Below are 72,089 nucleotides of genomic sequence, written 5' to 3'. Positions count from 1 at the left end.
GTGCATTCTAAATCAAATGGGCTGAACCGTTCAATCTTTTTTAAGAATGTCAAATGAAAAATATTTTTTGACTTATTGAGGATTGCAATTCAGTAAACCTATCATAAAGGTAGTTCCAAGAATGTTTAAACGGGCAACTCGTATCCGAATAAATCACTCTATGGTCTACTGAACCAAAAAACAACAGCTTATTTATTAATGACTTTCGTGATCATGAATTTCAATTCTAACATCTTTTATCAATATGATACCTTTTCCAAAATATGTTATCATTACACAGCCATAACACCTTGTAAATTTAATATAAGTCCACACCATTTTTTTTGTATTACAAATGTTTCACAACTAAAACTACAATTTTTCACCTGTCACCGTTATTTTTTTATTATAAATATAAAGAAGAAAAAATGTTCAACATGCTTTCCCTTATTCCCATTTGAACTAAAAAAAAAATAGGATAATGGAAAAATGTTCTAATACGTATTATTCACTCAATTTTGTGTAAGCACACACATGTATAAACAAACTTCTATAATATTTATAACATATATTTATTGCGATGATCAATTTTATTCATCATTTATATTAATAAAAAAAGGTTTGAAACAGATGTTCTACCGAATCTTTTTCACATCATTTGCAACTTTATTTAGAAATTTGATGATTGATTTATTCTAGAAATATTAAAAATGGCAAGTACGCATATTTTCAATATTTGCGCAAATGATGGTCACTACATGTATTCCATGAAAATTATAACAACAAAACGTGATATTATCCTCTTTATTTTATGAAAATAACATTCTTAAAACGTTCGTCGATTTCGGTATTCAAACTGGACAATGTCATTAACATAATACAAATTATAACGGCCTTTTATCGGTTGTGACGTCAAAATGAAAACACTCATTTAGTTAAAGCCTCGCTTACTTACGCATTTCCTGACTCATTGAATAAATGGATATTACGACAGATATTTTATAAACCATACGTTTTCATCATAATTTCAGTATAGACTGCCATACTGACGAATCTTCCTGGACACACCTCTATTCTATCCCAGTCATGTCAAACAGAATTGCTAATGACATCCGTAGAGATGACCCATTTGTTGCCAATCCGAATTTAAGAGGATTCGAATACACCATGATAGTCCTACGAATAGTTCTATGTATCACTTCTTTCTTTGGAAATGTGATGATCGTCGCCATGATGTCCAGAAAGAAGAATCGAGGACAACAATCATCAATAATGTTCTCTGCGCTGGCAATTTCAGACACGTTGGTGACAGTCTTCGGACCGCTGCGAAATTTGCTGTCCGTCGGTTTGGGTGTCAACTACTTCTCCTGGACAATGGCTGACCAAAAGCTAATCACTTTAGCGACTTCATCTGTCATTCAAATTTCTTCTTCGTTATTGGTTCTTATAACGATTGAAAGAGTAGTATGCGTTGCTATTCCACATAAAGTCTCTACAATTCTAACTGTTCGTGTTGTAACTGCTTTCGTTGTGGTGATCTACTTGTTCTTTCCTCTGTTTAACAGCTTTTTCATTTTCTCTCAAACTGTCGAGAAAAGTGTAGAGGAACGTGGATTGAAGGTTACTAGTCATACGGATGAACTGTATTCTGCCGCATATAGATGGTCGGAGTTTCTTTTCAAATTTTGTATTCCGATCGCTATTATATTACCTTCGAATGTATTCATTATATACAAAGTTATTCTCAGTGAAGCTGTCTCAACCAATGGAATAAACCGAAGAACGCGGACCGTAACTAAAAACGTCGTAATTGTTTGTGTCGTTTTTATCGTAGCTCTATCCCCCCGCCAGGTATACAATTCCATTCGTCTACTCAAAATCTCAGAAAGGACAGAAAACATGATTACTTATTTCATGTTATCCACGATATTTGAATATTTAGAGAACTGCAACGCGTCTATTAACTTCTACGTTTACATCCTTTCAGGAACGAAATTTAGACAGGAACTTTTGGAACTCATTTCTTGTCTTTTGCCACTTTGTTTACGAAGAATTATAATTGGTAATGGCTCTTGAATTAAAAATTAAATCTGAAATTGTGACCATTCTGACATACATTAAAAATGCCACAATGATGTTATGATCCGTTAAAGGCTTTGGATGTATCATATGCTTAGCATTAAAGATCATTTTGATAAAATAAATGAACTTTGGTATAAACAATATTTCTTAATGTTAACAAGGTATTCCGGTAGCAATTTTGTGCAAACATACGAAGAAAATGAACTTTATAAAACTTGTTTTGACTTGTTTTTGTCCGTCTGGTGCAGGCAGGAATTACGACTCACAACCCTTCAAATGATTTTGAGTTTCGAATACGACTACATCTTTTTTTTTGTCCATCCCTGAATGTTTTACTTAAAGATATACTCTTATTCCCAAATCAGATTACCTAAACTAATGAAATTGTTTTAATATATCAAACAGGATGAATAAAAGTAGAAAACAATGGTTCTTATGAAGGATAGCGAGTTTAATTTGAAAGAAAGGTGCATAGAACACGGTCTTCCTACCTTATGAAACGATGGTAGATCACTGTAAATCTTTTAGCACTCACCGATTATTTAATATGTTTGCGTTTTTAGCTATTGATAACACGGTCACAATCTTTTCCACATATGCATTATTTAGTTATTAGTTTATTACTCAAAATATATGTTAGTTATACATGTGTAAGAATTGATTTTGAATAAGAGTGTCACTTAAATTTAAGCTGCATTAATTCGGAAATAAAATAAGTTTAATCAGTGTTCAAATAAATTGCATCTTGTACGGAAAAAAAAAGAGTTAAAAATACACGTTTTTTTTCAATATTTGGCATCATCTGTTGTTTAATTGAAAACTTATATTTCAACGAAATGGCGTTCTTATCGAATTTTTTCCATCCGTATGATCTCGCTGTACCTACCTTAACAGCAACATTAACATTTCTTAAAACCAGACCACAGCATAAGTACCATATATTTGAAGATACAATCAAGCAAGGCTTTAAAGACAATTCATTACAACGTTTGTAATATGTTGCAAGTGGGGTTTTCTTTGGCTTCGCATATTCCTTTTCCGAGTGCATATAAGCCTTCAAAATGATTAAATATTAATGAATACAGCAAATATTTGAATGGTAAAAAACACCAAAGTACAAGGGACACTACCAATTTATTGAAACAAAAAGAAGCGGGTTTTAATTATCATCTTTAGTTTAATTCTTTCACATCAGTGACTATAACGTATGATAAAACAACTCACCAGACTGCGTCACAGTAAAATATAACATTAAGAAAAGTTCCTTGAAAAACTAAGTAACGACAGTTTGGTTGAATCTTGGTAAATAAGTCATAGAAACTTGAACCTCGCAGTTCGATTTGCTTGTAACACAGTGTGTGTATACCACGTGGTAAATTACGTCATATATACTACGTCGGAAGGCATTAGTTTGCTTTTTAATGAAGCCTTAAAACAAAGATTAACTTTTGTTTTACTACACCATTTGAAATGAAACAAAGGGCAGTATATGCCGCTTGGAGAGTACCACGTTCGGTTTTTTTTACCGGAGTTTGTTTCATAAACCACTTCGGCAACACCTGTTTCTAAAATAATGTTTAGACAGTGCTTCGTCAGACGAGTGTTTTGTGAAAAGGTTTGTCGAAGTGTTTTAAGAAAAATAAACTCCCAATCAATTTCTGCTTAAAGACCAAAGGGGGAATCCGTAAGCGGCGTAGACTGTGCTATGTTTCATTTAAAATGGTGAAGAAATAGTGAAGTTTTTTTGTTTAAAGTCATCATTCGAAGCAAAACGTTGTATTCCGACGTAGCATTTACGACGTAAATTATCACGTGGAATACATAAACTGTAGCATAATGCCCATTAGCCGTCAGAAATAAGTGAAGGGCGATGAAGTCATTATAAGAACCAATGAGAATGTAAGATAAAATATAAAACCTGTTTTACTCAGAACATGACATTTACATGGACAAACATCTGATTATACAAAACAGGACAGTTGGGATGGAGTTACACTTGTCTACCTGTAGTAAAATGGGCATTTTTACAAATGAACTAACAAGTGTGAATGTGAATGTTTTATAGTGTGTTTAATGTGTTGTTTTAATAGTATAAGGTGTCAATGTATTACATTGTTGTTATCTGTTTATTTTATATTTTTCATTATTAATCAACAATTATATTTTAAACATGGTTGTCGTGAAATATAGTTATACGTATAATGTGGAGTGAATTTAAAAAGTCTTAATGTCAGTAATGTAGGACCCTGAAATGTTCGTGAGACCGTATATATATATATATATAAGACTTTATGAAGATGTTTTTCTTCAAATAAATTCTTGTTGTGTTTGGCCATATTGCCAGTTTGAATTTTTTGTTATTGTATTGAATCACATTGCACCTCAATATTTGGAAAAACATTTTTTTAGATTTATTATTGTAATGTTGACATGTGTGAATAAGAGTTTGGAATGTGTTTCACTTGATAATGTGTTGTTAACCTTAAAAAAAAAACTTAATATAAGAAATATCGTTCTGTTAGAAAAACAATTTGTTTGTTCTCCCTAGCTTGATTTGTATTGTTAGAAATATATTATACGCCATGAGTTCGGGAAACGAATTCCATTGTATTAAGTGTTCCGAACTAATATATTTTATTGATTCTCTTGGAAATTGTTTAAGGTAATCCATCAATCGTTTATGAAAAAAATGCTACAAAGAAAGATTTCTTATATTTATATCATTTTATTTCAGAAAGAACGTTATACAATTGCTCTTAAGTCATTGTTTTAATACTTGATATCGTCATAATTATGTTATTCAAAAATGGTATCCATACAGAAATTATATAATGGTAAATCAATATAAATTGAACATAGGAATAATATCGATGTTCATATTTAAATGTATCACTAACAAATCTTTGCATCACAAAGCTTACCTTTCTACTTGGTGCGGTAATTTTATTTTTATCTTAACATATATAGAATATGTGTCAATTATAATATAGTATTGTTATACATTGCATTGCATTTCACAAACATTCATAGATGAACCAGTAGTTTGCTTATCAGAAGATCGTCTCGTTACGTACATGTATGTTTGAGCATTATGTAATAAATAAAAGTTGAAGTGCTGCATCTATCAGATTTATTTCTTTACATGTAAAACTGAAAGCTCAATAAGATGAAAATAGATAAAGAAAAAAAGAAAAAAAATAAGAACACGACGGATTGAGTGAATGATTGAAGGAAATTAGCAAATGCTCGCGTAAAATAGTAAATGCTCAAGTGAGATTGTGAGTTCTTGCAACTATACAATTCCTCTTTACATTATAATATGTACTTCAAAGGAGCTTCAATGGTAGTTCCGGTATATCAAGCCAAATTCAATTAAAATGCAAAACCGCTTGTATCTGAATTTGAAGTTTACCGTGAACAAAATTTGAGTTTCTGATACAATGTTGTTCATTAGCAGTATTGAAAGCATATTCATCAAAACGAAGCAGTTTATAGTATACTGCTGCTGCTAGGGCTGATACTTATAACATCGAAAAGGATCCCGCATGAACGTCACTATTGGCCTCCCGCATCGATGTCAACATGGGTCTCCCGCATGAACTTCACCATGGGCCTCCGGCATGGACGTCACCATGGACCTATCGTAGTTTCGTCACAATGGGCCTCCCGCATGGACGTCAACATGGGTCTCCCGCATGAACGTCATCATGGGCCTCCCGCATGAACGTCACCACTGACCGCCTTCATGTGTCTCCATGAGCTTCCCGCATGAACGTCATAATGGGCCTCAGCATTGACATCTCAATGGGCCATCAGCATGGACGTCACTATGGGCCTCTCGTATGGACGTCACCATGGGCCTCCTTCAAGGACGTCACAATGTGCCACAAAATGAAGACGGGGGGTGCGTCTCGGGTAGGCGAAAATTAAAGCATGTGCCCCACTCCGCAAAAGGCTTTTATGATAACGAGGTGGGCAGAATTAATCTGCCCACCTATTTGAGTTTTCTGACACACTTGTCTTCTGCTCTTTTACTATCTTATTTCGTCATAATTCTTGGTTCTGTGGTCTCGTTGTCTTTAACTGTGGTTCACCGGGAAATTATCAACCAATCGGAGGAATTATACAGATTCTTTATCTTTTCCAGAGCATCGTTTGTTTGGACCATGGCAATGCCGTCAAGAAACAACGATATCATGAAACTATTTTGCAATTTCAGTATTGAGTTGAAACTGGATTTTGCAGGCGGATTTCTTGAAATAAGGAAAATATTCCTTCTTCTACTCTTTGGAAGTACTGCTCGTAATCTCTTGTTTAAAAGTTGATCATTTCCGGTCACAAACTTTTCTAACCAAGCCAAACGCTTTGAACGAATTCCCCTTCTTTATCCCCCGATGAAACAGTTCTACCTTTATCGACACTGTAGATAATTTCAGGCTCTCTACAACGAGATGCCCCAGTGTCCCTGACACTTGGTTCTTTCGGCTTCCTGTAACGCAAATCTTCTGACTGTAAAAACTGGCCCTATGAACTTGCTGAGGCTTACGATGGCTGAATTGAATTCCAGCTGCTCGTGACCATTATTTGCCACAGCGTCAGGATACATATGCACATGAATAAATAAACAATCGAACTGTTGTGAATTTCGGAAATGCAGAGCTGAAGTTTTAAAAGTTCTTTTTAATAGATGTTTTTTTTTATTCCGACTGACCGATTCATTGATAATAATCCATGGGAAACCTCCTAATTTTCGCGTGAACACCAAGCCTATTCCAAGCAATACCCTTTAAGGCGGCAGAAATAGAAGCTACATTTGTTTGCGTTGAAAAGAATATTTGTAGCTAAAAGGCATATTGGAAAATACCGCGTTATCAGTATGTTTGTTTCATATTCCAAAGCGTATTGTTATTATAAAGGCAAACAGCACATATAATAACGATTGCAAAATAGTGTACTTAAAAAACTATATATTTAACAAAATAATTCTTTTTTAAATGTCATGGTCTTCCTCACCCATTTTGTATTTAAGAATGGCGTTATTTTGATAATTTTTCTTGAACGTTGTTTAAAGTAATCAACCAATCATTTATAAAGAAACGCCACTGATGATACCTTTGTTAAGTAACCAAATGTTTAGTTTATTAAGAATATTATTTAGTTTACACCGAGATAAAAGAAATATGATCAGGTTGGAAATAAGAATTGAAAAAATAGGTGTGAAACACCAAATCGGGACCGTAAGTTTTACTTGGGAATAGCGATTATTTCGGAATAGCGAATTCGGATTAAAGACAAAAATCTTAAACAAAGAAGGAATAAAATCGGGACCGAAAAATAAGTTCCTAATTGCGATAATTTCGCATTTAAATCATATCATAAAAATAGCGTCATTAGTTGATATAAACTGTACTATTGATTATAGTGTTATTTATAAAAATGTTATCCATGAAAAAACATAATGGTTAATAAATATAAATTGACCATAGAAATAATATCAATGTTGACTAACAAATCTTTGCATCATAAAGATGGATGGCTCGCCTTGCTACATCGTACTTAAGAATGATTTTGTTTGATTTTTAACTTAATATTGGAAATATTATGTGTATATTCTAATTGTGTATTGTAATGGCATACATATATTGTTATATTTTGTATTCAATCCCTTGTACACACATTCATATATCAAAAAGTGTTTTTATCTTATTCGAGGATGATCTTGTTACGTGCGTGTATTTTTGAAAATTATGAATTACATATGATTTAAAGTCATGATTCTATTAGCTCTTTTAAATAACGTGCATTACAACTGAATAAGATAAAAACCGATTCGAAAAAATAACGAATGAAGACAAGACCGAATGATTGAAGGAGTAAACAAACAGTCCATTTAACCCCAAGACATATTATAAAAAATCTTAATGTTCCCGATTAAGTTATCAAACAGTATATATATTACTTGAGGAAAGGCAAACAACTATTGAGGTAAATGTATTTTACAAAAAATAAATATACACTAAAACGTGTGTTATTTAGCTTACAATTAATATATAACGGTAGACAGTAACAGTAGATCTAGATACTATACAAATTAATTAGGTTATTCGGATTTATTCAACATTGTTATTAATTAATCAACTAAGGGTAAACAATGTTTTATTACTTGATTAAGTTATAATTTACTTTATATTCTCTTTATTTCCACCCGATGGTGATTTTTAACATAATTTTATACAATATTTAAAACAGTCACAATTATACACTATATACATTAATACAAACATGTCATGAGAAGCTATATGTACAGAACTAAATCAATCACTTGTATATACATTCATAGATCAAATAGTTTTTTTCTTATTAGAGATGATCTTGTGACGTACGTGTATTTTTGAAGATTATAAAATAAATAAAATTTAAAGTCATGATTCTATTAGCTCTTTTAAATAACGTGTAATTCATCTGAAAGCTAAATAAGATAGAAACCGATTCGAAAAAATAACGAATGAAGACACGACCGAATGATTGAAGGAGTGTACAAATAGTCCATTTAACTCCGAGACATATCATAAACAATCTTCATGTTCCTAATTACATTATCGAACATATATAAATATTAAAGAGGAAAGGCAAAAAGCTATTGAGGTAAATGAATTTTACCAGAAAATATATATACTTAAAACGCGTAATGTTTAGCTTACAGTTACCATATAACAGAAAATCTAGATTAAATACAAATGAATTAGGTTATTGGGATTTATCAACATTGTTATTTATTAATGAAGGGGAAACAATGTTTTATTACTTTATTAAGTTATTATTCCCTTTGTATAATGATATAATATCTAAGCAAAGTTTGGCGTCCCAAATAAATATTTGTGCGATACACTGGTACAAAGGACATTAAATAAAGAGTTATGGAAATATGTTGCACCCTGTCCATTTTAGGTAACACCCTCCGTTCTGCCCTTATGGAAACCAGCATGGGCACACTTCTGACTTTTAAGAATTAAATTCTTATGACTGTGAAATAATTATTGTCAAATAATTCATTGATAAAGGCTGATAAACTTATATCATACATACATACATACAAACTACGTATTTGGAAAGTTTCGGAAAATGTAGATACAAGATACAAGAATCATTAATTAAAGTCGAGTATGTGTTAACAAGAAACATTAGCTCAAAGAGCTAATGAATAGCATACATACATAACATATCAAAACAAAAAAACAATGAGCTTGTGACCTTGAAAAAAAACATATATGTTAAAATGAACACATATTAGAGCAAGTATTTACAAAAGCCGATCGTTATCATAATCATGCATACAAAATTCAAATAGTGAAATTGGATAAGAGCATCGAACACAGTGATAACATCAACAACTTTTCCCGGCTGTACGGCCAGTCTACATGCGCACGATTCCACTAGTTGATATACCACTGTAAAATGGTTAGTTCTCTCAGAAGTATAACTTAAAGGGTAATCATATTCATTGAAATAGCAAAATTGTAAGTAGCAAAATATACAAGGGAATAACACTTTTGTACATCGATGTGTGGTTGGTAAAAAAACTTAATTAATCCAACTTGAAAACCTTTGGATAGTATTACTGAGAGGAGGTATTATATTTATCATGTTATTTTGATATTACACCTATCATTGTAAAAGAATGTTAATTGAAAAAGTAAAGTCGTTACACCTAAACAAAATACTTGCCGAAAGAAAAGCACAAGTAGTTGTATGTGTTCGACAGATGTTATATAAATTTGAAATAATCATTAATAGATATTAGCCCATGTTATTTTATTAAGAAAGTCCGCTTAAATCTGTTCAGGTATTTTAATGCCATATCTTGTCCATCATAAAGACCAAGACATATAGACAAAGACATTCTATCGACAATTATAATGACAAACCTTGGTAAAAAATATTTAACGACCATACATATGACATACCTTGGTATAGGACCATTAACGGGAATGAATATAACAACCCTTGGAACCTTAAAATCAATTTCTACTACATTCGCAATTTTGCATCGTTGCTTACGACGTCATGTTTACCGGTAAAAGTGCGTGGTTTACCGTATGTTGCCTCATTTATTTTTGGCTCACCAGTCGGTATGCCGATAATGAATAGCTTTCACAATCGTTGGTACTACATAATAATCAAGTCCGTTTTTCTGGACTTTTTACCATAAAATGTTGCTATTTAACGAAGATTGTGTATCCTGTTGAGATGTTTAAAAAAAACAATTCAGATTTGAATGCAATTGAGTGCAAAAACGATTTACATTCGAACACAATGTTTCACCAGGAGGTGAAATTAAGTAACTGTTTTCAGTATTTTGTTCTTATTCCAAAGAAAAAGGCAGATATAATTACAATTGCAAAAAAATTGTACTTAAATACAAGCCATGCTGCGACCGTCCATGACAGAAGTGTCGAGGCCGTCGATAATATTCACACCTCTGGCCATATTAAACACGCCGGTGACAATATTTTGATCATTACGGTATTTGCTGTACCTAGGTTGTGAATTGCGTATTGTTAAGGAACCTTGTAAGATAAAGCCTTAACAAATGTAACAACTTCGTCTGTCGTTCAAATTTGTTTTTGGTTAACGGTTCGTATACCAATTTAAATAGTTGTATGCGTTGCTTTTTTGTGTTGTTACAGTTTTTGTTGTGGTGGTTTACTAGTTCTTACCGCTGGTTTACGGCGTTGTAATTTTCTCCACGATGTGCTGGAATAATTTATTCATTATGTATAATAAACAGGTTTGAAACAATTGATCTACCGAATCACTAACTTTAACATCATTTGCATTTGTTTTCAGATATTTGATGATTGGTTAATTCTAGATATATAAAACATGAAACGTAAGCATATTTTCCACATTTTCACAAAAAATGGACACTATTCATTCCATGAATATCATAATAACAAATCGTGATATTATCCTCTTTATTTTATGAAAATAACATTCTTAAAACGTTCGTCGATTTCGGTATTTAAATTGGACATAACGTCATTAACATAATATAAATTATAACGTCCTTAAATCCGTTGTGACGTTACCATTAAAACACATTAAGTTAAACACTCGCTTACACGTTTCCTGAGCTCGTTGAATAAATGTTATAAAATATTACTGCAGATATTTTATAACCAATATGTTTTTATCGTCATTTCAGTTTAGACTGCCATACTGAAGAAACTTCCTGGACACACTTCTGTTCCATTCCACTCATGTCACACAGAATGGCTAATGTCAGCGGTAGAGGTGACCCATTTGTTGCAAACCCGAATATGATAGGATTCGATTACACTATGATAGTCCTACGAATAGTTCTATGTATAACTTCTTTCCTGGGAAATGCGATGATAGTCTTAATAATGTCCAGAAAGAAGAATCGAGGACAACAATCATCGATAATGTTCTCTGCGCTGGCTATTTCAGATACGTTGGTGACAGTCTTTGGACCGTTTCGGAATTTGCTGTACGTCGGCTTTGGCGTCGACTTCTTCTCCTGGACCATGGTTGATCAAAAGCTAATCAGTTTAGCGACTACATCCGTCATTCAAATTTCTTCTTCGTTATTGGTTCTTATAACGATAGAGAGAGTGGTATGCGTTGCTATTCCACACAAAGTTTCTAGGTTACTAACTGTTCGTGTTGTGACTGCTTCAGTTGTGGTAATCTACTTGTTCTTTCCTCTGTATAACGGCTTTTTCATTTTCTCTCAAACTGTAAAGAAAGGTCTTAAGGAGCGTGGAGTGAAAAATGTTAATCAACCCGATGAACTTTATTCTGCTTCATTCAGATGGTCTGAGTTTCTTTTCAAATTTTGTATTCCGATCGCTATTATTTTGCCTTCGAATGTATACATTATATACAAAGTTATTCTCAGTGAAGCTGTCTCAACAAATGGATTAAGCCGAAGAACGCGGACCGTAACTAAAAACGTCGTAATTGTTTGTGTCGTTTTTATCGTAGCTCTATCCCCCCGCCAGGTATACAATTGTCTTCGTCTCCTCAAAATCTCAGAAAAGACAGACGACACGCTTACTTATTTCATGTTATCCACGATAATTCAATATTTAGAGAACTGCAACGCGGCTATTAACTTCTACATATACATTCTTTCCGGAATGAAATTTAGAAAGGACTTCTTGGAACTCATGTCATGTCTTTTGCCACATTGTTTTCGAAGAAACATAATTGGGAATGGCTCTTGAACACAATCAAAAAGTTTTAATCTGACATTGAGATCATATTGACAAGCTTTAAGAATGCCACAATAGTATAATATCCTACAATTGTATGTTAATACAGCATATGCGAGGCATTAAACTTATTTTGATAAAAAAAATAAAAAAATGTGCAATGCGGGTTTCACATATCAAAAATGTTCAAAAATAATGTTGATTTTTTAACTTCTTTAATCATTTATTGAAGAGGTTGTTAACTTTGGGATAAACAATTGTTTTTGTCCGTCTGGTGCATGTAGGAATTTTGATTGACAACCCGCCAAATGATTTTGAACTTAGAAAACGATTACATTTGCGTAAATAAATCACTAATGATTTTGATTAAGTAAAGAAACAACAGCTACATTATCCATTACATTTTCACGAAACGTTAAAAATGTGTTACTACCTATAAGTTAGAAGTTGTTCATACACAGGAAATAATGCAAGTCTAATTAATGTTTAAATAAAACGTATCTTCTATCGTTAAAATGAAAGTTATAAATACATATGTTTTTCAATCTTTGACATCATCTGTTGTTTAATTGATAACTTACATTTTGACAAAATGGCGTTCTTATCAGATTGTCCGAAACATAGTTTCATTGAACAAGCCTAATCAGCAACAATAACATTTTTTTTAAATCAGACAATAGCATAGGTACCATATATTTGAAGATACAATCAAACAACATTTCAAAGACAATCCATTACAATGGTGGTACTATTCAGTAAAATTGTTAATTGTACGAATGAAGTGACAGGTGTTAAAGTGAATGTGTTCGTCTATGAATAGTATACGGTGTACATGTATTACATTGCTGTTATATTTTTATGTTGTCATGTTGATTATTAACCATTACGTATATTTTGATATTAAGTAGTTTTAATATGTGAAGTTAATTTGATTTTTTATCAGTTGTAATATATATATATGACATTAAAATGTTCGTGAGACCGTATTCAGTCATCCCAACTTTGTTAACGGATTTGAGTGTTCATATGTTTCAGACTATATGAAGATAAAGGCTATTCTTCTATGAAATTGTTTTGATTGTTTGGCCAAATGTAAATCTTCAGTTTGAAGATTTTGTTTGCATTGCAGAGCATTGTTCATTGATATTTTGAATAGTTGTTATATATATGATTATATTTTATAAAGAAGACATGTGTGAGCAAGAGTTTGAAAATGTGTTCCACTTGATAATTTATTGTAAATCTTTAAAAAATTGTCAACAATAATGTGAAAAATATCGTAATGTTATAAAGTAAATTTGTTTGGTCTTTCGAGTATAAGCTGTATTGATTGTGAAAAATAGTCTGTACGCCATGAGTTTGGGGAACGAATATCAGTGTATAAACAGTTCCAAAATGGATATGTCATTATTTCTCTTTAAAATTGTTTAAGGTAATCCAACCATCATTTATAAACATCTGCTACTCGCACAGTCCAATGATATCACAAAATGATAAGTCTGGATATCTGTACAGTTTTCATCGAGAGCTTTCTTATACTGAAATCATTTTTTCTTAGAAACAATTATTACAATTGGTTCATAATCATAGTAAAAATTGTTTTAAAATATCATAATTATCATGATAATATCGTCATAATGGTGTTATTCAAAGATGTTAGCCATGCAGAAATGACATAATGGTAAATCAATTTAAATTGAACAAAGAAATAATATCGGACTCCACACACTTTGACCAGCCCAATAGCGTTCATACCCCGATAATGACATTCATTCATTCAATCATTCGCCCGTTCGTTCGTTCGTTCGGTCGGTCGGTCGTTCGTTCGTTCGTTCGTTCGTTCGTTCGTTCGTTCGTTCGTTCGTTCGTTCGTTCGTTCGTTCGTTCGTTCGTTCGTTCGTTCGTTCATTCATTCATTCATTCACATTTATTCATTCAATCATTCATTCATTCATTCAATCATTCATTCATTCATTCGCATTCATTCATTCATTCGCATTCATTCATTCATTCGCATTCATCCATTCATTCATTCATTCGTTCGTTCGTTCGTTCGTTCGTTCGTTCGTTCGTTCGTTCGTTCGTTCGTTCGTTCGTTCGTTCGTTCGTTCGTTCGTTCATTCATTCATTCATTCTTCTATTCATTAATTTAATCATTCCTTCATTCATTCATTCGAATAGTTGTTATATATATGATTATATTTTATAAAGAAGACATGTGTGAGCAAGAGTTTGAAAATGTGTTCCACTTGATAATTTATTGTAAATCTTTAAAAAATTGTCAACAATAATGTGAAAAATATCGTAATGTTATAAAGTAAATTTGTTTGGTCTTTCGAGTATAAGCTGTATTGATTGTGAAAAATAGTCTGTACGCCATGAGTTTGGGGAACGAATATCAGTGTATAAACAGTTCCAAAATGGATATGTCATTATTTCTCTTTAAAATTGTTTAAGGTAATCCAACCATCATTTATAAACATCTGCTACTCGCACAGTCCAATGATATCACAAAATGATAAGTCTGGATATCTGTACAGTTTTCATCGAGAGCTTTCTTATACTGAAATCATTTTTTCTTAGAAACAATTATTACAATTGGTTCATAATCATAGTAAAAATTGTTTTAAAATATCATAATTATCATGATAATATCGTCATAATGGTGTTATTCAAAGATGTTAGCCATGCAGAAATGACATAATGGTAAATCAATTTAAATTGAACAAAGAAATAATATCGGACTCCACACACTTTGACCAGCCCAATAGCGTTCATACCCCGATAATGACATTCATTCATTCAATCATTCGCCCGTTCGTTCGTTCGTTCGGTCGGTCGTTCGTTCGTTCGTTCGTTCGTTCGTTCGTTCGTTCGTTCGTTCGTTCGTTCGTTCGTTCGTTCATTCATTCATTCATTCACATTTATTCATTCAATCATTCATTCATTCATTCAATCATTCATTCATTCATTCGCATTCATTCATTCATTCGCATTCATTCATTCATTCGCATTCATCCATTCATTCATTCATTCGTTCGTTCGTTCGTTCGTTCGTTCGTTCGTTCGTTCGTTCGTTCGTTCGTTCGTTCGTTCGTTCGTTCGTTCATTCATTCATTCATTCTTCTATTCATTAATTTAATCATTCCTTCATTCATTCATTCGTTCGTTCGTTCGTTCGTTCGTTCGTTCGTTCGTTCGTCCGTCCGTCCGTCCGTCCGTTCGTTCGTTCGTTCGTTCGTTCGTTCGTTCGTTCGGTCGGTCGGTCGGTCGTTCGTTCGTTCATTCATTCATTCATTCATTCACATTCATTCATTCAATCATTCATTCACATTCATTCATTCATTCATTCATTCATTCATTCATTCATTCATTCATTCATTCATTCATTCATTCATTCATTCATTCATTCATTCATTCATTCATTCATTCATTCATTCATTCATTCATTCATTCATTCATGCATGCATGCATGCATTAATTCATTCATTCATTCATTCATTCATTCATTCATTCATTCATTCATTCATTCATTCATTCATTCATTCATTCATTCATTCATTCATTCATTCATTCATTCATTCATTCATTCATTCATTCATTCATTCATTTATTCATTCATTCATTCATTCATTCATTCATTCATTCATTCATTCACCCTTTTATTCATTCATTTAATTATCCATTTGTTTTGTCAAATCTGTTTTTAAGGCTTACTTACTTCGAACGATATTCAACTACACATATATTTAGAGAAAATAAGAAGCTATTATTTAAAGTATTCAATTAAAAACAAACGCAAAATAAATGGGTATAATAGTAACAAGACTTTTTAATATATTTATTACACAATGTTCACAAATACATGTACGTAACAACACGATCATCTCTCAAAATACGATTTGATATTATTGTGCAATACAATGCAATGTTTACCTCAAAAGTTTATGAATACAAACAAATAATAATATATGACATTACAATACCAAATTATATTTGACACATAATCTTGAACTGTTAAAATATAAAGCGAACAATATCATTTTCCTCAATACCATGTAAGCCATCCGTCTTGATGATGCAGTCATCTTATAAACAAAACCTCTTTGCTCAATGAATGTTTGAATACAAAATAAATCAAATGATGACATCAAAATACCAAATTAGAATTTATACATAAAATATTTTCGTTTAAATGTATTTTTTCCGTACCACGATTTAAACTTTTTTCAAGAGAAACAGTCAAAATTATTCATTTCGGAACATCCTATACAACATAATTAAATATGTTCTCATATATAGCGTACAAAGCATTATTACATTCACTTCAAGTTGAACTAAAAAGCACCAACCAAATTGACTATCTATTAGTACTACGTATAAAATACTATTGTTGACGCTTAATTTCCCAAATAGAGTGTCTTTACAAATAGTTTTGGGTACGTAAATAAAAGATTCACAACACATTATCAACACATTTTTAAACTCCTGCTTACACATATCTTCATTACAACAACTAATATTGAATAAAAACTGCTATTCCAAATATCAATGTACAATTACGTGGATAACAAGAGAACATTTTCAAATAATTAAACTGACGATATCCTTATGGCCAAAAGAGCAACAATTTCATAGTATAAAGTCAAGTGTGTTCATTAACAGAACCGAACAGAAAATAAATATTAACAATTTGGACTTAAACAAACCTGTCTCAGCCATATAAATAATTTCAACGCAGAGTATAGGTAGAATACATATAATACAAATAAAATCAAAGAAATATCAAAACATGCAAATAAAATCAACAAGTAGCATATTCGATCGAATTTCGAATTTCAGTAGCTAAATAGTAAATGTATTTTTTTTAACACCGATATATTCTTCGAGGATAACAGCTTATACTTATAATATAACATAACGACTAATGCAAAGTGTTCATATACCTGCATGGATTTATAGAATACGGACTCACGAACGTTTGAGGCCAAAATATATTATTTACAATTGACAAAAAGGTCCATGAAATTTACTTCACATATTACATACGAATATACTGGTAATGATATATCACGACAAACAAGTTTACAATATACATAATGAACAATAAACAGAAAGAAAAAAACAACATATAAGATCAAAATACAGCTGAACCTCGTTGGCTCGAACTCCCAGGGACCGGCGAAAAAACGTCGAGCCTCGAAAATTTCGAGCCAATCGTGAATGCTTACCATCAGTATATAGAAATCGGTCCTTTACATCCACTTCGAGCCAAAACGAAATTCGAGCCAAGCGAGTTCGAGACAACGGGGTTCCACTGTAAAACATATTTACATTAAATCTATTAATTCATTCGTATTAATTCTCATTGTACTGAATATGGTTTTGTTAAAAAATATTTTGATTGTACCTTCAAACAGATTACACTGACAGTACGTTAATTTTATTCTCATTGTCAATACGTGTGCAATAGTGAATCATATTCTGGTTAATATTATAAAAACCTTCATTGTTTTCTTTTCATTCGTTCAAGACACGATTTATTTGAAAACTGATAAGACATAAATTAATTATCTTGCAACACAGCTTTTAACCTATAGGTAGATACATAATTGCAGCGTGTTATAGCATGTAATGGACTATGTAGATTATGCTGCTTTCTATTTAGCCAAACACTCAGCGATTAGCATACAAAGGTGAAGTCGTTATAAGGAATTTAAAAAAATCAATCATTTTTCCTGCATGCACCCGATGGACAAACAAACCAATATATACTGGCAGTTTATTGATATTTCTATTCAAACAAGTTTTCATGCTGATATAGAAAGCAATATCATAAACCGGTCCTTGTTTTTCTTACTTACCATGATAAAGTAAATTGGTATAACTGCGCATGCGCATTCAGCCACGCTTACTGTGTGCATATGCTTTTGCGCAATTTCGGTGCCAACGCTGGTTTAAATTACGTTACAATATATTGTAGTGATTGACAGGTATATTTCACAGGCGCGAGGCTTAACTTGAAAGCTGATGTAATTTAGGAGGTTGAGTCGCTTCGCTCCGCTTCGCTCCGCTTCTTAAGGTTATTTATTCTCGAAGAAACTCTATCGTTTACGTAACAATACTCGGAAACGCGTCAACGTTTTATCAAAATTAATTGACTGTTTCAAAAAACGATGGTTACCAGACAATAAATGGACATAACTCAATTGTCGCCTACTTAAGGTATGTCGTTACGGTCTACATGTCAGTTTATCTTTTATTCCGTGGCATAGACAAGTAATGAATTCCAAGAAGTCCTTCCTAAACTTCATTCCGGCAAGGACGTATACGTAAAAATTAATAGCCGCGTTGCAATTCTGGATGAATTCAAATACCGTGAATATTATATAGTAGGTAAGCATGTTATTCTCAGTCTCTACTAAAATTTTGTCGGGGGGAAAGTGCTACGATAAAAACGACATTATATAAATATTGCATGGCTTCCAGTGTGACAGTACATATTGTCAACATGAGGGAAATACTGTTACCCGAGGCGAAGCATTATATTATATAAATATTGCATGGCTTCCAGTGTGACAGTACATATTGTCAACATGAGGGAAATACTGTTACCCGAGGCTTCACACTGGAAGCCATGCAATATTTATTTTATTATACCGAACACAGTTACATTTATATACATAATTATATAAGATTTTTACCATTACACAATGTTCAAGGTTAATCAATTTATTCTGTAATTATTGTTTGTTCACACTAGCTGACATTATTCTGCAAATGTCGTTTGGAAATATTGCAAACACTGGAAGGTACCAGATTTACAACACATTTTAATAAGCGCTTACCACCTCAGACTTGGGAAATCCCACATGCCTATTTTTAGACGCGCGTGCTATGTGACAGTAATAATGTCAACCGGTCAAAAGGTACTGTCAGTGTGACAGTAAGAAATTGCCCATGATGGGTATATGAGAAATTAACATGGGCAGGTCACGTGAGGTATAATAAAAACAATTACAACATTTTTAGTAACGGTCCGGGTTCTTTGACTATGGTAGTTGAAACAGCTTTGCTTAGAACAAATTTGTATATAATGTATGCATTTGAAGGTAATATAATAGCGATCGGAATCAAAAATTTGAAAAGCATCTCAGACCATTTGATTATGTCAGAATATATCTTATCCAGAGTTCGAACAACCGTCATTCCACGTACCTTACCCTCCTTATTTGCAGACGTAGAGAAAATGAAAACCCCGTTAAACAGAGGAAAGAAAAAATAGATTACCACAACGGCAGCAGTAACAACACGGACAGTTAGTGGAATAGCAACACATACCACTCTTTCAATCGTTATCAGAACCAATAACCAAGATGAAATTTGAACGACAGATGTAGTCATAACATTAATTAATATTTTATCAAACATGGTCCAGGAGAAGTAAACGACACCATAACCGGCGTTCAGCAATTCACGCAGCGGTCCAAATATTGTCACCAACGTGTCTGAAACGGCAAGAGCTGTGAACATAATTGACGTTTGTTGTCCTCGGTTCTTCTTTCTGGACATAATGGCGACGATCATCGCGTTTCCGAGAAAAGACGTGATACAAAGAGCTATTCGTAGAACATTCATGGTGTATTCGAATCCTTTTAAATCAGGAGTGTTAAGTAATGGCACATCTGTACGGGTGGCATTATAAGGCGTTTTTGACATGACTGAGATGGAACTTCAATGTGTCCAGCTAGTTTCGTAAATGGGGCAGTTGTCCTGAAATGAAGATAAAAAATTATTGCATAATTGTATAGGATATCTCACAAATTGTCATATAATAGACAAGTTCACAAGTTCAGGAAAAGTGTTAGTAAGCGAATCTTTTGCGAACTTGCTTACACATTTCCTTCACGAATTGAGTAAATCTGTGTTTTATATGATAGTCCATGAGAAGTGTCATATTGTTTTATCACATGCATCTGTCTGATAAGAAATAAATAACACCTATTTTACCTTCCCTGATGATTAGCCGAATAGCAACCAAGCAATGTCATATCCCGATCTACATGGATTGCAGAAAAGTAGTACGCGGAAGAATTGAAAACAAAATAGATATCCGATCTTTTTAATTCCGCTTATAATGAACAATGATGATACTAGTAAGGATCAAAACAGACACATAACACTTGCAAGGAAAGGAGCGTACTTTTCCTCACAAACGAGTATTTACTATATGTTTATGGCTTTATGTTCAGTTTAAATTCAGAAAGGGACGCAGATTGAAAGAATATGGTTTCATGAGATAAAGTGTAAATTTCACGTTTATATATAATGATTGACATTCACAAAGAACTTCTTTCTTCAGAGAAATCTTTATCATCTTAACCAAATAAGAAATAAACGTATGAATTTTTGGAATATTAAACATGAAGCAGGTATTTGTCGTTTAAAATTGTTAACAAATATGCGGTGTAATATATATTCTGAACATTAGAAATTGACCAATGCTGTTTTGAATTATCGATATCCAGAAAAATGCTTACTAAAGGGACAAGACACCAGATGAAACCATGGCAAAAAAAGATAAAAATTACAAATATTTCGATAAAATCGGTTTAAACATATTTTATTGAGCAAAATTTATCAACATTTCAATACAAATATATAATCAAATAAAATTGATAACGTTGTGTACAACGCAAATTTACTTACTGATTTATCGCATTGCGTATAACACATGTAAAATTTGCAGTTTTTTGAGTATTTTTTCAATGCGAATACTGGGTTTGTCCTCACATTAAATCCCAGTTGATTAAAAGATAGCTTCCGTATATGTATCTGTACTAATCACGTGACTTTTACAGGCTTAATTTACACACTTTAAACTGCGAAAACATTATGTGTTGTTTCTAACGGGTAAACACAGCATAGAAAGTGAACAAATATTCCTTTAATCATGTCAATAATTTATAATCGGCCTCATAGCAGTTCGTATTGATAATTCTAGGATTGTTTTGAGGAATTACTGTATTTGCCGAATTTGGGACCATCTGGTAACAAGTGCCTCAAAGTCTGAATAAAACTTTTAAATGGAATGCATGAAAAATAAAAAGACAAAGTTAACTTGAATAGCAGTTAAACCCCGCCAACCTGATTTATGTGAAGCGCCAGACACCGATTATACAACTATTTCTAATAGACAGGAAATTGCGTTTAAACAAGCAATTCCAAAGAGGATATAGTCAAAATTAGAGTATACCAGCTATGTTAGTAAACTGGCACTAATTTGGATAACGAATCGTTTGTGTTGTTTTTTTTTGTTTTCATTCCGAATGGACATGCTTATATACTCCTACGCACAGGACACAGACGGCAGAAAAGTCAGCGCGCTATGTGCTTATCGAATATTGCTCTCCCTCCGCCAATTTGTGATCACTGTGCGCAAAAGTAAATTAGCATGAATGAAGAATTGCTACAAACCAAAGGTGATCGTCACATAGCTTGGACACTGAAATATGGCCCGGCTCTTCAGTTCTTTGATTTTGTTTAAAAACTAATAATGACTTGTAACATTTCAATCCAATTTTAAGATTTTTACTTGTGTTTTTTATACAAGTATAAAATACGAGGTAAACATGTATAAGGTATACATGTCCAGAGTACTCTGAATCATATTGCCGTAAACATCGTCAAATATTTCATAAAGCAATTTACCAAATCTTATACAACTTACTCTGTCAGAAAGATGAAAGACAAGACAAAATCAACTTCTAAGAATCCCGGTACAATTCTAACTTAATCAGACGATATTCGCAGACTCAACACTGAAAATGCAAATTAAGAAACAAAGTAGAGGTTCGAAAACTACGAAAGAATCCCACTCAAACACGTTAAATATTGACTAACATGCAACCTTTTCGCTTGCATTACAAAAAGAAGAAACTTGAAACATCATCCTTACCATTGTGCATTCGATGAATAAGACGCGTATATTATTAGTTTTTAAACAATACCATAGGACTGAAGGGCCAAGCTATTTTACGTCCAGCTTTGCTACAAACTATTAATGTGATTTGTGCTATTGAGTATGATTACAACCGTAGGTTTTTACAGTACGTATGTGTTTCCTAGTCAGGCCATTCCAAATCGGATAGGTTTTGGACTTCCCGATAGAAAACAAACAACACATTTGATCTGATCAATGATCTTGCAAAATATTTTTAATTTCCTTTTCTATAATTGCGACAACAGAACAGTTGTACTAGTATTCTTCGCATTTGGTATTATACAATGAGTCATTCTAGGTGATTCCCATGATCAATACAAGAAGAAAAATATTTAATATACGAACTCTTATTGCCTTGGAAATCTCTTTAACAATAGAGAATGGTCCAGAATCGACTAAGGAGGCTGTGGTGTCTTTATTCTAATGAGAATGTCACTCATTTAGTATTCGTTGTTTTTCTTCAGGGGGTTCGTTTTCTTACAGGATAGCTAGATAGGTTTCCAAACTAAGGGCTGACTCTAAACATAAAAAAAACACTTTGGTATGGCCTTAGCTTCGAAAGCATATCCAGAGATAAATGCGAAAATGTAAGATAAACAAATATACTTTGCAACATGAGTTGCTCTGTTAAGGAGATTAGCAGATTTTACGAAGGAATATCATATTAAAGAATTTCTTTAAACACAGTTTGCATTTAAATAAGAATAGTACATTACATGTTTTTGAGACAAATTTGTCTATTATGTTTACATTTGACATTATATATGTAAAAAAGATTGACAATGCCTTTTAGCTTTATTGTGTAATATTTTGTGATGATATTAACAGACGTAAACTTATATATTGATATTGATATAAAATTGCACATACTGGTCATGAAAATGAAAATATGTTTCGAAAATGAAATGATTCACTACTGAATGAAATCTATACATGTGGTTTATTCAAACGCTCGTCGTCCGTTATTGTTCTAAAAACTGACTAGGCTTAATATGCTGAGAGAAAACATCATTTGGGAGTAAGAGTGTGTCTTTATTGGTGTTTCTGAGCAATATCTTCAATGGTTCCCCAAGACTGAAAAGGGACTTCCCTTTGACTGGTAAAAAGGCCCTGACGGTGTTGGATAGCAAATTATTGTTTTTACATGCACTTCATATACGATAAAAAACGTTTTTACTTAAACACTGCGATTCCTTCCCCTTCTCAAAGGCCACATACCCCTTCCCCATTCTTAGAAAGATATCGGTATTAATATACCTGTATATCAACATTGTACCTGATATTACATTGACCTCAGATTCATGCATTCAAGAAATAAAAAAACCCTTAGCTTAGCATGTTTAATTGTATTTACTTAAATGTAGATATTTACATTCGCGTATTCTTTCGTACCCTAATATCCCATAAATAATCAAGTCTAGTCTCAATCGCAATTGAGAATATGATGAAAAATATGATTTTTCCTGTTTGACCAAATGTTCCAGGCAAATGAACAACATCATCATTATAACTAAAATACGAACATAAAATTGAATGTTTTCATTTTAAATCCCATTTGCAAATTTGTAACTAAAGATCCTCTATCAAATATTCATCAGAAAGCTTTGATTTGAATATGCCACATGCATAAGCGTGGTGTATGATCTATTATTGGCAAAAACAGTGTGTGTGTACAACGTAATTAATTGCGTCATAAATGCTACGTCGGAAGGCAACATTCTGCTTCGAATAATATTTTAAACAAGGATAACTTCACTACTTTTTCACAATTTTAAATGAAACATAGCACAGTCTACGACGCTAACGGAGCCCCGCCTTCAATAATTTATTAAAATATTTCGACAAACCTTTTCACAAAACGGCCGTCTGATGGAGCACTGTCAAAATATTTTTTTGAAAACAGGTTTGTTTAAGTGTTTAATGAAACTAATCACATTATCAAACCCGGTAATAAAACGAAGGTTATACTCTTTAAGCGGGAAAGACTGCTGCTTGTTTCATTCAAGATGATGCAGTAAACGAAAAGTTTTCTTTGTTCTAAGTCTTCATTTTAAGACAAATATTATGTGGTATACACAGTGAAAAGGATGAGCAAACTACATACTTTCGAACTCGCCGCAATATGGTAGAATATCAAACATACCAAGTAAAATGAACGGTTAATATTAAAGTAACCCGCTCATTGTTTGTAAAATGCAATTTGTATTACGAGATAAACTGTAGCAAATCTTAAACAACAAACCAAAAGCCGGAACCCTTCAATATTTACTCATATATAAGACCACAATTTTCATTAGCGTTAATAACGCGGTTGAAAATTGATTACGGCTGTGGTATTATGTGATTGGTTGATTAACATATTATCACGTTATTTTATCAATGTATCCTTAACAGGTCCACCACTTTTTTTTGTTAAAGTCGCGGTTGCCGTGAGGACAAGCCGGTGGTTTTCTATTGTTTTCTTGACTTTACCGGTGTTGGTTCGAACTACACTTAAACTGAAATACTTGTTAATGCTATAAATGTATTTTTCTGCAATTTCTACATCATAGAGTAAAATAATTATAACATAAGTATTTTCAGATGCATTACCGGGAAAACTAACTTTTGGTCCAAAAACAGGAGCGACTCACTTACAATGAAACATTGTTGTTTCAATATGAAAATACAAGTTATTGATACTAATAATTAATTATGCACACTTACTCCCAAATGAGATTCACCACAATTAAATACAATTGATTTGATATACCACTAAGAATAAATACATGTCGAAAACAATGGTGCCGAGTAGAATTTGAAAGAAAGGAGCAGAAAACACGGTTTTTCTACCTTATGAGGCGAGAGTAGATCGCACAAAATTTAGCACTCACCCATCATTTAATATGTTTGCGACTTCGGCTAATAAGTACACGGTTACAATTTTGTTAGCAGTAATTAACATTAATAGATTAAGTAATACTTAGGTACAGGTTCAACAATCAAAAGATATGTTTGATATACATGTGTATTTATTAATTTTGAATAAGAGTGTAACATTAACAGTAACGATAACATTTTCTTAAGTTTAGATACTGAAAGAATGTAAAACGATATTTATTATTTCGAAAAATAAATCTACCTGACTATCTCTCTGATGTCCCTGTTTTTGCTTTAAAAGGAGTGCTATATCTCGGCAAAATCCTCTCAACTTCAGAGTAAGAAAAGTATTTATACCAATGGAATGATACTTTTGTGACGAATGTTTGTTTAGTTTTTAGCTCACCTGAGCACCAAGACGTTAAGTCAATCAACGCCTAATTTCTTATCTATTTGGACAAAGTATGTCATCAACCATTTCATCACATAATCAGTTCAAAACAGTCCGGTTAGCGCAGTGGTTAGCACCCTCGCTTCTCACCTAGGCGACCAGGGTTCGATTCCCGGCTTGGGCGCATGTAAGTTTGGTATGTTGTCACCAAACCGGACAAGTGGGTTTTCTCCGGGTTCTCCGGTTTCCCCCACAACACAAGATCACACTCTCGCGTAAAATCGTGCCAACGAGAGTGATTAAATAATGTTGTAATAACTTGTTTCACAATCGTTGTAAAATAAATATGTTTAAACTAAGTTACAAATGAAAAATAATTATAAAAGAAATAATGTGGTGGTTCATGTCATAACATACGGCTAAAAAGTGTGTATAGTTCTATGATTGCTCTTCGTATAATGTTTATTGTTTGGGAGCAAACCTTTTTGTGAAAATCTCTCGGATTCAAGTTGATCTCGCACCTATATTGACCTATACCGGCCGCTACTTACCTTCATGTAAAACCTTTCCTGTTCATGTCTTATTTTCCAGGTGAGCGAGTACATTCATCGGAAATAGCGATGCTCATAGTTTCCTTGAACTCAATTTGACCTCCAACAAACAAAAACAATATGAAAGGAAATAAGCATTTCCATAAACGAAAAAGAGCCTAATGAAAGGGTGAAAAGAAAACTACATGAGGAAATTGGTAGAAAACAATACAAAAGACTGATAATTACAATTATAATATTTTTCTGATTTTTTTGTCATTATTCCATGTTGAGAAGAACACAAACACCGCTGGGAGGGATCGTATTTTACATCAATACGAGTATCAAAAGTGTAAAACTTCTTATAAAGTTTTTTTTTGCCCTTGCCTGACGTTGTGTTTTTTTAAGTTGATAACCAACTGACGTCTTGTAATGCTGGTTTATAAATTATCACCTTGTACCTTTGTACAATGATGCATTCACTTTAAATATTTATATGAAAAATACAGAAACCAGCCAAGTAGCCAAAAGTTTAAACATTGACCTCGTTTAATAGCATAGTGTAAACGCCAAAGACGTAGAACACGAAAACAAACAAAACTCACAAACAAGAGACATGGAACAACAGCACAAAACTACACAAACAACACAGTGCATGTATACTTTATAAAAAAACTAGATGTGTTTATCAATGACAGTACAGACTTGGAACGGTCAAAAAATTAAAATTTACTGGGTGTTTAAACCAGTTTAAAGACATTTTTTTAAACTATGCATTTGCAAAGACGAGATTTGTCAGATGCCTGTCTTTGATGACTGCATCGAAGTTTTAAAGAGTTGGCACTCATGGGCCGGCTCGATTCACTTGTATAAAATGTCGTAATGAACGTATCGTTGTAGGTGTTGAATACTCTTTAGTTAGCAAGTTAGTTTTATTATTCTGCATTGCTTTCAATATTTATGCGAAAAACTACAGAAACAAGCTCATTAGCAAAATTTTTAAACATATGTAAACTAAAGACTACCGTTCTCAGTCTCTGTAAAACTGGAAATTATGACAACATTAAATGTAAGTGCTGGGCGACTTTTTACAGCTTCCACATGGCACTCACAAAACTGCTGTTAATATCAATATTTATGCAAAAAGACTACAGAAACAAGCTCAGTGGCAAAAGGTTTAAACATATGTAAACTAAAGACTACCCTTCTCAATCTCTGTAAAACTGTTGTCAAAGATGAGGTTAACATTTTTAATTTGGTGATAATGTATACATGCTGGGAACAGTGTGAGTCTATTGCTACAGTTAAAATCTCCGGTAGACTCGTGACTCAGTGACCGTTCGAAATCAATAATCCCATTTTGTGTTGATAAAGCTTTTTTGATGCGTCCGGGTCCGTTTGTGGTGTTGTACGGTTGTGTCTCTTAGATTTTAAAATGTACCCCTATGTAGGTTTATTTTCTAATATTTGCATTCGCCAAGTCGTTTGTATAGATAATGCTTCATATTGTATAACATGCTTTTATAAGCGTCTATGTCTTTAGCGTTTAACCAGGTTTATGTTTAAACTTTTTGCTGCTGTGCTTGTTTCTTTAGTTTTTTGCATAAATATTATTTTTTTTTTTTTGTTAAAGACTAAACCAAACCTTTTCTAAAATAACCATAGAATTTAACCAGCGCTTTGGCAACCTATACAAACGTAAAATTCAAATATGATATATAAGTAATTTAATGAGTTCTCTTTCTATGAATACACCTTTATACAAATTTCCTTTTGAACAAAAGGTATAACAAACAGAATGCTTTATTTACACTTGCATGTCTATATCATATCTCATTTGGTTTATCGTTTTGCCGGAAGTGAGCCTCCTTTTACCCGCGGCGTCGTCTGCTTTGACCCGCCTTTTGAACCAGGAAGCGAAGTTGTTGGTTTGGTTGAAACGACGGTTTTTCCAAGATAGCCTGCAGTAGATGCAATAAACAATTATAATGGTATTGAACAATCTATCTATATATATATATGTATGTATCATCTGTTACATAAGAATAAATGTACCTACCTGTTACAAATTAGTAAATAACGTTTCGAGTTTATGTCATGCATTACAACATAAGTTATCATGACGTTTGTAGATATTGTGTATGTGTGGCCGATGACCTTTTATACAATAAGTTGCAATAATTAATCGTAGAAAAATGTTGGTAGTCAGGTTTGGCAGTTATGAATGCTTATTTCAGTGCAGAAATAAGCATTTAAGTAAGAGAGGAAATTATAACAGTTACAATTGTAAGTACTGTAGTTACATAAACAAGAATGACAACAACATAAGTGAATACTTGAGTGACAGATGCATGAAATATTGTAACAGAAGCAAGTTTACAGCAACAAACAGAAGCGAATATTACAATAACAGAAGCAAGACTTGTTGTAATTGAGGCGAGTATTGCAGTAACAGAATTAAATATTGCATTAAAAGAAGTCCTATTCCAGCTAGTAGCAAGTAGTTGCAGTGACAATCGGTAACTGGACAGTGTGTAATGTGTATTGTGACGAAGGCAAGACAAATTACAATAAAAACATGTAAACCAAATGATATTCCTACCGGAAGCAGCAACACTGCTGTTTGGATTTGTAACAACGGCTACATGGGGCGATGTCTCAGACACAAGAACCGATCTTGACATCCTGTACTGATGAAACTTGATGGACGACGCCGTACACTTGGGCATGTTGCGGTTCTTCTGTTGCTCTATTTCCGTCAACACGTCCCGCAATTTCCGCTCTGCACTCCTCATCTGAAACAATAAAGCGTTCAAGTTTTAAATTTGTGCAACCAAAAAATATTAGAAAATAAATAACAGAACAATTGCTCCATTGTGTTGAAAGGTATTTTCTTGAGGTAAGCCGTCGATAATTTATACAAAAATTGCTACTGGTCATGGCTTACCTTAAACAAACACATAATCCATGATTTTGCCATTACCTTGTTTTGCAGTTCATCTTCCTTTTCGCGGTAGATCTCGTACTGCTGGTGAACCCCAGACGTTCCCATCGCTGCCGCCTCCAGCTGGCTCTGAATGGCAGTCATCTTCTCGTCAAATATCGTCTTTTCTATTGCAATTCAAATATATATGTTGTGTTATTTTTTTAACCCTTAGTGGTTATCAATACGCATTCATTTTTTCTCACTTGAAAATAAACTATAACATACATTTTCTCTCCCAATTCAACGCTTATCCTCGCCGTCTCCAGTTTGAGACAAATCATATTTCAAATGTTAGAAAAAGTGGAGAGAAGCTATTTATCATTGAGCTGCTCGTTTTTTATGCTCCGGCCTCCTGTTTCTTTTTCTCACTTCCTTCTTTGCATATCCTCGCCGCCGCCGATGTCGAAACAATTTATATGATAAAAGTTTAGAAAAGGCACGGGAGAATTATGCATTCATAAGATTAATGTTTCTGCGTTGACCTCCTGCCCATTTTCTCTCTCCCTTACAAAATTTAACGTATTCAATGAATTTAGTAAATGCAAAGGCAATGTGCATGCGTTGTCCTCCTGTTTTTTCTCCTTCTCTCTCTCTCTCTCGCCTACAACACTAATGCTCGCGTTCAGAAACAATATGTATTTGAAAAGTTGACAAACGATGAAGGAAAGGGAATTTACCCTTACCTTTGAGCAGTTCGCTGTACTCTTCTACCTCATGTTTTTTTCCTCTTGCAACGCTTAATATCGCCCTCGCCTGTTCGGAGACAATGCGTATTTAAAAGGTTTCAAAACAAGAAGGTGATTACCTTTGAGCAGCTCGTTGTACTTTTCTTCCACCTCCTGTCTCTTTTTTCTCTCCCCTACCACGCTTATCCCAGCTGTCTCCGACTCTGTATGTACTTCAGACAGCTGATCCTTGACTGAATCAATCAAATATTTTAAATGAAAGAAACAAGAACAACAGCGCAAATATTAAGCAATTAAATAAGGCAATTTTAAAAATAAATGCAGGTATATGAATTTTGTTATGTAATATCTTGGTCTGGATATTTCTAGTTAATGCAATTCATAAGATGTTAATTTGTAGCAAAACAATACATGTAATATATTTTTGGAACATTTTTATATGAATGTATTTTTTACCAAAGTTTCATTGATCTCACCTTCTCCAATGTAGATTTTCAGCATGTTTATCTTTTCATCCCGGTCCTGTATAAGTTTCTGGACCTCTGACCTCTCTGACCTTACACCCTCTAGGTCAGTGCGCAAGCGTCGAATCTCCTTCCTGTCACGTGGCATAGAGAAATACAAAGATGCTATATTGTACATTTAAGTCATGGAATGTGTCAAAGAAATTAAAGTACTTGTTAAAGCTACTTTTGTGTCATTTATATTAAGCAAGGAACTTGGAAGTTAGACTTCTGAAAAACATTTTGGATAATTAGTTTAAATACCCATGACAAAAATGAACAATTACCGATCTTTTACAAAGTTTACAAACAGTTGAAATATGCTATATATCCAATTTCATATTCTTCATCAAAGTACCAAGTTACTTCTTTTCAAGCGCCTTTGAAAATTTATATTATTCATGTAATAAGTGAATAAAACATTGATTGATACTCCAAAATAATTAAATACGTATAACTTAAAAAGACAAGCTTTATACTTCCCAAGAAAAAAAATAAGAATAACCTATTATTATTAAATTGTGATTTTATCACATTTAAATTTTAACACCATGACCTTTAGTTACCTGTCATTTACGACAATTTTCTTCAGATTGACGTTGCTCTCAGGATTATTCGGATCTTTCATTTTCTCGAGCTCTTTGGTACACGTCTTAATTCGCTCTTCTAGCCTCGCCTGGGAAAATAGTAATAGGCAAACATGGCAAAGTTTCGAAAAGAAATTAAAGTCGATTTACTAACTAAGCAATAGCTTATCAAATATCTAATTTGATTGTTATTATTACTACTCTCTAATAAGATTATATGAAATCAAGAGGGAATAATTTTGTTTGAAACCGGTCCCTGATATTTAAAATGAGTTCAAGTAACTCCACTTACCTTTAAACTCATTTTACCCACAAATATGTTAATATTTGATGCCTAGTGACCCAATAACATTGTGTGCCATTTCTAACGGTTTGCAAATCATTCACTTCAAATATTTTCTTTGCAAATAATTTTAAAAGGGTTTCCAGCATGCCCATATATTTTGATCTTTTTCTATGGAGTGGAAGAAAACATTTGCTTTCGATTTCACTGCCAAACGTTATAGGTTAGGAAGGGTACCCTTATAATTTTAGCAAAGTAGGTTTTTTATTTTTCGAAATGAAAGCCGTTGAAAATTCGCTGGTTAAATTAACGTGCTTTCCCGTTCAAGAATCTGCTACAAATATATACAAAGAAAAGAAAACAAATTAAAGCTTATAATTCTTACTTCGAGAGTGAGTAAAAAGAGAAGGTCGAAAAATCGGAAACAAACACTTATCTTTACGGATACCTTCTGTATTTCTGTCTCTTGATATTTCTTTCTCATCTGATCGCATTCAGTTTTGCTGACGTTGAAGTTGGAATTTGCGACACCTTGCAAAGAAACATTTATTCTAAATAATGTTTAATACACTATACATATTATAGAAACTATAATATATGCCTCTTCAAATAATGGACGTATGCCATCATCTGGAAAGAGGTAAATTTCGATGTTTTTCTTATAAATAGCATATGTCATTCCATAGTATAATGAATTATACAACTAAATCGGCGCTTGAACAACAGTTTTATTATACGAACGACGAGCAGATGCACCCGTTAATTATAAATGTAACACTTAAAAAGATGAGACATTGCATGGTTGGAGCAAAATCACCTGAAATGTATCTTTTCGCATTTAACAAATTACACTTATTGAAAAACACGCGAAATCACTCTTTTCCGAACGATCGCAAAAAGCGCTATGAATATAAAGCCAAATACCATACCTAGCTTTACTCGGAGGGTGGCAATTTTCAAATTGAGGTCTTTTCTGTCTTCCTCGATCTGCTTCAACGTATTCTCCAACAGTGTCCTGAATTTTTTATACGTTTTTAGTTTTGATTTTACAATACGTATGTTTGATACGGTCATTACGTTACTGGGCGTTACGTAGATACATTAGGGGTCAAACATTTATTGAGTATAATTAACATAACGTAACGTAATTATCGACCAAAACGATCCGTCTGGTATAAATAATTATACGATGATGACAAATATCGTTGTCATAGAAAACAGGTGAGCATTTGACAAGAGTAAGCTTTAATGATATTATCAATGGTTACTTGACATAAAGAATGCAGTATGTTATTATCACAGTATTCAATCATATATAAGCACATATACTTATGGAGTTATTCGGAGGAGGGTTCAGAATCGTGTACCCCAAAAGGTTGTAGGTTCGATCCCCACCCGGTTACTTTCTCAGGGCCTCTTAAAATTGACACCGCGATGGGTTGGCGATTGGTTCTATCTTAAAAACGGAATCGATATGATTTTATAAGCTTCCAACTTAAGACTCATTCGATCTTAAAGAAATTAATAAAAAAACGCCAAGAAAACACAAGATATATTCACAAACAAATGGCAAATGTACTACCTGTGGTCCTGTTCGTTAGAAAGATCTCTGGTAACAGTCTCGGCATCATACATAATGTCTCGTAGATTCTCGTCCACAGCCGACATCCTCATTGACATCAACTCCGCAGCTCGAAATCTGGTAGCAAGAATTTTTACGTAAATAGTTATACCAATTAGGTATTTCACAAAAAATAATTTGTTTCATCTTTTATTTGATTATGAATATGTTTTTATTGAATTATACACTTCCCATCAAGATTAACTATTGATATCGATGTTGAAAGATTTTTGTCTATGTTTTTCTCCACGACTAAACGCATGACCCTTTACAAATCTTTGATTTTGTTTTATTTTTTTTCTTATGGAAAAGACAACTAAACTGTATTTTGTATAACAATACAATACTTCTTTATACGAAAAAAATAATTTCATAATACATTTGCCTTATGCATTTATGCATTTTGTCGGAGTATACACTTTCATTTCATAAACTTCACTCATTCTATTCCTATACAATGTGTAGTGAACTCCATCGCGTAACAATTCAATATTAGCCCAAACCGTTACCCGTTAGCGCACTGTTACCCGCTTGTGCACTGCTACCCACTGACGTCATAGTACAATACGATACGAGGTTTACGTTCTACAATTTCGTCCATGCCGTTAATCCGCTTTGTTTACATTTTGGTAACAGACGTCAATTCATGACTCTGCAACGTTAGTGAAATACTAAACCCATATTTTAAGAATTAATTATAGTTAAAGGGCTTGGTCAACAGGATTTCCTCGGTTTGACAAGATGTACTAATAGGGAGGCAATAATTATACGGTATAACTTACCTGTGGACGTTTATTTTATGATGCCCGGAACTAAGTGTGTTCAACGACTTCAATGACTCTCCACCGGAAGATTGCCTTGATTTGTTGGTCGCCTCCTTCTTCCGTCGTATGAGTGACAGTTGTGGTTTCGCAGGCTGATTTACTGGCTTGATGGACGATTTTAATGACTTAGTCGATGCTTTGTCAGAGGAATTTGTTCCTTGAGCATCAGTAAACGTCGTCGCAGTGTGTGTTTTGAAAGAATCGTTGAATGTTGACCCTTGAGCATAAGCGGCCTTATTGGAAGATCGTGATTTCAGGATAACGTGACGAGCTGATAGCGTGTCGGAAAAATTGACTGGTTCGATGAATGTGGTTCTGTCGGTGAGGTCAAGCGTTGGCGTATCTTCGTCGTCACTGGAATGGGGTGGAGATACTATTCTGCCTGAAATGGTTTGATTGAAAACAAGCAAATATGTATAAGCTTTACCGAACAGTACAATTGTGTTCATTTTAGTATAATATTTATCATGACCATTTTATAACATATATTTAGGATAATTATACTATATTAGATTTCTTAATACATAGAAAACAGTATGGACAATCCCAGTAGTCGAAAACGGGGTTTGAGCGAAAATGGCATCCAACATGGTCAGGATGATTAAAAGTAAAAACTACTGGACTCAATCTCTGTAAGGCTGAGTTATCAAAACATAAAGAGTATATGAGTACGGCGCGACGTTATATGGCCTCAACGAAAATTCCTCAAAACTGTTGTGAATATCAATAATGCAATGGAAACTATGTCTTTATAAAACATTGTATACTAAAAATATGTTATAAATTACTTTTTAATTATAACTTGTAGTTTGCGATTTATTTTCTTAGTATATGAATTAATCACCGGTAACTTAAATCACAAAAATAATGACAAAACAACGTTGTAGTTGGTGTAAAAATGGACAACAACTAACCCAAATCCTCATGCGAGTATCTTGGAGTCGTTGACAAGGATCGCAGCTCGTCTTCAGATGTTGAACGCTTCGAGGTATCACCTGTTCCTTGGGTTGAATAGCTCGACTTTGACTTATGTTCCACTAAAGGTGGAAAGAATGCCTGCGGGTTTCTGGATGAGTCTGTTTCAGTCCGCCTTCGATTTGATTCCTCCTGAATGTCGTCGTCCTCGCTTAGATAAAAGATTGGAGAAGGTGAAGAGTCCTGATTGTGTGGCGTTAGAGTGTCATCTTGCATCATTATAGAACGTGAGGGTTCCTCGGCATACTTAGAAAGTAAACAAAAAATCCGTTGTTAATACACGTAAAGGTTGCATATATTTGATAATCATGGACTGATTGTGTTGGTGAAATGAACACTATCAACTTATTACTTAGAAAGTGAACGTAAATTCCACTGTTAATACAAGTAAATGTTGCGTTCATTTGGCAATCATGGACTTTGGGACGATAAACATTATTAACTTATTAGAAAAAAAGAAACATATAAGACCAGAAAAACAGAAAAAGTGAAAGATGGTAAAAAAATACAAAAATAATAAACTTACCGGAAAGAAAACCTAATACTATCCATTTCAAGCAAAATATATCATAAACTCATTTTTAAAAAGTTTGTATAAACAATCATGTAGCGAATTGTAATAAACGTGTATCGATATTGACACTATTTAATTTTGTTTAGCCGGCTCGAATTTGATAACCATTGACCAAGAACAATGCTCTTTGCAACACGATACAGTCTGCTCACTGATTTCTATAATAGACAGTGTAGCCGTCAAAGGAATGTTAAATTTAAATGTTCCATTGACACTATAATTTGATAAATATGAGTTTCCAACATTACAGGATACTTTGGTAAGTTGTATTTTTACTTGATTTCGTATATCCGTATGAGCCATTATTCAAACATACTGACTACTTTTCTTATAAAATTGTAACATTATTTTGAATACACATGCGAAAAATATTTAGGTACAAAGTTCGGTTTTGTAACTAATTGGATTGTCTGTCGGTGAATAAATGAATGAATTGAATTGGATTGTTATATAATAATACAATTTAAAGCACTGTGAATATACTATGTATAGAAATTTGATTGTACAATTCAAATATCTTATTCATGTAATTAATGTACATGTATTTATAAGAGAACAAAAATGTACCTGTTAAGTTTTTTATAGAATATTCTTTTTTTTATTTATTATGTGTATAGGCAAGTTATCATTATAAACATAATTATCATGATAACTATTGTCATACTAATAAAAATAATTATTATTATCATTATTATTATTATAATAATTATTATTATTATTATTATTATTATTATTATTACTATTATTATTATTATTATTATTATTATTATTATTTTTATAATTATTTTTATTATGTTGTTGTCGTTGTCGTAGTTGTTATTTTGTTGTTGTTGTTATCATTCTTCTTATAATTATAATCATTCCTCCTCTTCTTCTTCTTCTTCTTCTTCTTCTTCTTCTTCTTCTTCTTCTTCTTCTTCTTCTAGTATTATTATTATTAGTAGTAGTAGTAGTAGTAGAAGTAGTAGTAGAAGTAGTAGTAGTAGTAGTAGTAGTAGTAGTAGTAGTAGTAGTAGTAGTAGTAGTAGTAGTAGTAGTAGTAGTAGTATCATCATTGTTATTATGATTAGTATTATTATTAAAAAAATATGTCGTTTCTTTGCAGATAAATGTTCCTTCAAAAAAATGCACTGCGCCGGCTATGCAGATAATTTGCAAGACTCAGAACGTTAAAACATATCTATCAATGACAAGATATGGCAAATCTTACTGCACGATATCCAGAGGCAATGGATAGAAACGATCCGCCTCCAGATTACTACGAGCTAGAAAAAGACAAACAACGTTCCTTAGTAAACCTGGATCATCAAATAAGATCGACAGTGGTTGAACTTGAAGATGCAAAACAAGAACTTCTTAAAGTCAAAGCGTTTAACATAACCATTGAAAAGAAAATCGATAGTGCTGATGGGGAAAGAAAGTCGCTAGAGGCAAAGCTTGACTCGTTGAGAGCTAAGCTTGCCGTTTCTAATGCGAACGTTTCAAAGTTTAATGATGACAAAGAGACTTTAAGGACCAATCTTAATGAATCACAAGTTCTTGTTGCTCGGCTTGAGGAGAGACTTACGGCATCTTCGTCAGAACTTGACAGAATGCGAGATCCTGCAAACCCGGAGAGTACAATGGCAATAAGGAAGCATATCGTTCATGATAAGAAAGAAATAAAGAAACTAAAGGTCGAAGTAGAAACTGAGCATACTAACTTGGAAAGTGATAAAACTATTGCCACTGATAGAGACAATGAAATTAAGAAACTTGAGAAAGAACAATCTAAGCTACGAGAGCAGTTACAAGTTTGTCAAGAAGAGAGAGCACACACTCTGGAAGAGGAGGCAGAAGAAAGACGAATGAAAGAAGAAATTGTACGCAATTATAAACTTCTTAAAGAAGATAGAAAAACTTACGAACAAAGACTGAAAGACGCAAAAATATTGCTTGGCGTAAAGGTGTCGGGGGAAAATGTCGGAAAGAAAATGTCCGAAGAAATGAAGGACAATGAAAAACAAATGCAAAAACAATTTAATAACACCGAGAAACGTTTAAAAGACGCACTGGCTGTTTTGGATATTTTACGAAATCAGCACAAGATGAGTAAAACAGCTATGTCGATCAACAAATACACGACGAGAAACAAAGATAAACGTGGGGCAGGTTCAGTGAGTTCTTCAGACAGTAAAGTCAGCGTGGCGATGAATGGACCAGGTCCAGTAAGGTTTGCAACAAAAACTCCAAAGGGATTGGAAAAAACTGTTGGTAGTTTGACAGATAGACCGAAACAGAGTGATAGGGCATCCGACGGTGTTAAAAAAGCTGGGACATTGACTGAAAGGTCGTCAACAAACGCAGCTGAAAAGCAGCCCAAAGGCCTTTTGCGTCGTGAAAGTGTTGCGAAAGGAGGCGAGAAGAAAAATTCCGTTCAGTTTGTACCGCCACCAAAATCCAAACTCACTGGTGGGAAACCTAGATGAGGAACGGCAATGGGATATACTTATAAAGTCACTGTGTGAATACTCGAAAGTTAACGTATGTGAATCGAATGAAAATGACTTGTCCTAATTGACATGTTAATGACTTCAAATGACTATAAAATTATATATACTTTGCTGAAGTTAAACAAAGTTCAAAGATAAATAACCAAAGTGGTTTGAATGTTATAATAAAGTATTTATAAGAAGTTTCGTTTATTTACTTCTGTTTGTTTTACGTTATAATTGGTATATACGAAATTTTCTGAACGTTGCATTTGATATTATATTAGTATCATTATTCTTAGTGGAGATTTTTGATATTTGGTAGATGACTGATTTATAAAATAAATGATAATTGAAAATTAGAACACGAATTTCTTTCTCTAATTTATAAGCATGTATACATAATTTATTCAGACTATGTTAAAACAAGGAAACATAATGTGCTTCAATCAAAATGTATTAACAAAATATCGAACGAATGACTTTAGAACCATGCACTGTTTTGATCACATTAAAAATATTGATAAGCGTCCAGTGCTGATATTCAATATTGATCTTAATTGGATCAAAGAACGATGTAGCTATCGGATTACTTGTTATTAATAACTGACCAATAGAAAATAATAATGCTAATAAGATAAAATTAAGTTCAATATTGAATACTACTGCATTATTTTTTTTTAAATATATTTAAAAAAATCCGAAGCATTTATGTATCTAAGTAAAGTATGGAAATGTTCCTTTTTCAAAATGAGGACACACAATTGATTTTAAAGCAAGTATCTTGTTTTTGATTTTATGAGATACTTTTGTTTTATTCCGCAAGTATTTGTGTAACTGAATAAGTAAACATTACTCGAGGAAATTTATGATGAATCACGTATCTCGAGCGGAAGTGGGTTTTTTGCTTTTATTTTTAACTGACTGGGTATATCGAGCGTTTCACATTGTTTTCATTAATTATTCAATAAATGGAAAGGAGACTGCTTTCTATCTTTTTCTCGTGTTTTTCTTTTTAGTTTTAACTGACTGGGTATGTCGAGCGTTTTATATTGTTATCATGGATTATGCGTTAAAAAGACACTGCTTTCTATCTTTTTTCTCCTGTGTAGTCGTATTGTCTCGGAAAACTGAGAGGGGGGAACACTTTGAAAGAAACAAAACGAAAATAACAATGTCAAATGACAAAAGAATGATAATTAAATTAACTAAACACCAGAAGAGAGACAAATCATTAATATCAAAGTTTCCCTCTTATTTCTGACGTGATAAGTTTATATTTTGTTTGTATCGATTGTCTTACTGTCTTAATTATTTTGATTTTGATCCAACTTTGTACATCTGGATATTGAAAACGTTCCAAAACAACAAAATGTTTAAAACAATATATATGCAAAAAGCTACAGAAACATGCTCAGTAGCAAAAAGTTTAAACATAAACCCGGTTAAGTGGCAATAGGCAAACGCCAAAGACATAGAACACAAATTCACAAACAAGAAACATAGAACAACACACAACTCTACAAACAGCACCGTGCATAAATACTAGATATTTATATATATAAATAATTGGTATGTTTATCAAGAATTGTTAGGTACCGCCTTGGAACGGTCAGTAAAATGTAAATTTACTGGGGGTTTAAACCAAACCAAGAATACCCGCGATATTATCTGGAGGTAATCAACATCAACCTAATTAAACATTACACCATTCTATAGTTATGTCATTAGCAAAAAAAATAGGGAATAACACACGAACAAAAGAATGAAAATAATATTTCTTCTATTTTGTGTTGTTTCTGATTCACGCTGTTAGTAACAAGTTCTATTGACAGAAAAGTATGAGTTTTCGTTTATTCAAATGTGTTGTTCGTGGTCTCGTTATGTCATTTTTTACAGAACAATACGTGCACCATATGTTTATGATGTGTTGATAAGTATTAACATTGTTTAAAATTGCGAACACTCGGAGTCATTTGTCAGTGTTTCAGACCCTATCAATGGCCATTAATTGCATAGTACTTATTCGCTGATATATCTAGTATCTCAAGTTTCAGTTAAAATAATAGAATGCATTCGAATGTTGCCGAGCGTAAACTTTCTTTTGATTAAGTTAACTTTCAATATTCAATCTACTGTATATTCAACTAGTCATGTTTACTTTTTTGTTTATATTCGTGAGACATAAAATGAGTTTCAGTTGATAAGTGCAAACCTTCTAACAACACATGGAAAGGGATTTCTTTACATCGTTTTAATAAAACTTCGCATCCATATAGATACTAGGAAATGCAGAGAGACGATTTTTAAAACGGATTACAGTGTTTTAAAGTTTTAAGACGTCGTATTCATCTAGTCATTTAGTGTACGAACGGACACACAATGAGCGCCATGGATGATAAGACGAGTAGAGCGCTGGTCCAGAAAATGTTCCAGCTGGAAGCAGCCTATAGGTAAGTTGTTTATTGGCTTATATTAATAAGCGAAAAGATATAAACTTCCGGTGATCTGACCCGACATTACAAAAAAGTACAAGGGTCGAAACTCAGTCTCAGTCTCGACTCATTTTATCATTTAAGAGCATAGTATTATTCAAAGTACTGAACGTTTTACTATTTCCTAACACGATTGAAGGATGGCGGTTGATTCGCATGATTATTATTTCATAAGGTTGAATTACCGTGTTTTCTGCACGTTTCTTTCAAATAAACACGGTATCCTTCATAAGAACCATCATTTTCGATATTTATCCATCCTTTTCGGTAAATAAAACAATTGCATTCATTGTGGTACTGCTTATTTGGGAGTAGTATAAAATATTAATGAATGCATCAATAACCTTCTACAAATTCTGCCTTTGAAACATCTAGAACAGAACAATTGGCTATAAAACACGTAAGAATGTTTCCCAGCTGATTAGGGACTGCCTCCCCCCATCCTCGCCTTTAAATTAATTCCTTATTGGTGTATTCAGTGATACAGATGGACTTTGAAATATTTAACACTGGACAAATAATTTTGCAATAACGGTCAATCCCCGTAGGCTCAAACTCCTAGGGACCGTAAAATTAACTCGAGCTAAGCAGAAATGTGTTACCTTCAGTTTTGAGAAAACAGTCCTTTAAAACCAGCTAGAGCCAAGGAGGAAATTGAGCCAAGCGCGTTCGAGCTAACAGGATTCGACTGTATAAATCTGTCATTTCCATTACAGGGAGATCAGCGATAAAGACAAAGAACTGATGAAATACCGCCTAAACGGTGATTCCAGGGACGGACGGGAATCTGCCCCAGACCCCCGGGACAAGGAAATCACCAAACTCAAATACCAGGTTCGTTAGTGGTGTGGAAATTGTGTTCATTTCAGATAAACTACGCTTTAACTGATATAAATAATACAGATGTAGACTACACAACTTTAAGATACAATCTAACTTATAAGTAAGCATTTGACGTTTGAACAATATCATGTTGTTAAACATGTTCATCCAAGTAGATATTGGCCTGATGTAGAAAACTTGGAATTATACTTATAAATTGAACGATGAAAAGAGCAAATCCGTCATTGAATTATGTTGTACTGTCGGTTTCATACATCACGTGACGACGCTGTTTCCCGATAACGCTCCAGTCATCAATTATTATATCGTATAATTGAAAAGAACAATTTGACGCAAAAACAGCGTTTAAGAAAATTTCTTAAACGCTGTTTTTGCATCAAATTGTTCTTTTCAAATTAGAATGTCCAAAGGACTCTCATAAGACATAGGAACCTACACGTGCAATCCTAATCGTGCAATCGCTTCAAGTATGTATTGTTTTAGAAAATAAGGTATGCGTATTGATGATTTTCATAATTTCCATTCACTTTTCAGGTTTCTCGACTAGAGGAGCGTTTGAATGTGTGTAAAACAGAAGAAGAAAATGCCAAAAGAGGGTTAAAACACGCACAGGACGGTCGAGTTGTTGTGGACAAGAAAGTTAAATGTAGGTTTGACTAACCTTTGTTATTTCTATCCGATTTGCTATACTATTTAAAACGAGGAAACCTACAGGGGCAACCTAAGTAGGCTACAATGTAACCAAGATCCTACATCAAAATACACAAAATTAGCAAGTTCTTTTTAGTATTTTCTTTATTTCAATTGTCTGAATAACTGTATTGAAGTAAACAATAATTCATGCGCTAAGAAATTATCACAATGTAATCAAAGTCGGGACTTTAAGGGTACCTATATTCAATGCTACTGTAATAAAGTTACAATGCACGTGTCCTTCCAACGTCTAATTGTATATCATGTTATCTATATTGACATTTTGTTTTGTTTTTTAAAGACATAAAAGTGTATTTAATGATCGTTCGAGCGAAGCAAAACACGGACAGTGAAACTGCGCTTGGGGAATACCAAATAAAACATTTTAATATTCTTTACCAATTAAAAGAGAAAACTAAAACCTCCGCAACATAAAGAACCAAGGGAAGGTGCATCTGGGTATGTTTATTTAATTCTTTAATTCAGCCTTAGATGGGCGTGTTAAACTGGGTGTTGGTAAACATGAGATGGACGATTTACAATGTATGTTTCCCTGCTTCAGCATTGGAAAGAGAGCGTCGAGAACTACGCAATACCGTGCGCCGAATGCGTGTTAACTGCGTGTTGAAAGTGCCACATGAGACGCACGATTTTTACTCCCTATACTCACATCATGATCATTATCAGCCTTAAGAGACTAAGTTGTATGTTTCTTTACTTCAGCATTAGAAAAAGAAAACTGAGAACTACGCAACACTGTGAGTCAACTGCGTATTAAGTTGGGCTTTGCGAGTGCCAAATACAATTGTAAACATGAGCTGGACGATTTACAATCCGTTGATTTATGCCCCTAATCATCAGAACCAATATGCATGTTTCTATGCTTCAGCTTTAGAAAAAGAGAACCGAGAACTACGCAACACTGTGAGTCAAATGCGTGTAAAACTGGGTGTTGCGAGTGCCAACTACAATGTCGGTAAACATGAGACAGAAAACCTGAGGAAGTCCCAACAGGAAAATCAGATTTTGATTGCAAGGTAGGTAGGTTATTTGTAAATAATTACACTTAAACTAGTATTAAGCTTCCTTTAATTATTTATTACACCTTTGCCGTGTATAATCATATGTCATAATGGTCAAGCAAGATTTTTTCTGTGTGTTTCGTTTAAACGGATATAATTGTATTTCATTTTACACAGTATATAAAGGCCTTTCACAGGAGTTCGTCATTTCTTACTTGTTTATAGCAAGTAAAGGGTTCCATATAAGCCTTTGGCTTCGTCCTCAATACTTTACTTACATATTGTATATATAATACATATTACAAAAAAAAACTGTTTAAACCAGGGTGGCTTAGGCTGACTCCTATGAGGCTAATAATCGTAATTTAACTTTTTGTAAGTGTTGGAACGAATATTGGAAAAAGTACTCCTAATCATGTTGAAAAATGCAGTGACTCCATTTCACTGACCATCCCAATGCGATAACCACAACGTTTGTTGATGAAGATGTATTTACATTGTGGTATTGCCTTATTAAGTCATTTTACCAAAGATTTATTTTGTTATGTTTTGAGTTGTTCAGATTTCCAAAGATTTTAACATTTTGATAAACTTAAAAGAAATGCTCATTTGTTTATTTTTTGTTTAATTTAAAACTATATGTCATTATTTATGTTAGATAGAACATGACTGACGTTCTGAACAGAATAATCAAAGTTACAAGTATCATGTTATGAATTTCGAAACATTTACCAGTAAATTGACAGATTTTAAGTTATTCAAAATAGCTGAGTAAATTAATATATTTTTAGTATTTACTTTCAGATTGGAGGAACGTCTGAACGCGGCAAACCAAGAGTTGGAGAGGCTTAGAAACCCCGCCAACCCGGAGGGCTTTGAAGAGGTATCATAAACAGTCCGAACTTGCTATGTCGAAGTATTTTGACCTCGGAAAATACTTCGAGATAACGAAAAGGCAATATAACCGAAATATTAAACATATCTAAATAAACCCAACACGTTCCAAAAAAGTTCGACATAACCAGAGCAACAAGATAACAGAGTTCGACATAGCGGGTTTCTATTGTAATTTCATTGGACACACGAAATGGCCTTTCGTACAAACTGCATCTCAAACCCAAATAAGTATGTTTTAGTTAGAAGAAAATCCGTGGAAGCATTGCCATCGCTTCCGTGTCGCTATTGCCACCGTCATCGTTGTGCAAAAACCTTAGCCTTGGGCTAAACGTATAAAAAAAAAAAAACGTCCACGATTTTTTAAGAAAAAGCTGGTGCACGTCTAACCTCAGATGGACAGCCCTAATTGTTAAGTGATGCCCCTTGTGCCATTTAAAATACAAAATAATGGACAAACGTTTGCCTTTGGTTCGCAGCGATCTTGCTTTTGTTTAAATGTTCTTAAATGATACAATTGGTCCCTTGCTTTAGGAAACTACTGATTTTGTCATTAAAGTGATTATTTGTTGTTGTTTTTTATGTCAACACGAACATTGATAGGTAAACATGATGTGGACAGCATGAATCTCACTCTTATAAAACTTTCTATATTAACATAATATAAACATACAGTAACTAAATTGTTATATATAAAACACTGAAGATTAAGTCAAGATTCATTTTTTAGAGAAAGAAGAAGATCAATACAGAGAAGAAGGAACTCAAGCGGCTGCGAGATGAAGTTGAAAGACTCGAGGTAATTTTCGGCAAATATGTTTTCTTTATAGAACAATAAAAGCTTGTTAAAAATACAAATTGTTCATAGTTTCATCAAATAATTAATTTTAATATACAAAGAAAATAGCCGACTATGCTATATTTGTTGTCATCAGAAGCCAATGGTTTTGAAGATTCGATAAAGCATTTATGTTTTCACTATTTTAATTGTCGATCTATTCACCGGGGTGGATCCAGGATTTGGTGTTAGAGGGGGCGAAACATAGGGGCACCTTTCCTTCCGAACCTAGATTTATTTGGTATAAAATGTTTGTTTGTGGGTTTGGAAAGAAACAATTCTAGACCGAAATTGAACATTTTGAGCGCTTTTTATATTTTTTCTCCTAATTGATATCTGGGAGTAGGATTGGTACCAGTTGATATAAAAAGTAGGCCCTTCATGGAACCCGCTAGAGTCCCTCGTACCATATACGAATGTATGGTGGGTAAGAACAACCGATTGTTATGTATGCGTAACAATGCTTTCAGAGAGTACACGCATGTCGGGTTATCAACCTATTTCAGTAAACTTTTTCTTTTACAGGACCTACGGAAAGTTGACATACAGCGTGTCAATGACCGGGAGGAGGAAAACAAGCAGCTTATGGATGAGATCAGCCGGAACAGGAAACAAATTGTAGAGCTGGAAACAAGCCTCGAAATTGCGCAGATGACAGCTGATGTAAGAATCGAAAGCCTTAAGAGAAGACTGTTTTTATTTTTAACGAGTGATTTGAAAAGAAAATGAATAGATGAATACATGGATCTCTAAAATATCATTAGAAAACATTATAACTGATACTTTGTTTTAGATTTTTATTTAGCAAAGTGCGTGTAGTAAATATTAAGAGTAAAGCAGTATGAGTAAACATGATCGTTCATCGCTTATGTTTGTCTAAACGATTCCCACTTGCGTATAACTGTAGCTCACCTTTAAGGACACCTTTATATCATATTCCGTGCAGTCAAAGATAACATGGTATTCGTCTTCAACTACATCTATATCTTTAATAATATGTTCAATCATACACGAAACTTTCCTGAAAACCCTCGTGTGTACTGTTTGTTTGGAAATGAGCGATAAGTAATCACGGTTAAAGATAATAAAATATATAGTTTATGAATTTAGTATCACAGAAACTAGACTTAAAACTGCACTTTCACAGATTGACAGTTTTGACTTTTTTTAATTCTTGTAGCACCAATGCCTTCAAATCAGTCATATGAGACATAAACTCACACAAATAACAGTTCTCAATTGTTTTGAAAACTGCCGAAAAAACTCAGTTTTCTTAAAGCGTAAGTAAGGCTTTTAGCTAAAACCATCAATTTACAAACGTAAATGTGAAAAACTGCGATCTGATCTTTTGTCAGCAGACATATATCACTGGTGTCTAGACATTTACGCAAAAATTTGGTCATTCGTTCTCAAAAAAATAACATTAAATAAATATCAAAACGGTAAATCTCTGAGTGTGCAGATTTAAACTAAAGCTTCTGTGATACTATTCACTTGATATTTTATAATCTTATAATGTTTATGTTTGTAGTCGGATCAAGCCAGCAGAGAAGAATTCGAGAGAGAAAATGTGAAACTACGTGCCGAAAAACAACATTTCGACGACACTTTGAAAGAATACAAAGTGAGACTTGGAATATCTATGGCGTCAAAAAACGTGAACGTCAGACAGGCAGAAATGTTGAAACAAAAGGATGAAGAATACCAATTCAGAATACAGAGTTTGGAGAAGCGATTAAAAGCTGCTAATGCTGAAATAGAAAGAATGAGAGATCGTGCAATGGAAACGGGGAAGACTGCTGATTCGTTACAGGACCATCATCATAGAATGAAAAAGCACAGAAACAGTGTCAATATGGAATTCATAACACCGCGCTCATTGGATAACGCGAATACGTCAAGGTCAGGATGGACTCCAAAACGAGGCTCCCCGGTTGGGTCACGGGACAGGATTAGCATGGGAAGTACCGGAAGTGTGAACAGCAGATACAATAAGCTACCAAAAATTAAAATTTCGAGTAAACAAGGCCGTGTTTCTGCACCACGATGAGACAGTTTTATTCTACTTGCTCTTGATTTCAAATAAAATTAAAACTAAATCTTGTTTCCGAGATCTATTAATACGGTCTGAGATGGTGTATTAAACGAAACAATGGGAAATTGTTCATGTATAAATGCGCGGGATTATTTGTTGATATAACTGGCTATTTTTTTCAAAATTCAAACTAAGGTATGTTCGATTCCCTACCGCACCGCAAAACAAATACTCATCGTCTTCCAGGAGGGACGTCTAATGGGGGGGGGGGGGCTTTATAGTGATTGACACAGGTGAACGTTAAAGAACCAGGGTAGCTCTAACCAGGGTTACACTTTGTATGTGCACTATGCTCCAAAATAAAATAAAATGATTAACAAACTTATCGAAGCACTCACCGAATGGGCAAGTCCGATTGTGAGTATAAATAAGCGTACACCCCTCGCCGTAGTCAAATTATGGCTATGAACCACTCTACGTGCCACACATCACTCAGACTCAAGACGCTAGTGAATACAGACCCCAATTTACCAAAATAAATGCAGGAATAATTTGGTAGATACTGCCATCTCGTTGGACAAAATATAATTTTGAACACTAATTTTGTTTAATCTTCTTAATAATAAAGTTTATAAAATATTTTAACGTTCGCACAACAGTACAATGGAGAATATAGATATTGAAATAATTTGGAGACGATATTAGTAAAAACAATGAAGTAAAAGTCTTTAGTTTCTCATGCAATACCGCATTGCTTTTGCTCACTGCAGAATATAGTATCTCTTCATTAAATAATTAGTTTGGGGATATATGTTTTAAGAATAAATAAAAAAACAAAACATTATATATTTCCAACGATTGTGAAGCAAGTTATGATAACTTATACTAAGTCACTCTCGTTGGCACGATGTTGCATGAGATCGTGGTCTTGTGTTATGGGGGAAACCGGAGTACTCGGATAAAACCCACTTGTCCGGCTAGGTGATCTCTAACCAAACTAACATGCGCTGGGCCAGTATTCAATATTGATCTTATCCATATCGTAAGACAGGCCTCGGTGACTCCATTCATCCTTTTAGTCCGCTAAATATTCAGGCATATTAAAACAGTTTCTAATAATAAATTTAAGTTCAATCTAAGCTGCTTATTGATTACGGCCCCTGGCCGGGAATCGAGCCCGGGTCGACTGGGTGAGAAGCGAGTGCGCTAACCACCGCGCTAACCGGACAACAAAGCATTTAAATTGAGATTGATCGCAAACATTTCCATCGTAGTTTGAAAAGCTTATGTACTCGTATGTGTTTATCAACGCTTTATCTATTTAATGTGTATTACCTAATGGTTCTCATGTTTAAATAAAAATATAAAAAAGTCCGCACTCATATCCCCTTCCTACCCCCCACACACAAATCAGCCTTTAAAAATTAATTATTTTATTTAAAATGGTTGACATTGAACGTAATTTTGATTGTAGAACTTTTCAAACAACTAACCATTTCGAGTTTGATTTATGATCTTAAATTATAATTAAAGAAAGCGACTGTTGGAGTTTATCATTGAAAATGTAAATCAATGAATGCCTTTCGCAATGGGTAATTCTAACGCGTTTTAACCTTTTAACACACTACTATCAATTTTCAAGTTTCATTATTCATTTTCAATTGATCAAGCGACAAAGCGAATAAGAGTTTTAAATACTCTGATTAGTATTATGTTCGCATAGTCTTTTAAAGTGGTTAAGATTATTTAAAAGAGATTAACTTATTCATATATATGACCCTAATTGGCCAATGTGAACTATGCTTTGTAAAACTGTTTAAAGCGACTAACTCGTTTTCAGTAAAATGTTTATATATTCACTTCATTTGTTAAAATTAAGTTTTCAACAATATATCAGATCAAAAGAATTTCTAATACCACTCTCATAATTATCATGAACACTAAGAAACTTTAGCAACGAAAAACAAATCATTCTAGATAAAGCGAAAAAAATATATATTATGCTTTTCGTTGAAATATCGTGTTTTTATCAGTGAAATAACAGCAGAAGATATTTTCACTGCAAACTGAGAAGGGAAAATATCAACTTAAAAAACTACTTTTAAAATCAACTATAGTTAGTTCCCTTTGATCAAAATTGAACCAGTAATTTACTTTTAAAAATGATAATTTGATATCAAAAATAATGTCAAAATACATTTGTTTTTGTTTATAAAGACTCTCCGTGTATTGTTTACTTTGAAAGAGATACAAAACATTTTAATCCTTTTGACAGTAAACAAGGCCAGGGCATAAAATATACTCATACTTATCACGATCTTATTTCGGATAAACTTATCACGATCTTATTTCGGATAAGCACAGATCTAGAACACTTTGTCTGATGAGTTCAATTACGGACACCCCAAGTAGAATAAATATCTGACCTTGTTATTGGAAAATGGCCAACATCAAAAATAGTTAAGTCTGGATATTTTATTTACTGTCGAAACTCGCTATGTCGAACACTGTTTTCTTGATGTTCCGGTTATGTCGAACTTTTTCGACGTTTAATTTTACACTCAATATATTTCGGTTATATCGAATGTTCATTTACTCGAAGTAATTTTAAAGGTCCCAACGACTTCGACATAGCGAGTTTTTACTGTATCTATCTATAGCATAATGTGGGCTTGATATCATTTTCACAGTTACATCAATTTTTTGTCTGCGTACATGTACGAGTCTTTCCCGTGCAACGAACTGCAGAAAATGTATCCAAAAAGGAGAAGGAAAAAATAAGAAGAAAAAAAATTATGTTCGCAATAAATTTATCAATTAATATCGTGTGTAAAAATAGGGAAGACGGAGACTGTAAACAAACATGAAGTATAATTATTTCAAACATAAACAAGAAAATTAAAGAAATGTTACTAGTTAAAATTCTACAACATAGTAAAATAATTTATTTTTCTTTTAAAGAATTAAGGAATATTATTTCGAACATATATTTTCATTACTTATCTTCTCTTATGCACTTTTGCTATATCAAAACAGATTAAGAAAGAGATTAGAAAATAAATACAGCCGAGATATGCACAGCTCGTAAATTGCACAACTTAAATTACAGCACATTTTTTTTATCAAGTATTCATGTGATAACCTTCAATACAAACGCATTAACGCTCGAAGAGTTATTATGTCGACACGTATTTCAGGCATAAATATTATTTAAAAAAAAGAATACAACTTTTATTCTAAAAACTTCGTTTCAATTCAAATGATAAATGAAACCGTTGAGATCTTAAATTAAAACGCACTAACGCCAAAAGTGTTATTATTTCGACACGTATTTCAGGCATAAACATTTTGACAGAGATGAGTTATACAACTTCTATTTTAGACACTTTGTTTCATTTCAAATGATAAATGAAACCGCTGAGGCCGAGATTTAAAACGCAACAAAGCCAAGTGTTATTATATCGACACGTATTTGAGGCATAAAACATTTTGACAGAAAGGAATATAACTTCTATTTTAAACACTTGATAAATGCAGCCGCCCAGGTCTTTAAATGCATGGTAAAAGTAATATTGATAAATGCAACTGCATTGTTTCGCCTCTCTGCATGTGGAAACGCTCGCATTAGATAATCGCCCGGGAGTGAATAGACTTAACTGCTTTAATGATTTTAATCCATTTAAAATATTGACAAAATATACATGATCCGTATTCCACGGAGCGTATAGATTATTCAACGGGTATTTATTATGAATTGTTTTAGTGTATTAAACAGAAACTTGAAACCACTTTAAGACATTCTGTGAGCTTTTTAAATAGTGTATTATATTGTTTGAAGGTATCCGTTTAAACGAGGTGTTAAACAAACAATACATTACAAGATATATTTGAAGGCATTTAGAGAAATCGCGGTTACGCATAAAAACACAGCTTAAAACGTTTGTTAGCATAAGATAAAAATCTTATCGCTTAATGCAGAGACAAAATTAACATACCACAAACTATTGCAAATGATTTTTCTTCATCAATGGATTTAAGTTGATTTGAAATTTCTCAGGTAAGTGTTTTAAAATAAATATTATTTAAATTGATCTTAATTCGTATTCATTTAATTGAGCATTCAGCAGTGTTATAAGTTATAATAACATATCAAATTTCTATTCAATCCTTGAAATAAAGTTTTTATATCAGCTTTAAAATCAAATATTTACATTCGCCTAGTCTTTTGTATATAGACGTGATCGAATCAATGTAATATGCATTCTCTTGCTACCTCTTATAATTTTGCTGCTGCTGCTACTGCTTCCGCTGCTACTGCTGCTGTAAACAGTTATTATTTTATTGACGTTTCACTTTTACCCTATTCACTAAAACTGCTGCATCTTCTCTACAACACATCAAGCATCAATTTACCATGATATTACGTTAAAAACAAAGACTTCTCTTTACTTTTACTACTTTTACATCTCCTGCAACTGCTGCTGCTATTACAACTGCTGCAACTGTTGCTGCTGCCATTACTACCGCTACTGCTATTTATATTGCTTCTTTACCACTATTAAAACTATTTCTACCATTACCGCTATCACTACCATTACAATACTGCTGATGCTGCTGCTGTTGCTACTACTACTGCTGCTGCTACTTCTGCTACTGCTACTGCTACTACTACTAATGCTGATACTACTACTACTACTACTACTACTACTACTACTACTACTACTACTACTACTACTACTACTACTACTACTACTACTACTACTACTACTACTACTACTACTACTACTACTACTACTACTACTACTACTACTACTACTACTACTACTACTACTACTACTATTACTACCACTACCACTACCACAACCACTACCACTCCTACTACTACTACTACTACTACTACTACTACTACTATTACTACTACTACTACTACTTCAACGACTACTACTACGACGACGACGACGACGACGACGACGACGACGACGACGACTACTACTACTACTACTACTACTACTACTACTACTACTACTACTACTACTACTACTACTACTACTACTACTACTATTACTACTACTACTACCACCACCACCACCACCACCACCACCACCACCACCACCACCACCACCACTTCTACTACTACTACTACTACTACTACTACTACTACTACTACTACTACTACTACTACTTCTACTACTACTACTACTACTACTACTACTAGTACTACAACAACTTCTTCTATAACTGCTACTATTACTACTCCTTCTACTACCACCACGAAAACCATCTCCAACACCATCACCTGCTACACTACCACCACCTACACCACCACCATCTTCACCACTACCACCACCACCACCACCACCACCATCACCACCACCACAACAACAACCACCACTACCACTGCTACCACAACCACCACCATCATCACCACCAACACCACCACTAACACCAGCTACACCACCAACACCACCAACACCACCGCCACCTTCACCACCACTACCGTCACCTACACCACCACCAACAATAACACCACCAACACCACCAACACCGACACCACCCCTGCCACCATTACCACGACTACCTCCACCACCACATCCACCATCACCACCACAACCACCACCAACACTACCACCACCACCCAAACCACCACCACTACTACCACCACCACCACTTCTACTGCTACTGCTACTGCAACTGCTACTGCTATTGCTACTACTACGACTACTACTACTGCTGCTGTTGCTACTATTACTTCTACTGCTACTACCACCAACACCACCACCATCATCACCGCGTTCACTAACACTGCCACTATTACCGCTACCATTACCACTACTACCTATGATACTAGATTACGACTCAAACTCGTTCATCAGTCAACTACTGTCGTTGGTACCGCTGTTGTTGTCAATATAGTCAATGAACTGCTTTATTAACGTATCCAAATACATTTTACGTTGACTAAAAAATACTGATATAATTTGTTTTATATTGTAACATCAGAGTATCGAACGGCAATACCACGTGACCCCAGTTGTAACAACAATATCACGAGATCATGTCAGTGGCGGCTATTGGTACATCGGCCCCGCGGATTGGCCCATCTAACTCGGCCTCAACCAATCAAAACAAACTTGGTGAAGGCCGACCAAACACAGGACAGACAGGTAAGAAATGTTAGTGGGTACTTTGAGAAGACGCCTTTTGACGTCATGTATCACATCTTGTCACATCTTGTTCGCTGCGTAAACACGCATCTATTGGAAGTACTACTACTGGCCCCAATTTCTCGAAAATCCTTTGAAGCTTGATTAAACTATTATTACTGTACTATACTTGTTGCGGTATAAAATGTGTAAAATTTACGTTCCAAAGATTTTACTTTGAATGGAAATTATCTGTATGATAATCACGACATACTGATTGCTAGTTAAGATTAAGTCAGAAATTTGGCCTAGTAAAATCAGCTATATAATCTTGTAAAGCTTAAAGCTGCACTCTCACAGATTGAATGTTTTGTCAACTTTTTAATTTTTGTCTTGGAACGATCCAATTTTTGCATAAATGCATGTAAACCAGTAATATAAGACTGCTGACAAAAAATTAGATCGCAGATTTTTATATTAAAACTCAAAAATTGACGTTTTATGCATTTTTCTTAAACCGTTAGTAACGGTTTAAGCCATAAAACATTAATTTTCGAACAAAAATATGAAAACCTACGATCTGATCTTTTGTTAGCAATCTTTTATCATTGGTTTGCAGACATTTACGCAAAAATTTGCCCTTTGAGAGTGCAGCTTTAAGATATTTTGAAAAGTTTTGACCGGTGTTTATATACAAAAAGAGACGTGATACAGGTCGCCAGAAGGTTTCTTTGTCTGATAACTACATATCGTGATGTGTCTAAATGCAATAATCGTAGATAAATCGAAAGAAACTGCAGCTTTATATATTTCCCATAATTCAATCCAGTGTATGACGTCATGAGTCGATCTTGAAAAGAAGTGCATCAAAGCAGTGTTATCGTTTGTGTTTTCACCAATGACATCCATCAAAAACTTCAAAAATAAACTTTTATTCCACAAACGTATAATAGTTCATACCTGGGTGAGGATAATTGTATGCCTCAAACATGCTAAAACTGTTGACTGTCGCAAGAGTTTGCTATTTTTTAGCGAAAATTATTTCACTGGATGTTAACGTTAATATTCACATCTTTAGGCAAAACCATTCTGCATTTTAAGCAGTCTGTATACTAACATATTTAAGCTCTTTTGTTGAAAAAAATAATCCGACGAAGAAATAGTTTTCCTCCCTTCCCAGGGCTTTCCATAACTTTAAAGCTGCACTTTCACAGATATATCATTTTAACAACTTGTTTACTTTTTGTCTTGGAAAGACCAAATGTTTGCGTAAATATTTGCAAACCAATGATATAAGATTGCTGACAAAATATCAGATCTTAAATTTTCATATAACAGTTCGAAAATTAATGTTTGATGGCTTAAACCGTTACTAACTGTTTAAGAAAATGCATAAAACATCAATTTTTGAACTTGAATATTAAAATCTGCGATCTTAATTTTTGTCAGCAGTCTTATATCGATATTTTCCAGACTATATAATGCAAAATTGGATCACTCAAAGTCTAAAAAAATAAAATAAAAAAGTTGTCAAAACGTTCAATCTGTGAGAGTGCAGATTTAATGATAGATGCGTTGTCAGGTTCTATTCAATAATGTTTTAATAAAACTTTTTAATAATGAAGTTCAGGCAAAAAAACAAACATCATTTTCTTACATCATATCTTTTTTTCCATTATATATAGGTCATGTATACAACAACATTTTCCGTGGAATCCAAAGCACTCCGCAGAAACTTCCGGTTGACCGTATCCCGGATATCGTCGAGCGCATGCAGCGTGATACTAGATCAAGCCGGGCCAAGAAAGGCCTATGGTATAAGGGAGACAACTACGTAGACCCACGATCTTACTCCTGGAAGAACCTTGCGTTATTCAGTGATTACCAGGCGCAGATGTGGACCCCTGGCGGTGACATTAAGACATCGTACAAGAAATGAACTATGATAAACAATGGGTTGATTTTTCAGAACTTTGTTTAAGTTAACAATGTGATTAACGAAATCTTTGTTAACTGTTAAACATGAACTAGTTGATGATGTACTCACATATTTAAATATAAACAAGTCAAGCTCAAACAGTAGTTTCAAATCTTGTTAGAAACACAGCATATTATTTGTATTGTATCAATTAAACTTCCACAGGGGTGGAATTCAATATACAACTTAATTAACGTCGTTCATTATTGACTTCATCCACTGTATTAGTTTGTTATTTATAACACGCAATCCGATACGCTACACCAATCATAGATCTGGTTAAGACCAAAATTGAATACCACCCCTGGCAGTAACGATTTGAAAATTAACAATGATGACGTTAACAACGTTGTTCACTTTAACAATGTTCTTAACAATCAGCCTAATGTATTAATTTCTGGTTTATGTTTGTTGTTGTATGTGCCTGCAGTTGATTTTGCCCAAGTTTCTATAATATAATTTAATCGAACTCTCGATTATTTCATAAAACACTTAACCTGGCATGCTTCGAAAATTGAATGCCATACTAGATAAACATTTATCCTTGGGATAATTTAAGAGATTGTTGTACGATATTAAGAGCAAGGAATTTATTTTGTATAATAGATCGAAGTGTGAAAATTATTCAATAGTATTATGCATACATGATGATATTTTACGATTGAGAAAAAGTCAACATTTACTATTCTCAAATAGTAAAACTGTCAAATCCTGCTATGTCGAAGTCGTAGGGAAATACTTCGAAATAACGAACATTCGATATAACCGAAATACAAAATGAGTTAAACAAAACCGAAAAAATAGAAAACGTTCGACATAACCAGACAATCGAGATAAAAGAGTTCGACCCAGCGAATTTCGACTGTCAATGCATAATGAAATCATAATTTCTTAAAGACAAAAATATATTGTTTCTTTTTTTTTCTTTTTCATATCTAAGATTTAAAAGAGTTACTTTGTTGGGTAGGCACTTAAGAGTTTTTTGTAAGGTTTTAATAATTGCGCCTTTAAATGGAATTAAAATACATAGCATTCAGAATTATTTTTGGTTTAAGCGTTGTTATAATATTGTTCCATAAATTGCATTGTACCATTTTGTTGTGAAACATGCATGTATTAATCATTTAATTGTATGCAGTTTAATGCCAAGGAAATGGTTATGTTTATGTTATAGCGCTACTGCCCCCACTTCCCGAGTCATTTATTTGATACGAGCGCAGAACACGAGTTGTATAATTTGATTTTCCACTGCGCTGACCATTAAGTTGACCCCTGTGCTAACCAGTGCACTAACCATTGAGCGTTGTACGTGTAGTGATTGTTATGAACCACGTTGTTAAGAATGCCATTCAATTAGTAGCGTGCGTATTAGTAAATATTGTGGCAATATGCCCTAATAGATATTCTGTCTTGTGACGCTATTGTAAGATACTATTTTGGTCCTTGAGCATAACGCTTTTAAACATCAACTTGGATATCAACTTATAGTGACAAAACAAGTAGCATTAACTAACTGGTCTTGTCCTTATAAGTTCTATTGTTTATCATTTAAATTGATAAATTGATCTCTAGGACTCCAGAGCCGGTCAAAGGTGTCGCTGACAGTGATAAAGGGATGTTCTCCGAACACTTACCACTAACGATAATTTATACAGTCGAATCCGGTTGGCTCGAACTCCCAAGGACCGGCGAAAATACCTCGAGCCTCGGGGAGTTCGAGCCAAGCGGGATTTATTTCATTCGGTTTAAAAAGATCGGTCCTTAAGATCATTTTTGAGCCAAAGAGGTAATCGAGCCAAGCGAGTTCGAGCCAACGGGGTTCGACTAAAGTTGTGTATTGATTGAAGTTTTATTGCAATGTGTCACTTGTTTTGGCCTTGATCCGAATTCTTATTATATATTATATTTGTTACATTTCAAGCTACTGGGCTTGCCCTTGTAATTTTCATTGTTTTTGTTTTTGTTTGTTTTATATATTAATTTGTGTTTTTATGTTATCAAGCTTTGATTGGTGTTGTTATTTTTTACACATTTGTTCACTCGAAATTGTGGTTAAAAGTCAATTATTTCGCTTACTTTAATGAATTAACTCCACACAGCAGCTGGCAGAAACTTGTTTGAATTTTCTTTTTACAAATCCAAGCCCAAAATGATCAAATTAAATTTTCCATAGAGTTACTAACGCTTTTCTTCAAAATAGAGCATTTTCTGTCATAAATTAAGCTACATATTAAAATTTTTTATTCTATTTTGAGCTGTTGATGATTTTTTATCATTAAATTTTCTTGACATTTTACAAAAAGACTTAAATATTTTGATGTTCGAGAGTAAAGAAGTCCCTTTAAAATATTGTATTTGTCAGTTATAACGTAGTTTTAAGTAAAAACATTATCAACATTGTTATAACCGTATCAGTATTATGTGTCAATAAAAATGTATGTAAAACAAGTATTGCCTTACTAGAAACAAGATTTAACAAGGTTTAAATCGACCCTGTTAGCGCAGTGGTCAGCGCGATGGTCAGTACAGTGGCCAGCACAGTGGCCAGCTCAGTGGTTAGCACAGGGGTCAGCGCAGTGGTAAGTGCAGTGGTTAGCGGAGTGGTCAGCTAAGGGGTTAGCGCAATGGTCGGCAAAGTGGTCATCGCAGTAGTCATCGCAATTGTTCGATCAGTGGTAAGCGCAATGGTTTTAAGCGCAATGGTTATCGTAGTGGTCCGCGCAGTGGTTTGCACAGTGGTCAGCGCAGTGGTTAGTGCAGTGGTCAGCGCAGTGGTTTGCACAGTGGTCAGCGCAGTGGTTAGTGCAGTGGTCAGCACAGTGGTTAGTGCAGTGGTCAGCGCAGTGGTTAGCACAGGGGTCAGCGCAGTGGTTTGCACAGTGGTCAGCGCAGTTGTTAGTGCAGTGGTCAGCGCAGTGGTTAGTGCAGTGGTCAGCGCAGTGGTTAGCACAGTGGTCAGCGCAGTGGCTAGCACAGTGGTCAGCGCAGTGGTTTGCACAGTGGTCAGCGCAGTGATTAGCGCAGTTGTCAGCGCAGTGGTTAGTGCAGTGGTCAGCGCAGTGGTTAGCACAGTGGTCATCACAGTGGTTAGTGCACTGGTTAGCACAGGGGTCAACGTAATGGTCAGCGCAGTGGATAGCGCAGTGGTTAGTACCCAGCAAGGGTTCTATTCCCGGTCTGGGCGCATGTCAATTTGGTTCATGGTCATCAAACCTGACGAGTGGCTTATCTTCAGGCGCTCCGCTTTCCAGCATGACACAAGAAGAAACTCTGAACAACTTCGTGCCAACGAAAGTGATTTAGCATTAATCAATATAATCCAATACCAAGGACTATAATAATATGTTAATAAATAAGTGATATGATATTGGCCCTGTTATTTGTCTGAGGGCAGTCGTATTTGCACGAGGCCGTTTGCGAGGACAAATAACAGGGACAATGTCAAATCACTTATTTATTGACAGTTTTATTAAATACTAGTAACTAAATTCATGCACTTCACGGATTCAAATTTAAACACTATATTTATTAAAAAATATATTAACATATAACAAAGACGAACGTTTTAATACTGACTTAAAAATAATATGGCAGCCGTTTCCGAATTTCCAGCTGCGAAACTATATAATTTTTGGCCCTTTTTTATTAGCCAATCAAATTCTTTAAAATGCGGGCTTTATATCTATATCACTTTACGGCCGGGGCCGGCTAATGATATAGATATTGGCACTGTTATAGAGAAGTCCTTTGTATTATTGGATGAAGCAAATGCTGTGTTTAAGGGCTAATAATAAATAATTATTTAATAAAAGAAGAATAATGTTTATTTACAAAACCAATAAGCCATACGGCTATCATAATATTTATAAATATTCACAATTGTATATACTATGGATGGCAACGAGTACCCGTCTAACCGAGTACTCGAGTACTCGATCAATCATCCGAATAAAAGAACCTTAACCTTTGTACATGGGGTTTTAAATAAATGAAACACGTGGCCACAAATTCTTCATCATAAATCATATCATTTTGTGGATTGGATCATTTACGTCAAGGGAGTTGAGCATTATGACGCATTAAATTTATCCGTTTCTTTTGTGTTTATATCAAGTGCTTAACCATAGTGTCTCCCTTGCATGTAACCTTTTAGTCTGAGACTGATGGGAATATACCTATATTTATAATATCTGATCGGCATATATCCAAATGCCAATTACATAACAATACATAGCATAATTGTTTATTTCGTCGTAAGATCGCAATATATTTTACTGACAATTGACCAGCAAAAGCACTAATTCACATGTGGCCGTACCGGCAGTGAACTTTAAGTGAAACTCGTTATGTCGAACAATGTAATCTCGATGTATTGGTTATGTCGATTTTTTCGTGTAAGATCGCATTTTCATTTACACCAAAAGTACATACGTCAATAAAAACTGGCTGTTTCGAAGTCGTCGGGACCTAGAGAAATACTTCGAGATATCGAACATTAGATATAGCCGAAATGCAAAATGTGTATAACTTTACAAAAAAAAATATCGAAAAGAGTTCGACATAACCAGAACATCGAGATAACAGAGTTCGACTCCGTTACTAACGATTTAAGAAAAAACGCATAAAACATCATTTTTTGAACTTAAATGTAAAACTCTGCGATCTTTTTTTTGTCAGAAGTCTTATATAACTAGTTTTCGTTCCTTTTCGCAAAAAAATGGCTCGATCCAAGACAAAAAATAAAATAAATGTTGTCGAAAGGTTCAATCTGTGAGAGTGCTGCTTTCAAGGGACTAGACACTAGATGGCTCCAAAATCGGCAAACACAGTTTGTCTTCAAACAAAGACTTAATTTAATTGTCAATAAGAGCTAGTGTGAGATCGATAATTATATATTATACTTTAAATGATTAAAATAATAGTTTGTCGCTGTCTAAGCTAAGTTGACCCGTTTAAAATAGCATAATAATTTCCCAGTTTATAGTGTGTATATTTAACATTTAAAAGTCACGTGAATTGTACGGGCACGTATACCAACATTATATTTAAATTAATGAGCATTTCCCAGTACATTTTCAAATACGTAATAAGATATATAATTATATACATTGTTTTTTTACAATTTTCTTTTTTTCTTGCAGTTATATCATTTGGCGTACAGTCCCTTTAATTGCATAACCAATCTCAAATAACAACAGCAGCTGGGGCAACGGCAACAACAGTCACGTTGGTAGCAACTTGGGCTCCCTGTGTCGCTCCTTGAATTCCTGCCTGCGTGGCGGCTTGAGTTCCAATTTGCGTGGCGGCTTGAGTTCCTGCCTGCGTGGCCACTTGAGTTGCAATTTGTGTACCTATCATACTTGCGGCCTGGACGGCCGCGGTCGCACCAATCTGAGAGCCTACAACGGCAGCTATGCTAACACCCATGACTGTGCCGGCCATGGAAACCGCAATCACACTTCCGGCAGTGACGGCCTTTGTCGCTTGGGCATCCGCGGCCTTTTTTTCTTCCTCTTCCGCCGTATCGTCAATTGAGCGGTCTGAAGAGACAGGAAGTATTTTTACAATGATAAAAACGTTAAAATTCATTTAGTCTTGTTCATCAATATGTTGATTGTTGATGGTAATATACGAGTATTTCGTCGTCTCCGTTGCCTAGTGGTTAAGCGTCCGCACGGAGCGGTAGGTCGTGGGTTCGATCCCTGGCCGCGTCAAACCAAAAGACGTTAAAAGCTGGTACAAGTAGCTCCCTTGTCTGGCGCTTGGCATTTAAAGGGTAGTGCTTGGAAAAGTGGTATACTCAGTACTGGTTTAACCCAGGAAGGTTGTATCCCGTGTATCGGTGCCTTGACACCGAGCACGTAAAAAAATCAAGGGGTCTCTTTGAAAAAGAGCTAGGGTATCGCCCCCAGACTTCCTTGTATCCCACCACTGTCTCTTCAGCGTGCTGTCCCTTCAGCAAAAACAAAGTACCCCGTTGGAAATAAGTACTTGCACTTTCACGGATTATCATTGACCCAAGGTCTAAAGAAATGCATACATACATACAATAATAAGGATATGCTTTATAACTTTGAAGTTTATTATAGGATGAACATTTCCCATACACTTTGCTTAAAGATACATTTTTACTCCAAAATAAGCAGTACCGTATGTTGTACAATTGTTTTCATTCATCAGAAAGGATGAATACATATCGAAAACAATGGGTCTTATGAAGAATACCGTGTTTAAATTGAAAGGTGAAGAAAACACGGTATTTCTACCTTATGAGTCGATAGTTGATCACTGTAAATATGTCCATGTATATCTATTAAATTCAATCTTGTTATAAGCAATCAATATTTTCCTTAAATGCAGTGTTTAGTACATTGTGCGTAGTTAGAGGTTTATCACTCAAAATTTATGTTTGTTATACATGTGAATGTACAGTCAAACCCCGTTCGCTCGAACTCCCAGGGACCGGCAAAAATACCTCGAGCCTCAGAAAATTCGAGTCAAGCGGGAACGTTTACCTTCAGTTTAAAAAAATCGGTCCTTTACATCGAGTTTGAGCCAATGAGGAGTTCGAGCCATGCGAGTTCGAACCAACGGGTTTTGACTGTATTAATATTAAATATGGGTATCACTTTAAAAAGTTATAGCAGTTCTGCCGGTTCTTGCATCTTCAGCTCAGGCCTGGTCCCAATATCACGAAAATACTTAAGTCAATTCTTAAACTCAATCTCAACTAGTTGCACTCTCACAGATTGAACGTTTTAACAACCTTTTTATATTTTTTGTCTTGGAACGAGCCATTTTTTGCAAAAATCCATAGAAACCTGTTATATAAGACTGCTGACAAAAAATCAGATCGCAGATTTTTATATTTAAGTACCAAAAGCGATGTTTTATGCAGTTTTCTTAAACCGTTACCTGAGCCATAAAACATTCCTTTTATCGACTAAGTTTTTGTGTCCACTTAACCAAGCTTTGAACTAGTTTGTTAGAGAATTCTGACAAAGATTTAGTAAGATCGGTTTAAATGTGAACCAAACCAATTGATCTTTCTGCGAAAACGTTTGAAATGACGTTTGGCACGACTAAAGGCGGGAATATATGTTACGACAAAGCACAACACCGTCATTTGGGACAATCAGAAAATTGAATCGTCGTATGACGTTACATTTATTATAGCATTTTTGTCAGACTGACGGGCATGTACCCTTGTCAATGAGCACTTTCAACGTCATTTCAAACGTTTCTAGAAAAGTCAATTGTTAACGATGGACAAACAACAAAAATCCAACAATCCTCAACAATTCTCCTCAGATGAGCTAAGAATTATTTCCTTGTCAAGAACCACTGGTATATGTGCGATTGTGAAATTTGTTTGCGTTTAGGTCATCAGCGTATATCTCTGGTTACCAGGGCAACGATAGTAAAACTTTTGAAGATTTTATTGTTTCCAAAAAAATCAACACAACATTAGTTTTGGGCACTTAAACAAGAGGACTCAGATAACTGATATAGGGTCATCATGGACGTCATACTTTCATTGATTGTGTTTTTATGCGGCGACGCTGATATGCGGCGTTACAGTGCATTCGCAGTTTGGTGTGAACAACTTTGACTTGATCGACTTCGAAATAAAGATTGATAAATAGGTGTGAAATACCAAATCGAGACTTTCATTTTTACTTCGAAATAGCGATCTTTTCACAATAGCGATTTCGGATTATAGATAAAAAAAATAGTTAAACAAAGAAGGAATAAAATCGGGACCGAAGAATAATTTCGAAATAGCGATTATTTCGGATAAACGGTGTTCGGAATAGCGGTGCTCAACTGTATATTTTTGCTCTAGAATAGGTTTTCTTTGAAAAAATTGTCAAAATCCTTTAATAACATATTCTATGAGAAAACTCATTTTAAAAGAGTATAAAAACTTTTAAAGATTTTGAATAATACTATGCTTTTATGTGATAAAATGAGCTGAGATTGAGTTTGAGATTTGACTTAATTATTTTCGTGATATTTGGGCCTGGTTCATTTGGGAACAGTATATACGGTAATTTGTACTTTACGACCAGTTCCGTTTCCTGTTGAAATTACTATTTGAAAACATTGATAAACATAAAAATTATATGAACCTGTTGTCGAGGCGGCTGTTGTTGTTTGTGTTGTTGTATTTGAATCCGTAGAATCTGTTGTTGTTATTGTTGGAGCTTGGGTCGTTTTTTTTGGCAGCGTGTCTGGCGCTGTTGTTGATGTTGCATTTGAAGCGTTCGTCGTTGGCGCTGTCATCGGTGTTATTGTTGTTGCATTTGTAGCGTTCGTCATTGGCGCTGTCATCGGTGTTGTTGATGTTGCATTTGAAGCGTTCGTCGTTGGCGCTGCCATCGGTGTTATTGTTGTTGCATTTGTAGCGTTCGTCGTTGACGCTGTTATTGATGTTATTGTTGTTGCATTTATTGTTGTCGTTGGCGCTGTCACCGGTGTTATTGTTGTTGCATTTGTAGCGTTCGTCGTTGACGCTGTTATTGATGTTATTGTTGTTGCATTTATTGTTGTCGTTGGCGCTGTCATCGGTGTTATTGTTGTTGCATTTGAAGCGTTCGTCGTTGACGCTGTTATTGATTTTATTGTTGTTGCATTTATAGTTGTCGTTGGTGCTGTCATCGGTGTTATTGTTGTTGCATTTGTAGCGTTCGTCATTGGCGCTGTTATTGGTGTTATTGTTGTTGCATTTATAGTTGTCGTTGGCGCTGTTATCGGTGTTATTGTTGTTACATTTGTAGTGTTCGTCGTTGGCGCTGTTATTGTTGTTGCATTTATAGTTGTCGTTGGCGCTGTCACCGGTGTTATTGTTGTTGCATTTGTAGTGTTCGTCATTGGCGCTGTTATTGGTGTTATTGTTGTTGCATTTATAGTTGTCGTTGGCGCTGCTATTGGTGTTATTGTTGTTGCCTTTGTAGCGTTCGTCGTTGGCGCTGTTATTGTTGTTGCATTTATAGTTGTCGTTGGCGCTGTCACCGGTGTTATTGTTTTTGCATTTATGGTTGTCGTTGGCGCTGTTATGGGTGTTATTGTTGTTGCATTTGTAGCGTTCGTCGTTGGCGCTGTCATCGGTGTTATTGTTGTTGCATTTGCAGTTGTCGTTGGCGCTGTCATCGGCGTTATTGTTGTTACATTTGTAGCGTTCGTCGTTGGCGCTGTTATTGTTGTTGCATTTATACTTGTCGTTGGCATTGTCATCGGTGTTACGGTTGTTGCATTGGTAGCGTTCGCCATTGGCGCTGTCATCGGTGTAATTGTTGTTGCATTTGTAGTTGTCGTTGGCGCTGTCATCGGTGTAATTGTTGTTGCATTTGTAGTTGTCGTTGGCGCTGTCATTGGTGTAATTGTTGTTGCATTTGCAGTTGTCATAGGTGCTGTCATCGGTGTTATTGTTGTTGCATTTGCCGTCGTCATAGGCGCTGTCATCGGTGTTATTGTTGTTGCATTTTCCGTCGTCATTGGCGCTGTCATCGGTGATATTGTTGTTGCATTTGCAGTCGTCATTGGCGCTGTAATCGGTGATATTGTTGTTCCATTTGCAGTCGTCATAGGCGCTGTCATCGGTGTTATTGTTGTTGCATTTTCCGTCGTCATAGGCGCTGTCATCGGTGTTATTGTTGTTGCATTTGCAGTCGTCATAGGCGCTGTCATCGGTGTTATTGTTGTTGCATTGTCCGTCGTCATTGGCGCTGTCATCGGTGATATTGTTGTTGCATTTGCAGTCGTCATTGGCGCTGTAATCGGTGATATTGTTGTTCCATTTGCAGTCGTCATAGGCGCTGTCATTGGTGTTATTGTTGTTCCATTTGCAGATGTCATTGGCGCTGTCATCGGTGTTATTGTTGTTGAATTTATAGTTGTCATAGGCGCTGTCATCGGTGTTATTGTTGTTGAATTTATAGTCGTCATAGGCGCTGTCATCGGTGTAATTGTTGTTGAATTTATAGTCGTCATTGGCGCTGTCATCGGTGTATTTGTTGTTCCATTTGCAGTCGTCATTGGCTCTGTCATCGGTGTTATTGTTGTTCCATTTGCAGTCGTCATTGGCGCTGTCATCGGTGTTATTGTTGTTCCATTTGCAGTCGTCATTGACGCTGTCATCGGTGTTGTTGTTGTTCCATTTGCAGTCGTCATTGACGCTGTCATCGGTGTTATTGTTGTTCCATTTGCAGTCGTCATTGGCGCTGTCATCGGTGTTATTGTTGTTCCATTTGCAGTCGTCATTGACGCTGTCATCGGTGTTATTGTTGTTCCATTTGCAGTCGTCATTGGCGCTGTCATTGGTGTTATTGTTGTTCCATTTGCAGTCGTCATTGGCGCTGTCATTGGTGTTATTGTTGTTCCATTTGCAGTCGTCATTGACGCTGTCATCGGTGTTATTGTTGTTCCATTTGCAGTCGTCATTGGCGCTGTCATCGGTGTTATTGTTGTTCCATTTGCAGTCGTCATTGGCGCTGTCATTGGTGTTATTGTTGTTCCATTTGCAGTCGTCATTGGCGCTGTCATCGGTGTTATTGTTGTTCCATTTGCAGTCGTCATTGACGCTGTCATCGGTGTTATTGTTGTTCCATTTGCAGTCGTCATTGACGCTGTCATCGGTGTTATTGTTGTTCCATTTGCAGTCGTCATTGACGCTGTCATCGGTGTTATTGTTGTTCCATTTGCAGTCGTCATTGACGCTGTCATCGGTGTTATTGTTGTTCCATTTGCAGTCGTCATTGACGCTGTCATCGGTGTTATTGTTGTTCCATTTGCAGTCGTCATTGGCGCTGTCATTGGTGTTATTGTTGTTCCATTTGCAGTCGTCATAGGCGCTGTCATCGGTGATATTGTTGTTGAATTTATAGTTGTCGTTGGCACTGTCATCGATGTTACTGTTGTTGCATTTGTAGTTGTTGGTGGGGTTATTGTGGACGTTGACGACGTAAAACAGTAGAGCAAAGTAAAACCCAAAAGCAAAAATGTTTCCATTTCTGTTGCCATCTTATTCAATGTTTATGTTTGATTAAATACTAGATAAGTCTATGTTTGTAATCCGTGTACACTACGTCACTTTTTTGAATAAATTGTATCACTTGTTTTTAACGGTTGATTTAATTATATCCAGTTTATTGATGTCTTTCGATCGTTTAACAAATTTAAATCCTGTCGTTAGTGTTAAATTTACTTTCAAAACTCAAAACGTATTTCCAATTTCAACACATTTCCTCACTGTTCACTTTTGAAAAGAAATATTTACAAACTCTAAGCACTTATGTACGAAATAGTATTTTTTTTTATTTCGAAATGTAACAAATGTTGAATAAATTAATATGTTTAAACTTAATAGATCACTGATTAGTCTTTAGACCTCAAAACTTCACATCACCAGGGTTGTATCTGTAAGATCACGCCAAAGAAGAAACGACTTATGTTTCGGGTCCTGTATTTAACAATTTAATATATTTTACTAGCTGAAATAAAAAAAATCAATATTTCCTTTGAATATTAGAAAAGATATGAAATAATAACATGAAAATGCACCATTTGATTTGAGAGAAGACTCCATAAAATTCACATACGACTTGGGTTCCTTGGTGAGGATATAACATCATCAACAACAACAACATCAGCATCACCACCACCACCACAACCAACACCACCACCTCCAACAACAACAACAACAAAATCAACAACAACAACACCACCACCATCATCATCATCATCATCCGTTCCTAGCATTCGTGCTTTGTACTTCTAGTCATCATTAGCAAACCCCGTTGGCTCAAACTCGCTTGGCTCGAATTCCCCGTTGGCTCGAATTGAATGTTAAGGACCGATCTCTTTCCGTTAAGCGTAAGTTTTCCCGCTTGGCTCGAATTCCTCGTTGACTCTGCAATTGAATGTCCGATCTTTTCCGCTGAACGTAAGTTTTACCGTTTGGCTCAAATTTTCCGAGGCTCGAGGTATTTTCGCCAGTCCCAAGGAGTTCCAGTCATCGGGGTTCGACTGTATTGGTTTTGATTATAAAGCAAATACGGCCATAAAAACAGAGACTTCACTTGCCTAGCCTTAATCATAATGAACTCATATCATTAATCATTATGCAACTGTTATTTTATACGCATTCGATTATGCGCTAGGTCAAAGGCGACTATAATGACGACAGTCAATATCATCGTTTTAGATCGAACAACAATAATATCAAATTATATTTAACCCAAAAAGGTCAATGAGCACAATTTGCATCGAGACCTACGCAGTAAGTATTTTAGACGCTATTTTAATCAAAGAGATAGCAATCATCGAGTGTCTTAATTGCAAATATCGGTCGTGAATTGTTTTATAAACTATTTAAACCTTATTGTTGTCCAAACAAGTGCGTATGCTTAAAGAAAGATATTCAAATGTTATTCTATAACCGATTAACATTTTGGTTTAAAGGCCAAGTTTAAGCCTTCTATAAGTGATCCCCCCAATCCGTGTACAGTACACAACCTCTGTGTATTGATCTTAATATAATTGCCTTGCGCCCAATCTTAGATCTGAGTATGCTGCTGTGCAGTTTTGGTATTTTTATTATAGAAATGGACGCTAAATGACTGAGCCAATAACAAATACACAGGAAATTGGCCCCTACTGTGACACCAGTGCAGGAGATGCACAGCAGGGGATTATCATGCCAAACATTCCTTAAACTAGGCATTTAAGCCTATATTCCTTAACCTATGTCCATATTTAAGCGCATATTTCAAGAAGTACAAGATACAAGAATCTTTAATTAAAGTCGGGTATATTTTAACAAGAAGCATCAGCTGAATGAACTATTTTCCGACATGAATAACAAACAAACATATCAAAACATAACAATGAGAATTTGATCTTAAAATCAAAGCATACAGTTTAGAATATGTACAAATATAGGCCAGTATTTTCAAAAGCTCTTCCTAATCATATTCATGCATACATTTACAAAAAAGTAAGATGGATTTGAACACTTAACTAAATAAAAGCATTAACAAGTTTCCCCGGCTGTTCGGGCCATACACAAGTGCACGGTTCCGCGAGTTGACCTACCACTGTAAAATGGCTATTTCTTTCAACTTTTAGTATAGGATAGCCATATACATAACATTCAAATATCAAAATTGTAAGCAGCATTATATACATGGAGATAACAGCATGGTAAAGCGAGGTGTAGTTTGATATAAAGGAATGTTTAATCAAGCTTGATAGGTAAAAATCTTTGGAAAGTATTGCTTATAATAAGATGAGGTATCTTATTTATCATTTAATTCTAATACTGCTAGATTTGCTGACATTATTAGAAACAGTAGCGTACAAAAGCATTGTTGATCCCACGATTGGTTCGATCCCTACCTACATATAACCATCCAAAATTCTTCCAGGCCACTGTTCTGACAATGTCAGCACCTAAAACTGTATTAGATGACAACAAAAGACCACACTCTCGCGTAAAATCGTGCCAACGAGAGTCATTAATATAATGTTGTAATAACTTGTTTCACAATCGTTGTAAATAAATATGTTTAAACTGAGTTAGAATGTTTATTGAAGATAACAGGTCGTAACGCCAAAACAAAATACTTGCTTAAAAACAACAACAAGTAGTTGTATGTGTTCGACAGATGTTTTATTTATTGGAAATATTCATAAACATATATTAGATGATAATAGTGATTCCTTCAGTTATGTTCATATCTACGAGCATATTTTCTGTATACTATGTCAATCTTTGCAAGCATATACCTTGATCTATGTCAATCTTAACAAGCATATCTTCATAAAGTTATGTACATATTTGCAAGCATATTTGCCTTGATTTATGTCCATTTTAACAAGCATAATTTCCGTTTTGTCTACAAGCATTTTTACCAAAAGTTGAGTCCATATTTACAAGCATATGTTCCTAAACGTATGTCCATATTTGCAAGCATGTACGCTGTGTCCATCTTTACAAGTATATTTTCTTGAATTATGTCAATAATTACAAGCATATTTTCCTTAACTTAGTCTTAATGACAAGGTCCGTATTTACAAGCATCTTTTCCTAAAGGTATCTCCATGTTTACAAGCATATTTCATTTAAGTAATGTCCATATTAACAAGCATATTTTCCCTAATTTATTACCATATTTACAAGCATACAGTCCTTTAAACATGTTGTTCCATTTTAACAAGAATACTATCCCTTTAAAAGAAAATTGGGTCATTTCAATATTTAGTATAAAACTGATGAGATTCGAACTCACATTCCTTTTAACAATCATATGATTACAATTTCAGCCCGTTACCGCGAGGCCTACGATAATTTGTGAGTATTAGATTTGACTTTACCATTATGATGGGGGTAAGGCTATAACAATCTATTTTTGGAGATTTTGAATTACTATATTTAAATAAGTTTTTAATTTAAAACTATTTAAAATTAATAAAATGTATCCAATCAATCAATTTATCAATCAATCGATCAAAAAATTAATAAATCAGTCAATCAATCAATCATTTTACCAATGAATAAATCAACATATTTATGGAGTAAACAAGTAGAATAAAAAAAATCAATTAACAGTAAAATAAGTTTTTTCATAGCGTTAAGTTGCTGTTACGGTGTGAACTGTTTGACAGTATAACACATAATAATAACAAAAGGCAAAACTACTGGAACACTATAATTTACTCTTCATAAGTTTTGGGTCCAAACATCCAATCACACTGCTGCAACACACACTTATTCGCTCCACACAATTCTTTCACACTTAAACAATAATTATGAAAACATCGCACACATCACACCCATACAAAAACACACCATTCTCCTCATCGCTCACACTCCCATGGCCATCACACTCCGCACACTCATACGCATATGCCCTAATAATATTAATATCAACTGCGTCACTCCTTGCAGTGCTTGCCCTCATCTCCTGCCTCGCCCTCTTCCTTGGAGCCTTTGCTATTTCCTCTCTCTTTCTCGTCTCAACACGTGCTGCCGTAGCCTCCTCTCTCTTTCTCATCTCAACCCGTGCTGCCGTAGCCTCCTCTCTCTTTCTCATCTCAACCCATGCTGCCGTAGCCTCCTCTCTCTTTCTCATCTCAACCCGTGCTGCCGTAGCCTCCTCTCTCTTTCTCATCTCAACCCATGCTGCCGTAGCCTCCTCTCTCTTTCTCATCTCAACCCATGCTGCCGTAGCCTCCTCTCTCTTTCTCATCTCAACCCGTGCTGCCGTAGCCTCCTCTCTCTTTCTCATCTCAACCCGTGCTGCCGTAGCCTCCTCTCTCTTTCTCATCTCAACCCATGCTGCCGTAGCCTCCTCTCTCTTTCTCATCTCAACCCGTGCTGCCGTAGCCTCCTCTCTCTTTCTCGTCTCAACCCGTGCTGCCGTAGCCTCCTCTCTCTTTCTCATCTCAACCCGTGCTGCCGTAGCCTCCTCTCTCTTTCTCGTCTCAACCCGTGCTGCCGTAGCCTCCTCTCTCTTTCTCATCTCAACCCATGCTGCCGTAGCCTCCTCTCTCTTTCTCATCTCAACCCGTGCTGCCGTAGCCTCCTCTCTCTTTCTCATCTCAATCCGTGCTGCCGTAGCCTCCTCTCTCTTTCTCATCTCAACCCGTGCTGCCGTAGCCTCCTCTCTCTCTTTCTCATCTCAACCCATGCTGCCGTAGCCTCCTCTCTCTTTCTCATCTCAACCCGTGCTGCCGTAGCCTCCTCTCTCTTTCTCATCTCAACTCATGCTGCCGTAGCCTCCTCTCTCTCTTTCTCATCTCAACCCATGCTGCCGTAGCCTCCTCTCTCTTTCTCATCTCAACCCGTGCTGCCGTAGCCTCCTCTCTCTTTCTCATCTCAACTCATGCTGCCGTAGCCTCCTCTCTCTTTCTCATCTCAATCCGTGCTGCCGTAGCCTCCTCTCTCTTTCTCATCTCAACCCGTGCTGCCGTAGCCTCCTCTCTTTGGTGACGTTTTTCTTCTGCCCCTACCGTTTGGGCCAACCGTTTCTCATCGGCTCTTTCTTTTCCCTTTCAACGGCAGCTATTCATCCTGGCGTGCATTCTCCTTGAATTATATAATAAATGATATTAACATTCTTTGTAGCCAAATGAAAAGGAAAATAGTATAAGAAATTACTAGCAAATTGCTTTCTAATATTACTTTTTTCTCGAAGCAACATGTATTGACAGGTAAAACAAAAATTCATTACTTTCAGCTCTTGCATCACTTCATTACTTATAGCCCGTTCCTTTTTTACTCGTTTCGGCGACGGTGCTTTCTTTGTAGCAAGAGAGTTTACAGAGGGTGGCACCAATATGTTGGCCAGTCTTTGGGGAATTATCCTGGATACAAGCGGGTTTGTACTTCATTTGCCAAAGGTAGGGCATATCTCTGCGCCTTCTTTTGTAGTTCCTATTTAAAGGCCTAGTTTATGCCTTCTATAAGTGACCTCCCCCCTCCCCAAAATCGGGGTATAGTACACACAACCTCTGTGTATTGATCTTAATGAACTTGCCTTGATCCCTCTTATCAGATCTCCAATCTCAGCATCCTGCTGTGCAGGTTTGATGTTTAATTGTAATATTGGACCCTATATGGCCCTAAGTCAATAAACCAATATACAGGAAATTGGCCCCTACTGTGACACCAGTGCAATTAGCAGAAGATGCACAGCAGGGGATTATCGTGCTAAGCATTCCTTAAACTAGGCCTTTAAGAATATCCGCATATTTTTGTAATAAAATGCCTGTTCTTTCCGCAGTGGGGGATAAATAGTCCTACCAGCCATTGGTAAAAAATATTTGTATTAATATAGCCTGTTTCACTCGAAGTGAACTTCCATGACTCCGGCATCAACTTTTAAAGCCCTGCGTGGGATGCGATATTACCAACCACGCGTTTTCTTATGCAAAAAAACTCGATCCCACCTCGGGAGATATTCCACGGTAGCCACTTCTGGAGAGACTGTGTCATCACGGAAAATCGCGGTAACATATTCCGTGGAAGCCACCGCGGGATAGATTGGGTCATCTCGAAAAATCGCGGGGATATATATATATATATCGCGGTAGCTAACGCGGTGGTGCGCGACATCCCCGCGTTCGTCCGCTGCTATCGCATACGGCTTCCGAAAACATGCACGCGGCGCCTCGCCGCGATGCGGGTTACCGCGATATACAGGTATACTAACAGGTAAAGGTGGTACAAATTTAAGATTGTACATGTAAATTGAACCGTGCTCGCAGAGTGGATTTCACTCGATTGCGAGGGTTAAGAATCTCATCCCCCACACTTAATAAATATGTTCCTGGCATATTGAGAATTTGCTAATTATTTAAGTATTACTTATAAGTTAATTGACTCCATCTAGTATTTATTTACAATGACAGAAGTTTAACAAGACTTCACTTTTGAAATAAACTTTTTTCGAACAAGGTAACAAAAGTGTTTGAGTACTTTTACAGTTGCAAAGCATAAATTTCAGGGATCAAACTATGTTTTGAGCACGATCAAGTAAATGCATACTTTGA

The 72,089-nt window shown here is 34.8% G+C and overlaps 5 protein-coding genes across 5 annotated transcripts; 3 read left to right on the top strand and 2 right to left on the bottom strand.

The window, feature by feature from the left end:
- Positions 1-26,475: 26,475 nt before the first annotated feature.
- On the bottom strand, positions 26,476-35,175 carry LOC128224688 (golgin subfamily A member 5-like). The gene is made up of 12 exons (XM_052934661.1): positions 35,074-35,175; positions 34,487-34,793; positions 33,531-33,954; positions 32,710-32,826; positions 32,057-32,142; positions 31,576-31,658; positions 30,824-30,933; positions 30,231-30,352; positions 29,874-29,987; positions 29,066-29,193; positions 28,685-28,877; positions 26,476-28,043 (listed from the first exon to the last, which is right to left on the bottom strand). Exons 2-12 carry the CDS (start codon positions 34,764-34,766, stop codon positions 27,925-27,927), a joined length of 1,776 nt encoding a protein of 591 aa, XP_052790621.1. The 5' UTR covers positions 34,767-34,793; positions 35,074-35,175; the 3' UTR covers positions 26,476-27,924.
- Positions 35,176-35,254: 79 nt separating this feature from the next.
- Positions 35,255-38,507, top strand: LOC128224679 (paramyosin-like). The gene is made up of 2 exons (XM_052934647.1): positions 35,255-35,380; positions 36,227-38,507. The coding sequence occupies exon 2, from the start codon at positions 36,318-36,320 to the stop codon at positions 37,587-37,589; it is 1,272 nt and encodes a 423-aa protein (XP_052790607.1). The 5' UTR covers positions 35,255-35,380; positions 36,227-36,317; the 3' UTR covers positions 37,590-38,507.
- Positions 38,508-39,748: 1,241 nt separating this feature from the next.
- LOC128224565 (cingulin-like) lies at positions 39,749-46,476 on the top strand. The gene is made up of 8 exons (XM_052934452.1): positions 39,749-40,045; positions 40,804-40,921; positions 41,465-41,576; positions 42,513-42,660; positions 43,450-43,528; positions 44,270-44,338; positions 44,903-45,040; positions 45,909-46,476. Exons 1-8 carry the CDS (start codon positions 39,975-39,977, stop codon positions 46,425-46,427), a joined length of 1,254 nt encoding a protein of 417 aa, XP_052790412.1. The 5' UTR covers positions 39,749-39,974; the 3' UTR covers positions 46,428-46,476.
- A 3,565-nt stretch (positions 46,477-50,041) lies between these two features.
- On the top strand, positions 50,042-56,982 carry LOC128223067 (uncharacterized). Its single transcript, XM_052932303.1, has 3 exons — positions 50,042-50,469; positions 52,413-52,576; positions 54,241-56,982. The coding sequence occupies exons 2-3, from the start codon at positions 52,468-52,470 to the stop codon at positions 54,492-54,494; spliced, it is 363 nt and encodes a 120-aa protein (XP_052788263.1). The 5' UTR covers positions 50,042-50,469; positions 52,413-52,467; the 3' UTR covers positions 54,495-56,982.
- Positions 56,983-59,923: 2,941 nt separating this feature from the next.
- On the bottom strand, positions 59,924-70,174 carry LOC128224435 (putative uncharacterized protein DDB_G0282133). The gene is made up of 3 exons (XM_052934277.1): positions 69,385-70,174; positions 62,666-65,555; positions 59,924-60,073 (listed from the first exon to the last, which is right to left on the bottom strand). The coding sequence occupies exons 1-3, from the start codon at positions 70,172-70,174 to the stop codon at positions 60,061-60,063; spliced, it is 3,693 nt and encodes a 1,230-aa protein (XP_052790237.1). The 3' UTR covers positions 59,924-60,060.
- Between the last annotated feature and the right edge of the window lie 1,915 nt (positions 70,175-72,089).

Source organism: Mya arenaria, chromosome 17 (assembly GCF_026914265.1).
Source record: "Mya arenaria isolate MELC-2E11 chromosome 17, ASM2691426v1".
Classification (NCBI taxonomy): Eukaryota; Metazoa; Mollusca; class Bivalvia; order Myida; family Myidae; genus Mya; species Mya arenaria.
The sequence above is the reverse complement of the archived record's forward strand: the minus strand, read 5'-3'. Positions and strand labels throughout refer to the sequence as shown.

Bases quoted from the DNA above. Each gene is read 5' to 3' on its own strand.
- LOC128224679 (XM_052934647.1), top strand. From the start codon at position 36,318: ATGGCAAATCTTACTGCACGATATCCAGAGGCAATGGATAGAAACGAT.
- LOC128224565 (XM_052934452.1), top strand. From the start codon at position 39,975: ATGAGCGCCATGGATGATAAGACGAGTAGAGCGCTGGTCCAGAAAATG. The intron at 40,046-40,803 runs GTAAGTTGTTTA...TTTCCATTACAG, and splicing joins CAGCTGGAAGCAGCCTATAG to GGAGATCAGCGATAAAGACA. The intron at 42,661-43,449 runs GTAGGTAGGTTA...ATTTACTTTCAG, and splicing joins AATCAGATTTTGATTGCAAG to ATTGGAGGAACGTCTGAACG.
- LOC128224435 (XM_052934277.1), bottom strand. From the start codon at position 70,174: ATGAGAAAGAGAGAGGAGGCTACGGCAGCACGGATTGAGATGAGAAAG. The intron at 65,556-69,384 runs GTGTGTTTTTGT...ACATTGAATAAG, and splicing joins TGTGAGCGATGAGGAGAATG to ATGGCAACAGAAATGGAAAC.
- LOC128224688 (XM_052934661.1), bottom strand. From the start codon at position 34,766: ATGATGCAAGATGACACTCTAACGCCACACAATCAGGACTCTTCACCT. The intron at 30,353-30,823 runs GTAACTAAAGGT...GCCACGTGACAG, and splicing joins AAAATTGTCGTAAATGACAG to GAAGGAGATTCGACGCTTGC. The intron at 28,044-28,684 runs GTAGGAATATCA...CATCTACTGCAG, and splicing joins CAGCAGTGTTGCTGCTTCCG to GCTATCTTGGAAAAACCGTC.
- LOC128223067 (XM_052932303.1), top strand. From the start codon at position 52,468: ATGTCAGTGGCGGCTATTGGTACATCGGCCCCGCGGATTGGCCCATCT. The intron at 52,577-54,240 runs GTAAGAAATGTT...CATTATATATAG, and splicing joins ACCAAACACAGGACAGACAG to GTCATGTATACAACAACATT.